The sequence below is a fragment of the Medicago sativa genome, chromosome 5 (assembly GCF_051527215.1).
Source record: "Medicago sativa cultivar Bolivia chromosome 5, Bolivia_mono, whole genome shotgun sequence".
Classification (NCBI taxonomy): Eukaryota; Viridiplantae; Streptophyta; class Magnoliopsida; order Fabales; family Fabaceae; genus Medicago; species Medicago sativa.
The window spans coordinates 1,817,766-1,889,854 of NC_140753.1; the positions used below are offsets into that span (position 1 = coordinate 1,817,766).

General features: G+C 32.2%; 6 protein-coding genes and 1 long non-coding RNA gene across 8 annotated transcripts; 3 read left to right on the forward strand and 4 right to left on the reverse strand.

Moving 5' to 3' along the window:
• Positions 1-2,212: 2,212 nt before the first annotated feature.
• Positions 2,213-15,378, reverse strand: SPP (Insulinase (Peptidase family M16) family protein). The gene is made up of 25 exons (XM_085712276.1): positions 15,081-15,378; positions 14,700-14,934; positions 13,610-13,845; positions 12,778-12,976; positions 11,998-12,042; positions 11,676-11,783; positions 11,386-11,574; positions 11,003-11,299; positions 10,098-10,199; positions 9,245-9,379; positions 8,658-8,882; positions 7,889-8,092; positions 7,403-7,573; positions 6,863-7,012; positions 5,921-6,058; positions 5,567-5,794; positions 5,339-5,491; positions 4,744-4,870; positions 4,521-4,638; positions 4,146-4,266; positions 3,983-4,063; positions 3,536-3,637; positions 3,213-3,363; positions 2,827-2,966; positions 2,213-2,607 (listed from the first exon to the last, which is right to left on the reverse strand). Exons 1-24 carry the CDS (start codon positions 15,251-15,253, stop codon positions 2,875-2,877), a joined length of 3,780 nt encoding a protein of 1,259 aa, XP_085568402.1. The 5' UTR covers positions 15,254-15,378; the 3' UTR covers positions 2,213-2,607; positions 2,827-2,874.
• A 2,487-nt stretch (positions 15,379-17,865) lies between these two features.
• Positions 17,866-21,369, reverse strand: LOC146919012 (Acyl-CoA N-acyltransferases (NAT) superfamily protein). Of its 2 annotated transcripts, XM_085712279.1 has the most exons (6): positions 21,288-21,369; positions 20,705-20,940; positions 20,476-20,620; positions 19,067-19,166; positions 18,757-18,985; positions 17,866-18,292 (listed from the first exon to the last, which is right to left on the reverse strand). In XM_085712279.1, exons 2-6 carry the CDS (start codon positions 20,809-20,811, stop codon positions 18,100-18,102), a joined length of 774 nt encoding a protein of 257 aa, XP_085568405.1. In that variant the 5' UTR covers positions 20,812-20,940; positions 21,288-21,369; the 3' UTR covers positions 17,866-18,099. The 2 variants fall into 2 exon arrangements, with proteins under 2 accessions (XP_085568405.1, XP_085568404.1); XM_085712278.1 differs by having other exon boundaries at positions 18,757-19,166.
• A 3,798-nt stretch (positions 21,370-25,167) lies between these two features.
• On the reverse strand, positions 25,168-26,121 carry LOC146919013 (uncharacterized). The gene has a single exon (XM_085710583.1). It carries the CDS (start codon positions 26,119-26,121, stop codon positions 25,168-25,170), a length of 954 nt encoding a protein of 317 aa, XP_085566709.1.
• A 10,626-nt stretch (positions 26,122-36,747) lies between these two features.
• Positions 36,748-37,736, forward strand: LOC146919014 (uncharacterized). Its single transcript, XR_015010653.1, has 3 exons — positions 36,748-36,932; positions 37,015-37,064; positions 37,286-37,736. It is a non-coding gene; the product is annotated as an uncharacterized LOC146919014 (long non-coding RNA).
• Positions 37,737-50,684: 12,948 nt separating this feature from the next.
• On the forward strand, positions 50,685-52,725 carry LOC146919015 (cytochrome P450 76T24-like). The gene is made up of 2 exons (XM_085712280.1): positions 50,685-51,630; positions 51,900-52,725. The coding sequence occupies exons 1-2, from the start codon at positions 50,743-50,745 to the stop codon at positions 52,512-52,514; spliced, it is 1,503 nt and encodes a 500-aa protein (XP_085568406.1). The 5' UTR covers positions 50,685-50,742; the 3' UTR covers positions 52,515-52,725.
• A 4,792-nt stretch (positions 52,726-57,517) lies between these two features.
• Positions 57,518-59,787, forward strand: LOC146919016 (geraniol 8-hydroxylase-like). Its single transcript, XM_085712281.1, has 2 exons — positions 57,518-58,503; positions 58,931-59,787. The coding sequence occupies exons 1-2, from the start codon at positions 57,577-57,579 to the stop codon at positions 59,543-59,545; spliced, it is 1,542 nt and encodes a 513-aa protein (XP_085568407.1). The 5' UTR covers positions 57,518-57,576; the 3' UTR covers positions 59,546-59,787.
• Positions 59,788-63,190: 3,403 nt separating this feature from the next.
• On the reverse strand, positions 63,191-66,713 carry LOC146919017 (TOM1-like protein 1). Its single transcript, XM_085712282.1, has 3 exons — positions 66,121-66,713; positions 65,057-65,308; positions 63,191-63,839 (listed from the first exon to the last, which is right to left on the reverse strand). The coding sequence occupies exons 1-3, from the start codon at positions 66,637-66,639 to the stop codon at positions 63,411-63,413; spliced, it is 1,200 nt and encodes a 399-aa protein (XP_085568408.1). The 5' UTR covers positions 66,640-66,713; the 3' UTR covers positions 63,191-63,410.
• Between the last annotated feature and the right edge of the window lie 5,376 nt (positions 66,714-72,089).

Genomic DNA, 72,089 nt, shown 5'->3' on the forward strand with positions numbered 1-72,089 from the left:
AGACCTTATGGTTGCAAGGGTTTTCTACCAACATTACCTCATTATCCATATTTACAAGCCACTTTGTTTCCATTATTTTTCATATTCAACTCATTTTCATGGACTAGTGAGTGATACCTTTTTCGTCTAACAATTTCGTGTAAATGGAATATATGCCAGCAAGGATAACGGGTTCAACCTTGTTGCTTATTGAACTATATTTCTTCTTTGAATAGATTTTTAATAAGCAAAAAGATTTCTTTGAATAGTTAAATAGATCGAAAAGTATATAGTTCATGATTTTAAATTACAGTTGCAGTCGCGCATGATTACACCAACAATTTTTATGGTTCGCAACATGTGGCCGATGTAGTCCAAACTGTGGTTCCAAATTGTAATCCCGTTCTAGAGAACACCGATTTAAAACCATGATATAATTTGTTTTTACTTGCAAACTTTGTACATATTAAATTTGCCACAAATAGGGTAATTTCGTTAAAATAAAAACACTAATGTTAATTGGATATATAAGTAAAAGGATTTGGTTTGTTCTCAAACTAAAAGTTGTTCAACCTATTACTCCAAGAATATCTGGTTTAGAAACTCGAATCAATCCAAACATTTACTATAATCAAAAGAGTTGGTAAAAGGAAAGATTTACGTAATTAGAAGATTTACCAAAGGTTCTAAGGTTAGTTGGGAAGACGATACAAGATGACTTTGGGTAGTGTTTTATGTGTCACGTTGATACATTAAAAAACATTCAAATATCGTCTTACCCTTAAGAGAAATATTACCTTAGTTATACGACTAATATCCTCTCTTTTGACTTAAGAGAATTACCATCTTGTAGAAATAAAAATGTAACAGGGCTGAAAAGCAGACGTCACAATATAAATGATTTCTTTCTTTGATCAATTGTTTAGACATTCTTTTAACGAACATGGCATAGTTCGTAATCGTTGGTGATCTTAGGTTTCTACCTTTACCTAAGTGAGCTTAGTCATTAACACAAGTTATTTAGACCTTGTGAAATATCAAAGCACTAATTTATTATAAAATATTATTTCATAGAGTAAAATGGTAGTTAAATATTACGACAATATGAGTGTGTTTGATTTGTAGAATTGCAAGTACGAGACAAAACAGTATATGATACAAAACTACACTAAAAAGATATATAGATAATACTTTTTAACGGACAAGTATTTTTATTTTGTCGAGTCCTTCGCTATCTATTATATTCATCATTTTTCAAATCAAAATATAGAAAAAAAAAAAAAAAAAGTTGTGAAGTCCAATCCCATGTTTTGTAGAAAATCAAGCACAATCTATATCATATGCTACTCTAAAATTGTGGTCACCAAGTAGACTCAAAAAACAATATTGTGATTTCTCTAAAATGTCGGTGTAAAATCATTTTGAAAAATGATATTTGTATAACTATTTTGTAATAACATTTTTAGAACATCTCACTCTCATTGTAGTTTTTTTTGCTTTCGTACTGGTTTTCGACCCACCAATGGTGGACGACTAATCCGGCTCATGCATAGAGGTATGCGCACTGGCCAAGCGTTGTTCCCTCTGGGAATCAAACTCGGTATTCCCCGGGTACGTTCTTGGAAGGAATTCCTTGCCACTAGAGCCCAAACAACTTGGTTCACTCTCATTGTAGTTTTATTCTCTCCCCCTCTCCCTTTATCTCTATTATACAAATTAAATTTAATAATAATAATTTATATTCTTTTTTATTTAAGTACGTAAACTAACTTAGTTAGAAGCCTGCCAGTATTTTTAGTTAAGGTGATGACGCTTTGGACAAAGGAATGTATGTATTTTCTTAGAAGCCTGACATAATGCAACCCACTAAAATACGTATTGTACACACAATGCTTATTACGTTGACAATGTCTTGGCGCATTTTTTCCGATTAGTTAGTCGAAAATTGGAAAAATTGACATCAACCACTCGTTGTATGGAGCATACCAATTCGGAAAGCATGCCAGAAGAGGTCGTAACATTATCACATTAAACAAGCAATACTCATCATCACCACTCAAACACACCTTTAATCCGTATTAAATGTCACCAAGTAAAAACATGTACGGCAAGTAAAAATATGATTGCTAAATTATCATCTTGTTAGCTTTCATTTTGGGAAAAATAAAAATAAAATGGTTATAGAATTTCCCCATTTAGATGGTGACAGACAGTGATGTGTAGAAAAGACTAATTTTACAAACAAGGAAACAATGATATACAATTTAAGTTGGGCTAATTACCAACGCAAAGAGACATGATCAGAGTTTTCCTCCAAAAACAATATGGCCAACATTAAAAAATGGCACCTATACATCTACACCTGTAGCGTATTCTATATTTTCTTTAATCTAATTCTATAAAAGTATAAGCAGCCATAATAATTTACTAGCAGTTCAACTAAACATAAAAGGATGATTAAGGAAGTCAATTAATCACAAGCCAAGAACCACTTCTTAGGTTGATGGAACAGCTTGGATGTTAACTTGTTTGAATGTTTTAAATCAATCCAGTAGTCTCTTGTAATACATATGTTACCAATTCTTTGAACCACAACCTGTAATTAAACTTCCAGACATGGCTCCGCTCCTGTAGAGATGCACAAAAAATTTATTTAACAATGAATAGAAGTCATTTTGTGAAAAATAGTATGTGGTGAAAGAAGGGAAAATACAGAACTAATAGCAATACATTGTTCCAACCCAAAGTTGACAAAAAGAAACGAACTATCAGAAACTAAAAAACAGATTACATGGATAATATCTTCAGAAGTCTACAACTGAATAAATATAGAGATAATATACTAACCTCCCCAGGTGTTAAAGCAAACTAGACCAACACTGTCATCCAAAAAAATTAGGTAGTCGGCCGTGTCATTGTAGATAAACCTCTTCCCATAGGAAGAACACCTGGATAACCCTCACCTGCTTCTTCCTCTTCTATAGGAACTGCATAATAAGCACAAAAGATTGTAAAATTACTCAACTGACCACAACACCACCATTTTTTGTACTAGTCCTAAAGAGACAACTTTTTTCTTCCAATTTGATCTGCTAGAGCTATGCATAGACAATGTCTTAAAACTTATACACCAAAATTTCATAAAAAATGTCGAGTTCCATAGTTGTGACACATGGACCTATGAAATTAACGAAGCAAAATCCAAAATTAACCATTTAGAGAATACACTGCACCTGCTATATTTTGTGCAGTCTGAGCACCAGCAACCCCAATGCATGAATATAGAGAATCCTCATCCACTTTCAACTGTTCATATGCAAGGTATGTATCCTCAACAGTAGCAGCTTCATACAGAGAAGTTAGGTCCTTGATACATGATATGTCCTGGATTTCACAGTCAACATCATAACAATGCAGTAATTTAGAAACATGTGAGTAAAAACATGACAGGGATTTTGAGACTTTGGCAGGACTCATAATTTTAAACCGAGTTTAGATGGCAATAGAAATGTGAATATACTGATTGCATGTCAAGATTCAGATATTTCTATCTCACCTTCCTTGGAACAGAAGATGCTTGTAAGTGAGCTAGCAATCCCAACCAGTATGCATTTGACTTAATTTCAGCTTCATGTCTCATAAGAAGGGTTCGTTTAGCCTACATTAGAGAAAACAACCAAAGAAATTCTCAAAATTTTGAAGTCATAAAAGAACATGTTACAGTAACAGGAAGAAAATTCAAGTCATATTTAGAAGTAGAATGCGGGCGCCAACACCAAGTGCATGTTTTTTTAGCCAGAAAGGTCATTATTCTCTTTTAAGATTTAATCAGAGAAATGAAACACAACGCAATGCAGAAGGGTCAAGTTTATGTGAAAAGAAACAAGTAAATGAAATTTGAATACTGATAATGCATGTTTAGCAGATTTTTTTTTTCTTTCTAAACAATGTTGTAACTAAATATTGTAATGTAAAAACAACCATAAAATATTCAGTCACTAACCCTGTCCAATTCCCGGTCCGTAATTCTGTTGCTATGCAGACCTCTAAGAACATTCTTGCATGCATCAACAGCTTTGTGCACCTGCAAATCAATTAGATTTGAAACTTGCAAACAGAAGAAAATCAACAGCAAAAACGAAGTAAATGATATAAGAGGTCCACACCTTGCTTGGAGTTGATGTTACGGAGATCACATACCACCCTAGTTTAAGCCTATCAAACAAGTTTAATTCAAATGACACATCGTATGTCAACCCTAGTGAATCTCTGACTGTTGTGAAGAGCCTGTGCAGAAAACATGTAACAAAGATTTTAAGCCTAGTTGGAGATTTCTCTCATTCAAATATTTTGTAAAAATAACATCCTTATATTCAAGATACTAAGAGAGCATAGATATTTTTAAGATTTCAGCTCCAAAGTAGGGCGTTGACCCATTTATAACATCAAGACAGGCTGGCCTGCTTTTTTTCAGCCTGAAGTCGAGCACGGTGTCTAAGATTTCCAAACTAAGCTAAATACCAGGTTATAGAAATACATACCTAGAATTTATAATTTCAGAAAGCAGTCCCATTGTTATACCAAAGAAAAGAGGATGATTACGGAGGCTTTTTTGTAGGCCACCTTCTGTTGGTACAGCATCAGATTTTGTCCCATTATCTGCGGAAATCATTCCTAGCACTTAACAACTAATAGCAATTCTCAAAAAAATAATTTCAAATACAATAAAAGATAAGATGACCACAAAATACAATCAAAGCTCACCATTGACTGATGATGCATTATCAATAGTCTCTAACAGGTCTTTTCCATCAGCAGTAAAACCCCAACGGTTTGGTGCAGGCCCAGCAATATAAGCACACGCCCTCTCATCAGTATCATTTAAGAAAACCTGCACATAAGGTAAAATCAGATAAACACATGTCACAAGCCTTGTGTCTTATTGAAGTCCATCAAATAATAGTGATCAGAAATGCATCAGTTTCAAGAGCCACTAATTCTTAAAAGAGTTTTGTTATTTGAACATCTATTTATATGACAACTTTTGAGACAACCAAAATTATACAAAGAAAATGAGGTATTGGCACAAAAACCAAAGCAATAGAGAGAGAGAGAGAGAGAGAGAGAGAGAGAGAGAGAGAGAGAGAGAGAGAGAGAGAGAGAGAGAGAAATAAAATAAAAACATAATGTAAGTATGAGAGTTAAAGTTGTCACAAAAGTTGTCAAAAAATGGTTGTTCATATATCATTTCTCTTCTTAAAATCCATATAAAATCAATCCGACAAAATAATTAAGTATTGCGCAGCAAATTTACTCAAAAACAAACATGAAAAATGGTATTTTATGCTTAGTTTCTCACTTCTTGAAACTGCAAACCGGATGAAGATGATCGAAATGAAGGTGGGATAAATTCTTGCTCGCTTTTAAAGTTTCTTGTGGCCTGGGCTGTGCCAAGGTAGTCTAGAATACATGATTCAATGTCCTCCTCAGTGAAGTCACCTACAATGGATACCTGAAGAACATAAAACAAATTTTAGTTTTTGAATGTAATGGAAGAACTATGGATCCAATATTAATAACTGCAGACCTCCATGTTATCTCCAACAAACTGACTCATTACAGCATCCTTAACAGATTGCAGAGTTAAATTCTCTAGTGAACTCGGTGTAGGCTCAGTAAATCGCTCATCTCCATCCAACATTGCTACCATAAGTTTGTGAGCAGTCGAGCGTTCCAAGCTCTTGGGGATGGATCGGTAATATGACAGATACAGTTGCCTTGCTCGATCAAAAGCATCATCTAACCAGACACTATGCTGCACATCATAAACAAGATAAAGAATTTAACATAGCAGATGTTGTAAAACAAGACAACATGGAATTTATAGGAAACAACATACGACTATAAAAGAGTTAACAGTAACAACTGACAAGATGAATACCTCAAGCACCATGTGAAGCAATTGAAAGGCTGCACGCATCCCGTTATCCCGTAGAGTAAAACGGAACTCCATAGATATGAACTCCTCCGTAGATTCTAAGGAGCAATTGATCAGGTGATTAACACAGAAAAGTTCAACCTGGTATTTATATAAGAAATACAAGACAATCAGTAAATGGAGGTGTAGATTAGTTGTTAGATACTGAAATTATCCTCACTGAGCAGATGTCACTATTGCATTCACAATATATTCAAATAATTTAATCTATGTCATCAAAAATAAAATTGCCCAGGTTCTCCCGACATGAAGTTCATTTGCCATCAATGTTTCACGGTATATAAGAATTATCCAGTCTATGCATCCAATAACAGATATGAGCACATACACGAGCACGCTTCGCATTGATGAAGATCATTTGACCCATTAGACTGGGATAATAAGGGTCCTTTCAACATCTATCATAAACTACCAATCTGAGTATAATGCCAACATTAAAAAAACCAATCATTTTATGCACATTAGGGCTTAAATTTTGGTGTGTTTGAATGAAAAGTTTCTGTCTTGCATCTTAGTTTTGTATTTCAGTTTGAATGAACTGAAAAGAGGTATTATAAAAGCATGCTCTCATAGTCAGTCCGATGCACGTGCAACACATGAAAACATGACAAGATCTTAAATATGCTATCCAAGGTTTCTCTTGCTCGACCAATATTTTAACTGTACATGTATTTCGGAGGGGGAAAAAAATCAAAATATATATTTAATTAATCAATAAACAGAAGCAAATAAACCATAAGCTTCAAAATGCAAAGAATAACAATAAACAACTAAAGAGACGAGGATGCCATTTATACAAATGCGTGTAACTCTACTATGAGAGGATGGAAAATAACCATAAGCCAACTATTAACATTTGGAACATCAGTTGGTAAGAAAAGTTACCTGCTCCCTTGAGAAGTTGCCAACACGACCTCCCTCACTAAGTGTCCTAACACCCACAATCACAGATCCTTTTGAATCAGAACTCTCAGCTGCTCGTCCACCACCAACAATCAACCGCATCACGCCACTTTGAGTTTCACTTTTAGATATCTGTTGACAATAAAAGGCATTAATAAGTACAGAAAAACAAAAAACAAATCCTCCTTAACCAGTTTAAGTTCCGAGTTCTTCACGCGAATCTCAAAACACAGGTCATATTATTGCTTTTATGAAATCAGATTACAAAGTGATTGGAAGTACAAATATAATAGAAATTAATTTTATGAAAAGTTCCATCTACATACAGTCCATAAATGTAGAAAAGAACAAAATTAAGAAGCAGCAGCATAGTACTAGAATTAGGAAACCTTGAAGACTGAGCCACAATTTCTAAAATGTGAGATCGAGAACAAAAGACACCTTGGAGCATCGAATGCAGTACACAGAGTAAGGAAAATAAGGTACACCAATCATGAAAACCGTAATATAAACACAACAAACCTTATAGTTGACAGGAATTCCATTTGCAAGGCGGCGCCGGGTGATTCCAGTTTCCTCATCATGTAGCTTTGTAGCATCTGTTTCAGGACTTACTGGAATGAAGGTTGGCTTGCGCTGCTCTTTTAACTCTTGTAGGTTTGATGATGGTACAAGTTCTTTTGGAACCTCAAGCTGCATATGCATATAAGCAATTAGCTGAGCAGCAATCAAGATGCAACCAACTCATGAATGAAGTTGGCTCTCACAAATAGAATTGCAGCATTCATATATAATAAACCAAATTTAATCATTGTAGCAGATTGACTTCATAGCACATGAAAAATATATTCACCACTCATTGTGGCTATAACTCATGAAACGACATAACTTTTAAATGCAATTAACACACAATACCAATAGACAAGCCATCAGCCATTGGGTAACTCAATATTTCTAATGTCAAATAAGGATCACCCTAACAAGAACTTAAGTTAGAGAAAAAGGTACCTCAGGTTCTGGTTCTATAGGATCATCCAACCCAGCTTTGATAGCATCTGTAATTTCAGTTGATGATATCTTAAACTCTGTTTCACCAACTCCTTCGATATGAACTTTTTTGGGAACACAAGCAACAATTGCAGCAGGAAGGGGTGCGATAGGCTTCCCAAAATCAGCTATAAATTCTAACACCTCAGCACCAACAGAATTAACCTGCACCACAAGATATTTAAAATAGATAAATAAAAGTTCCCGGTTATATTTTTATAAACTGCACCAAAATTGAATATGAAGTTTGTGAAATAACTCTTGAATATACTGATTAAATTAAATGAAAATTAAAATATAATACATTTAATACACTTTGACTAATTTTACAATAAAAAATAGAACAATGACGCCCAAAAAACATAAATTTACAAAGGAACAATTACAACGAATTGAAAATTTCTTTACAGTACAGTCAATAAATTGAAAGTGACCTAATAAGTATTCTAAATATTTTCCCTTTTTAACTAGGTCATTAGTTTATGTGAAATAGAGTCTTATTTTAGAAAAGGAATCAATTAGTAATTGTTTAGTCCAATCAAAACATTCTACTGATGCACAGCTTCATATCAATTAATTTTCTCAGAAATTCGTTCAAGTCATTCCTCCAACAGAGACTTACATCCATAAGTTGGTTTAATAAAATACGAGTCGAGAACAGCTAAAAGGCAGGGGGGTTTAATTAAGTATAAAGAAATGCACAATGTCCAATGACCATTAATTAAAATACCTCGTCAAGGGTAACTGTCCCAGCAACAGCAAGTAAACTTTCATGCCCTTGTCTCTGGTCCATAACTTTATGGCTCAGAGCATCACTTTCCATGATAAAATCCAAGTTATCAACAGAAGATACATTATCAATCATGGCTGCTAAGTGTTCGCTATCTTTCAGAAGGGCATCTAGATAGCGAGTTAATTCACCCTGAGTAACACCAAATTCTTTAAGTCTGCGAACCTACAACATACAAATTTTCATTAGATTATGATGATAGTTTAAATGCTGTAAATGTAGGCCATCATTCAAGCAATTCTAAACCCAAAACAATTTAGTTTTCTCTATGCCTTTGCCACCAAATGAATTCAGGGGACAATTGTAAGAGTAAAAATTAGTTATAATGACCATTGAACATCTTCAAATCATTCTCTTAAATTCAAGTAATTTTATATCTTAATTTCAAGATTAAACTAAGGAGTAAAACCAGCAATTGAGGTATTAACAAAGCGGAGCATAAAATAACTAACTGAAACAAGCAATGAAAAGAAAATAAAAAATTGCACCATTACGAAGACAGGTGAAGCACAGCAGAGGAAACAAACCTCATGAACAGCAACTCTAATAGCATTTTGCCAATTCTTTGGTTCTGCAGTTATGGTAAGCGTGGTCACAGTACATCCTTCTCTTCCAGAATCACTATGATCCAATTCAACTGAAGTGAAAGGTGGATTCGAACTCTGTAAATTTCATGCAACGGTAACATATTTAGATGCTAAGGGATAGACTATCCAGTAAATTACGAAAAACCAAATATTAATTTTTTTGGAGTGACTTAAAGATTGAACCATGATCAAAGTTAGTGGTCACGTTACATCCTTCCCTTCCAGAATCACTATGATCCAATTCAACTGAAGTGAATGGTGGATTTGAACTCTAAATTTCATGCATCGATAACATATGTAGATGCTAAGGGACAGAGTATCCAGTAGATTACAAACTACTAACACTTAAAAGTTTTTTTAGAGTGACTTTGAGATTGAAATATGATCTAAGCTTTGACTGTCAGCAACAGGTAACCTTTGTTATGCATAGTTGAGTATAGAAAAACATGACCAAACCACCTAATTGACATATCCAATATTCACATAAGAGTTTCATTTTCTCTCTCTTAATTTTCTTTCTTCTAATTATTATTCTTTAGAAGTATTGACAAAAGCTAATAATTTTTACAGCAGCATTGGGTAGGGGTGGGGGGGATATTTATAAACAATAAAGGTGCATAACAGAAGCCGTGCCCGAGAAATTAAACCTTCTTTTCCTAATGCTGAAAAACATGCATCAAGTATTCAGGTGTGAGATATTGCATAAAGGAAACCAAATGAGTTCTTACAGTTGACGTATAGAAAGACATGATCAAGTATAGCACTGTAGCAGATAACAAGGACTTCAACTCACCTTATATCTTGTATTAATACGAAAATGAAGAGCTGACAAAAATATTCTTTTCATCAAGACAATACGCAAATCTCTGTATGTTTGGACCTTATTGACTGGAATCTGCATACGATTTCAATAAGATAATTAAAAGAGAGCACAATGGGACACGAATGCTATCATATCTAGAAGTACTAACTAACGGAATAGATGGTACATGTTAAAAATAAGTATGATAGGAAACAATGTGAAGATATCTCTTGCTAATCCCAGACAACATCATGGTAACCAAAATTACAGACACGCTCATTATTAAAAATCACAAGCTTGGTCCGACACAGAATCACCATCTATCTAAAAAATAATTATTCAGTTAATATTAGAATAAAAAAATTTCAAGGACTGCAAGGGCAAAGGCAGTGCGCATTATCACTTAATGAAACAATGCAGAGCTATGTGAAAGAGATAGAACTTTAATGGATTACGGAATTCTAATCCTATTTTTTTTCTTCTGATGCAGAGAAAGACCAAGTGAAGTCATTAAATGGCCTTTATATATGTGCCAGAAGGTTTTTTGTTTCAGTATGACAAGGACAATTTGCATATGAACTGGTTCAGTTTTTTACCTTACCGACTGAGCTTGTTGCTTAACACTATATAAGTTCTATTTATCATAAGTAAATCAAGAAAAACATCAATTAGACAGCTTAAAAGCATAAAGGAATTGTTCATTAGACCGGTAGATCTAAATGAACCAGTAAACCATAGATTTCCTTTTCTGATGTTATGCCCAGCATCCTCATTGACCATTTTTTTTACAAAAAAGGTCTAGAAAATCATCCTTGCAACAAAGATATCAGCTCCAAAGTTAAATTCACAAAAAAGATAAAGGAAATAAGATAAAAAATAAATAAACCTCTTCATACCTTGCAGAACATATTAATTGAAAAGTTTTGAAGCAACTCGTGTTGAAATATTTGTGGTGGATTCAAATTTGCACTGCTTCCAGGAAGTGACCAATTATGTGTCACAGGAGGACGAACAGCTTGTCTTTCCTTATTAAATACTTTTGATTGATCCATTGTATTTGTTGATCTTTCAATAGAATTTCCACCTAGACCAACAGACAGCTTAGGAACTAGAAAACTAGCCATTGCACCAAATGCACTTGGAGTGGCTACAGAACCTTTCTCATTGTCTACACCAGTTTGTCCAAAAACAGCCTGCATAACCATAGTTATTATTGTATAAGACTCATATGAACTTAACAATGATCAACTAATGCTTTGCAAATTTATATTTGACATACTTCAATCTGGTTAACAGTCTTTGGGATGTTATCAATATCCCCCACAATGTACAAAGTAGCATTTGCAGGGAAATACCAACGCTCGTGAAATTTTCTTATTTTTTCTGCATCCCACTTTTTTATCTGTTCTTCTAATCCAATTGGAAACCTTTTGCTCAGCTTGTTTTCAGAATGTAAATGTTGTAACAACTGCAATCACAAAAACTAAAAGCAAATTAAATAGGGGAAAAGAGACTTTCAATATTCTGCATAAGTGTCAACTTGATTCCAGAAGATATCCTTTACAGCACCTGGCAATCAACTCGATACTCTATAGTGTTCATCATTTGAAGCTCTGAGAGTATAGCACGCCTTTCTTTTTCAATCCTAGATGAAAGGAACTTTGGATGGAAGGCTATCTGCATGCATCAATAACCACAAGGGTGAGACAATGGCAGTCTAGAAGTACCATAGCCATCTTTACCACATTTTCCCCTTAAATGCCTCTACAGATGGCTCAAGTAGGGTCAAATAAAAAGTATAATGCCTAAATCAGATGAAACACCTTGTCAAATCTAATATATCCATTTCTACAAATTAGAAGTAGCTTATATGATAAAAAATAAATAGTACCTCGTTCAGGGCATCCAGAACAGATGGAAGGAGATCATCAGAATCCTGACATTAAAGATTCACCAATAAGCAACCACATCAATAAACAGATATGCCTAATCACACCACACACGTATATACAAAAAAAAAAATGCAGGATACACATTGGGAAATAGTATGCAATTTAAACATGTTCATGAAGAAGTTTTTAACACAAAATAAGTGTAGTAAACAAGAACACTAGATTTCGACTTTTAAAGCATTGCCTCTTCAATTTCATCTTCTTTCTCAGGAGAAGTGTCAATTTCTTACAAATTGAGGCTAATTTTGTCCCTAATATCTTATCACTCTGAAGATCATGTTAAATCTCTTTAAAAGAATGATATTCAGATTTTATAGTAATGATAACTACAATTTTTCCTTTCATGGCATTGACATGGATTTACCTTCTAATGTCACAAAATTTCAAGGGCTGCACATTCAGAGTACCAATTGAGCATTGGGAGTATTCATGCAATTTGTTCTTACAACTTCAGTTAAAAAAACTAGAGCTAGTAACTGTGCTGCTCAAAATGTAAACTAATCATGTTCATTAAAACATCAATAACTTTGATATACTGCATGGTCAAAGATACATGATAAACTTCACTTTTCCCTGTTTGCATCTGCTAGGTTTGGATTAGTATTTCATAAGTTGTAACAAAACAATGCTTCATAGACATCCAAAATTCCAAATGCAAAACTACCAATGACCTAATATTTGAACGCAAGACAAAGAATCGCACACCAAATGGTCCAAACCTTGGTAGTGGTAGGAGCATGGATGTGAAACACTGTATGGTGGAAATCTGTATAAGCATTTGAGCGGGCTCCTGTTCCCAAAAGCTTCTCACGTTTTTTACTTCCTAAAAAAGCAACGTGTTCAATCATATGTGCAATTCCTTGCTCATCATCCTCTTCATCTATCGATCCAGCATGAACTTCCATGTGTGCTTCAAACCTAAAATAGCAACAAGTGGATACTAAGAGGTTAGCCACAAGTGGATTTTAGAGAAACTGCATATATATGTACATCATTTTATTTTGTAATATAATGAGTTTGTCAATTTATTAATAAATCTTCTTCAAGTCACATGATCGATTGTGTAATTGTTCATTTTAAAAAGGTTAATGCTACATATATATTTCAAATAAGAACAAAGAACACGTTAAAAAATCACATTTGTTTTAAATTACATGCATTTCACTATTTAAAGCTATCAGTCGCAGCTTCACAATCTTGCAGAAACAACAACCACTGAAAAACATGAGGGCATAACACTGAGGTGTGCCTCTGGAAAGTGAATTGAATGATGCAAACAATTTGCCTCCAAAGCAAGCAAATGCCCTGTGTTTGCACAATGGTATCAAAATATCTTTTATGAATTTGATCATTAAAAGGGCATAATAAAAAAAACTCGAGTGATAAATCAGTGAAATCCACAATTCCACCTTAAAACACCCTAGTTTTGGTTTCTATTCCAAAAAATGATTGAAATATCATGCATTTCATATCACATCAGAAAGCATTATATGTCTTTGTACTGTATGTATTATTATTAATTGTCAATCTATCATCATTTATTGAGCTCACCTAGTTGGTGGAACTTTATTTGGCAGAATCAAATAACGCAACCCATTCTTTAGTTGACCTCTATGCAACTTGGGGTGAGATGGAAGCTCAGAACCCAAAAACCCCTCTAGCCTTTCCAGTTCAGAATCAAACAAACTTAAGTCCTGTTTTTCAGCAACGCCATCGGGCCAAGCTGTGCTTGCGGCGTGTGGCTCATCTGGACCAACAGTTGCATGTGGAACTTGAACCCTCTTAACCTGAGAAAATACATTCACACAACGACATATTAAAAAATGGACATTGATTATGCCTAAATGCAATCAAAATAAAAAAATTGAAAACTTAAACACAGGAAATTGGAATATTTAACAATGATGACAATCTCTTCAAAAACTTATTGGATAACCTGGCCATTTCGCTCCCTGAACGTGTGAGGTACTGTCGTTATAGTCCCTTAATGTGTCGAAATTGCAAATACATCCCAAAGCATCACTTTGTTTGTAATTTTATGGACTAAACTCACCAACGAAAAACATATTTGAAGACCAAAATGACTAACTTATGAGACATTGGAGATAGTTTTTGCAAATTCGATACATTCAGGGACTATAATGACAACGTCGCGTCCCACACATTCAATGACCAAAATGACTGTTTACGCAAAACGTATACACTACAAGTCTGGAACCAAACGTGAAAACTGAGATGAAAAAAAAAATCAAAAAATATGTTAAAAATTCTCTGCCAGTCTACCCAAGTTTGCCAACTAAAATCTGAGTTAGTCAACTCGAAATTAATACCTAGACTCGCGGAATTGATTCCACAAGTTAATTCACGACTTCAACAACCTTGATTGAAATGTTAGACAATGTCGATAATACCTTCAAAAACATATCAACATGTACCAAAAGCTTCAACATAAATAAACATGAACTGAATTCAAGCAACGAATTACTCTAAATATTGATCATATCAAAATTCTTCGAATAAGTGACAAATGAGAAAAATTCAAAAGACAAGTTAGTTAGTTAGTTAATTACAACAAACTAAAATTAACTAATCACCTTAAAAAATAGCTATTATCATGCAAAATTGAATACAAAAATCTTACATAACCATGACGAAGCTTATCCTTAGATAATCCAAAAGAAGAGTTATCAAAAAAAGCTCCAGGAACAAATCTGGCAAGACTCGAACGACGTTTCTTTGTGGAAGCAAGACAGCAAGAGGCACAACTTTGCTGGAACGGTGCCGCCGCCGGTGGAGAAAGCAGCGAAGAATAGTGTTTCCAAACATCTGGTTTATTCCGTCGTAAACCTAATCCGCCATGAATAACTCTTCTTTCACTGAAAAAAGCGCGTTACATAATAATTAAGTTGTTAAGTCGAAATGAATTAGAATCGATTATTGAAATCAATTGTAACGAAGTGAAATTAGTAGAGTTCATTTTCATTGGAAATAATAATCAACAGAGAGAGAGAGTAATAAGTACCGTTGAGGAGAAGAGAAAGAGAGAGAAGAAGAAGATAAGAAGAAACGGTTGGAACGGAATCGAGTGGAGATTGAAGAGGGAGAGTGGCGGTGATGACGATGATGATGATATGGAAGAGATAGATTAGTGAGAGAAGAGGTTGTTGAAGTTGAAGCAGCCATAGGCATATGCATAACGATGATGATGATGATGATATGCGTACAAGCTTCTTCACCTTCGCACTCAACCTCTTGATTTTTCTGATGATTTTTTTTTTTTTCTACTTCTCAGGAATGTATGTATGAGAAGCTCTCAATGTACCTACAACTCTGTGGGGAGTGTTTATATACAGAAAATCACAAAATTAATTAAATGCACCTTTTTAATCTAATAAAAAAAATTATTTTGTACATTTTTTTTTTAAATTGACAGTAAAAATTGACAGTAAAAAATAATGAGAGTGATATTTTTACATTAATTTGAATTTAATTTGTATACACATTCACTATTATAAGTTAGTTTTTAAATTATCTCAAAAAATATTTACATTGCATATATGAAAAAAAAAATATTATCCATGCATATAAATTAATCTATTTCAATTTTATATTAAAAATAATTTAAATATCTTATTATACAAAACATGGGAGAAATATTTGTTGTAGAATATATTGCACACAAAATAGTTTATAAGCTTGAATCATGGGTAATCGTCTGACGTTGACAGAAAAATCAGCAGCATCTCCAGAGTATTTAGGTTGGGATTTTCCTCAACTTCAAATAACATGGACAAGGTAGATAATTGTGACACCGATATCAACGCTGGACATGTTCGTTTATATCAAAATTACGTTTTTACCTCTTCTAAATTAGAAATCCTTAAATATACCCTTAAATTGTATTCTTATGTTTCTTTTTTATTTTTTTATTTTTAAGAGGGGTCCTAAAACAAATCATTTTTTTTTTGTTTAAAAAAAACATATATTTTTTTTTTTATAAAAAATATTAAAATGCAGTCCACTTCTAGTCCGGTTCTAATTTAGAACCTCAGTCGAGGATCAAAGAGACAGATACATGGATACTCAAACTCCATCAAAGACAAGGTTGTCATGCCTTATAGTTTCTCTTCATCCATCTAGGTTTGTTCACTATGCAAAAAATTCTAGTAACACTCTGACACTAATTATTCCGAAAATACCTCTTGTCTCATACTTTTTTTCACACTTCGTGTTTTATTTTTGCCAAAAAAGGTTTAAGGTTACACAAGATCTTCCATTAGTTATTCGGAAGATTATTTTGTGTGTTTTCGTTTGTTTCTTGTTTGAAAACTATACATGAATCCACTTCAAGTACATTCACACTTACACAAATTCAGTACGTTTACTTAAATTCAGTTTAAGTATGTTTACATATACTTAGTTTATGTACCATTGTACATTAGATTTTACTCAAACTCGGTTCAAGTACGTTTACGTAAACTCAATTCAAATATGTTTATATAAACTCAGTTTAAGTGTGTTTACATAAATATAGTTCAAGTACGTTTGCACAAACTCAATCCTAATATGTTTAAGGTACGTTTGATGGTAAAAGGTAAGTACATGACAAAACTACACACATAGGAGAGAACACTACATGACAAACTTCTATGACATTAGACAACTTTTTTGTTATATATGATATTTGGTAGACAAAAAACTATTTTGGTATTTTAGACAACTTGTAGTTTATACAAAAAGTTGTCTTGTGATTTAGTTAAAGACAAAAAATTTCAGTTTTTTGTCATGTCTCTAGAACCGTGTTACTCATGTCCGGTCTCTAGAACCGTGTTACTCGTGTCCAGGCTCGTATTGTCGTGTTTTTTAGCATTTTAAACACACAGTAAATGTTGAGTCTGAGTGTTGTAACAAAAAGACATGGGTATTATTGTTAAATGTGAGCGCGCATCCGTTGTAAGCTGTAACCTTTGTAGAAAAAACGTTTTGCTATAGCAAAAGAATCTCTCTTTCTTCTTTCACTTTTTATTTATATTTATTTTCTTTCTGAAACGAAATTAGTGTGGAGACCCATTATGAAAACAGAAAAGTGCTTGGGGTTTAATTTCGCAAAAGTTTTACATATATTATTGCCAAATCATTTAATGAAGTTAGACAAATTTTGTGTTTTTAACTCATTAAACAATGTAGCAACACACAATTCGATGCATGTGTAAAACTCTTTTACACCAACTCTGTATTAATTAAACTTGTTTAGAGTTTAACTTCGATATTTTTTATAAAATAATTACATTCACAAGCAATCATAACCAATTGCATATGTAACTTACAAGATAATTGTTATCAAAGTCAAATAATTTTAATGGTTTAATAATTGTAATTGATTTCTATTAAAAAAAAGCTTTACACCAATGGTGCATACCAATTAAACCCGAAAAAATATTGTTTAATATGATACAATTTATTTTTAAGTATGTTTAATATGATACAATGTCTATATGTAAAACTTTTTACACTTTCAATCAATGAGAGCCAATCACATATGTGACCAACATAGTAATCAAATATTCCTCATGATAGTGCAAAGAAATTTGTTGGAGGGAAGGTCATCATAATTTGAAAGATGAAATAGTGTTATCTTCCCTGTTCCACCGAGTAATATTATTGTCGATGGATACACACCCATGATCGTGGCCTTGAGAGCCAATTCCAACAAAACATCGTATGAAAGCTGAATGTCCTACTCTTACTACTTCTGCCAATTACGACAATAATCAACAGAATCACAAATTCTTACTGCACACTCTTGATTATCAGTATTATCTTCTATAAGAATGGGAGCCAACCCATGGTCAAATAATTTGTTAAAATACTTGTTTTACATTGTATATGTGTGTGGCCTACAGTTTTGGTGTCATCTCTGGATTGCCAAGTTTATTCTGACAGAATAGTTACATACAGTAAGTATAATTTTGGCACCTTTCTAGTGAGAATTATAAGTGTGATTGAATAGTACAGGAAAAGGAAAACTAACAGGAAAAAAATTACACAAACTCACAACCAGTAGACTCGACTGCCATGTTTCTTTTGTTGGGTATTGTTGAGAGTGAGACAAGAGAATGGCTTTCTCTACACTTTTCCCACCTTGAGATCTTCCTAACTTCGTTCTTGCACAGCTTGGCAGCCACTGCCTTAAAGCCACTCTTCACGTAGCTTACAAATGCAGAGAGAAGCTGTCTGAAATATGAAATGGAAAATAAAATTCTCTAAGGAATTTCCGTTTTTTATAGATAAAAGGAACCACAAAAAGGCTATGCGTATACCACAAGTATACATCAATATTGAAGTCTAATAAATTCGGAAACTGAAACCTAGTTAGACGGCGTCATTAGTGTATCCAATGTCAAATAATCGTTTTGACAATTGCATTAATATTGCATCATTGAAACAATATTTTTCACACATTAAGTCAAATATGCATATATCAAATAAAGAATACAAAACCTTTTTGGTTCAACTTCATTACTTTGGTAAAAAAGAAGTTTGCAAAACCTATATCCCAGTTAAGGAGTAATACTACAATAACTTCTACACTATCTATCACTGTCACAGATTCACAGTACATTCATTTATAACACAAACATGTAAGATCAGTCAGAATATAACAGCAGGGCATATAAGTTGAAAGATATTGCACTTACAATGGCGAGCAAGGAGACCGTCCCCCATTTACGTAGTGCACGAATAAAAATGAATCATAGTGTTGGCCATTGATAAAATAAAAGCCCTGCAGCTTTCTAACACACTTGAAAGACATTTTCTTGTATAAATTGATTGCTGAGATATTGAAAGAAATCACGTGCAAGTAAACCGCTCGGCACGTTGGAATGCTTGAAGCATACTTTACGACCTCCCGTATCAAAGAAGAAGCTGGTGATGAGGAACAAATTAGATTACCAATCATATTACTGGAGGGCTTCAACAAAATTAAAATACAAAACAAACTGCTACCTATTCCAAGGCCCCTATATGCTTCCACTACTCCCAGTGTTAGAACATACACTAAAGTCTGGTCAGATTTGGCTGAGTCATATCCAAGCAAATCCACTATCTACAAGAATAATATTCAATCAACAATAAACAATTATCAGCAAAAGGTTAAACTAAGAATTACAGAGGGCCTACTCTATCGGATGAGATAGTTTAATCGGATATATAGCAAATAATTTGAGTAAGTCATTACCTAATGGTCAGCGCTTGGCACCAAAAGACTAGGATATAACACCAATTGATAAATTGGTGAATAATGTTATGGAATTGCACAATGCACAAGCAATACAACTAAGAAAAGGTTTCCGAAATTCGTATTACTCCTACGTATTCTCTGTCTACTTATTCAAAGAAAAAAAAAAAGAGTATTGTCTGGCCAAACTTACAATTCACACAAACTGGTAAATTGTTCACCAATGCAATTGAATCACACAATTCAAACCCAATACAACTTGTTATGAAAAACCAGGAGTTATATGACTCCTACCAGAGAGTATTCTGATATTCTGTCCAAACTTACAACATAAACACAGCCAGTTTTTTACACAGCACTACCTTTTTTTTCTTCCCGGTTTCACACAAAAGTGGGCACCACTCCCAGCCAGAATTTGAACCTTGGTTCGCTATGTTGTGGGAGATTAACCCGTTCCGCTAGACCCAACCTTGGTTGGTTCTACAGCATATATTTTTAATAGGCTAATATGTAACTGCCCATAATTGTCACCATAGAAGTTATAATCAAAATGTACCACTACTTTCAGACACCACTACAATATATATTCCTAATGGATAACTACTCATAAATATGTCTTAAGACAATTTATAAATACATAACCACGCATAAGTGAATCATAAGTCATTTTCTATCCATATGCTTTCTCCTCCAAGAATATTAAAATAAATACTCCAAATGGGAGGTTTAGTTGGGTTTTAAGCTAATGGAACATTATCAGGTCCATTTAGTTCTTGGTTCCCATCAGACTAATAAAAGGATCAAGCCATTTAAGCAGACAGTGTAAACTAGGATTGAAATATTACATCAAACATGGCAATCTTAAGTCAAAAAGATTGATAGACTCAAATTTTGGTATCAAGGAATACATACTTCTCCATCAAGTTTCTCTTGCCTTGAACATAGACATAACACATACTTTGTTTGGGTTAAGAAGATTGATTTAACACATTTTCAACAAGAATCAGCTAAATAACAAACCCCTTTATAGAAAACAAGTAAATCATGACAGCATCAAATAGCCATACTTTCCACAGAGTAGTAAGAACAGAACACGTTCTGTTTTCAGGCAAGTTTTTCATACAACACTTCAAGTGATAAGACAAAATGCATACAGTTATATATAAAGGGGATCAACCTCACTTTCTTTTGCAAGAACAATCCGCGCTGTTACAAATCCAATAAGTTCATCACTTTGGCCATTCGGTCGACTAAGATCAACTGCTCCCCACGATACAATATCCCGTCTGTTCACCACATCTTCGAAAAAAGCAGATTCATACCTGAGATTCATAAACATCTTAAACCAAACACAAATCAAAATACTCAAACTTGAAGCCAGTGGAACAACAACACGATGATCTCACCTGATGGGAAATAATCTACCATGAATACGCTCTAAAACGTCAAAATCAGACGGTCGTATAGGCCGATAGCATATTTTTGATTGACTAGACCCTTTCGGGTTTACCATTGATCGTTATTTCCACTTAATTCACAGAAAATATCTGATATACTTGTAAAATCCAAGCATCAACAACCACTTCCATTCACAGAGTAGTGACAATGAAAAAGGCCATTTAACACTTGATAATTGCAATAACTGCCAAATAAACAAAATTTTCAGAATTTCAAGTGTCAATAAATAGAATAAACACAGAATGAATAAGAAAACAAATAAGTATATACAACAATTGACTCAAATCTTGGATAAAAATTACATTTTTCTGCAAAAAAAATAAAAGATTTAATTCTTTGAAAAACAAGTATAAAGAGCTATAAACCTAGAAATGAATGATAGTTGATAAAGAAGTAACTATAGAAAATTGATTTGATTTGAATTGATTAGAAACACGCGAGAATTGAATTTGATGGTGCAGATTGTGATTGTGATTGTGTAATTGAGTAATTTTAACAAACACGTGATGGTGTAAAAGATAGATATCATACCAAGAAGATTATGATGATTGTTTCGTTCGGATCACAGCAAGTAGCGAAATGGAAGGAATGAATCTATGTATGAACTCAACTTAACTAACCCCTTCTCTATTTCTTTCATTTCATACATTATTTTTTATTTCCTTTTCATTTTTTATTTATTTTTAAGCCTACCTTTTTTTTTTTTTTGAGGGAACCTTTGATTAATTTATTAATTATCCCATTCTTTGTAACCAAAAAAATAATTATCCCATTCTTTCCTCTCAAAATAATTTGTCCCATTCTTTCTTTCCTTAAAAAAATTATCCCATTCCTTCTTTCCAAGTATTCGTCTGCGACTTTAAACTAAAAAAACAAGCTAAGGCAAATAGTTTTTTTTTTTAAAATTAATTTAGAGGTTAGAAATTCTCAATTAAGTCTTTCAAAAAAAAAATTCACAATTAAAATAATGTAATGCTTCTATTGAAATTCAATATTAAGATAAATACGTAAGTCATTCGAAGTTTGAACTCGGCTCTTATATATATATATATATATATATATATATATATATATATATATATATATATATATATATATATATATAATATAATGTCTTTACCTCTTTTTCTTATAATTTAATATTATTATTTAAAAACTTTATGTAATAAAATATGATTTTACCATAGGGTAAAATTGTAAATAGTTAATTCTTCACTGTAGTCATATTCCATTATTTTAAGAGGTTAAACATTATGTGGTTGACTCTTCTTCTATTGATTGAAATAGTAGGACAAACCATTAGCTTTATATTTAATCCAATACCAAATCAAAAGCTACACCAAATCAACAAAAAGACATTTAAAAATGTCTTGATTAAAAAAACAATTTGATTAAGATGCTTTCAAATAATTCACAAATAAACCATCCATATTGAATAAAGACACATCTTTACTTCCGTAGCACCATAATGGATATTTCAAATCAAAAAAGACACATCTTTACTTTTTTCCGATGAGTATAATTAAACTTTAAACCATCCATATTAAATAAAGACACTTCTTTATTTTTTTTCTATGGGTATAATTAAACTTGTAAATTGAGTAACATTACTAGAGGTGCTGTAGTCTGTAGCCATACTCTAATTTTATCATTTTCTTAGCAAATTAAGCTTAGAATACTTTATGTCAAGTTCCGCGGGTGAAATATTATAATATTATATTATTTATAAATATTGGAGGATGTCTAACATGTAATCAGTTCAACGGTGGATCTTTATATTTTTAGTAAAATTTAAGAAAATATAATTTTTATTCATAAATTTTTATTATTGTAAAATTCATTTTTTTACTAAGATTAGTCAAGATTCACATGTGGACCATTTTAGAGATTTTGATATTAGACCCACCCTAATTTTTATTTTGAAGGGAGACCCACCCTAAATATTGATGGGTGGTTAATATAACTCATTCGTGTGCTTTGTACGAACATTGTTGTCGTACATTTAAGCATTTTTATTTTGATATATATATTTTTTGACTGAAAAAGTATTAATACATTAAATATAGTAAATAGTGTAAAATCAATTAATTAAACTTAAGTGGTTAATGGATTTTACCAAATAACAAATCATTCAAGATAATCCGAGTTTAATTTTTAATGGAATAATTATTGATTTGACTTTAATTGTGTTTCGTTCAAAAAAATATACTTATTCAAAAAAATAATGAAATATACTAATTAAAAATATATATATCATGCAACATTTGTTGTTATATCTCTTCAATAACTTTAACTATAGTGTTCGTGTGAATAATTTAATTTAACTTTTTATGAATTAGATATGGTCTTAACACAACTGCAATGACTAATCATTCGAGTTGAGTAAGATTGTAATAGGTGACAAAACACTCCCTCAAAAGATTTAACATGGTTGCATTTTCAAAGTTGAATTCGAACTCAGTCCTTTGATTAAGTTAAAAGAGATCCATTATCATATAATTCAAGTGTTCTTAGGTGAATAATTTAATGGCTTTAACTAGCCCATCATTGCATGGTTGACATATAAAATGGAAAACGAAAAAAGATTTGTGATAAGTTTTTGTTTAAATAAAATAAATGAAATTGACTAAACAATCCTTTATTTAAAATTGACGCGAAAGAGTGTAATTGGTTTTTTGTCCAAATATAAAAGTGTCAGTTGTTATCTTACACCTTCATAAAAAGTATAATAACTTCAACTAGTTGATCAAAAAGCTCAATTATCAAATCAGCCTCAAATTAATTTGTAGTAAGTTCGATTTATCGCCAACCCTAAGTAACAACAATATATTAATTTTGTTACTAAAAAAATGTATTAATTTTGTTGTAAGAAATATAATGTTATATTAACTTGAGTTTTACAATTACAAAGAGTGACGTTATTTCAATTACTACTGGAAATTGGTGGTAATTAAATTACATGTAGATGGATTCTCATGGATTTGCCTTGTGAGACAGGTTATGTGCCTGAATTTGGTACCACTTCTTTCTACGTTGCGCAAGAAAAGACGCATAGATTTTTTTTTTTAAACAGCAAATATTATTAGGCAGAGCTAGCGTAAGGAGCACTATGCCCGCAAAGGAGGAAAAAGAGTACAAACGAGAGCCATTTATAACGGGCAGCTTGAACACACCAAACTCAATAAAAAAAACCCTAAAAAAGCATCTAAACATGATGCTATAAACTGAAAACAGCAAGACAGGCGCAAACAAAACAAATTGTGCGCCTCCAAAACACCTAAAACTGCTGAACCGCTAAACCAGAAAAAACACACCACCAGACCGGCACAAAAACCAGCCCGCTGAGCAGGGACGGATCCAGACTTTAGGAGCATGTGGAGCTAAAATTTCAAATAAATAATACTCCCTCCGTCCCATAATAACTGAACCATTTGCAAAAAAAAAAAAGTCCCAAAATAACTGAGCCATTTCATTTTTCAATACAATATTGATTTCTTTTTTCCCTTTATAACTCTAATTAATACTACTTTCATCATTCTAATTCAATACTCCCTCCGTCCTAAATTATAAGCAAAAAAAACTCATTTTTTTGTCCCAAATTATAAGAAAAAAGATCAACTTTTATCATATTTAATTATGTTTTTTCAAAACATTATCTTTTCCAAGGAAAAATTAAATGCAAAGTGCATTCAATTTGCTCTCTTTTTCGTTTTCTCTATAATCAACTACCAATGAAAATTGTTTTTACACCTTCCTATAAAACTTATTTCAAAGATAACACAAAAAAACTATGTTACAAACTACTATGTTTTAGTTTTCTTAATAAGTGTGATTTTTTTGTTGCTTATAATATGGGACCGAGGGAGTATATTCCACTTTACATTTATGATAGTGGAAAATACACCAATACTTAACAAGTGCACTTAAAACTATTTTTCTCTCTCCTTCATTTATACATTTTTCTTAATACATGTGAAATGAGCTTTTGGCTCAGTTAATACGGGACGGATGGAGTAATACAAACTATTTTTTTTAATCCACAAATATTATTACTTATTGTTTGATACAATACATTACAATGAAAATCATCACCTATCCATTTGTTGAAAATGAGATAAAATGACATCATTGCTAATTGTTAATAGAACACCTCTTAGCCACTGATTACCCATTTTATTACATAGGTTACTCTTCCCAACTTTCATAGCTAAAAAAACATGTTCAACAGTCAACACTTGCAGTTGCTACCGTGCGTGTGTGCTATATGTGTTTTATCTATTAAAAATAAAAAAAAAAAAATAGGGAAAAGCATGTGGAGCTATAGTCCCATATAGCTCCAACATGCATCCGTCCCTGCCGCAGAGACAGAACAGCAGCAAAAAACGCTGCAGACCTCCCTTGATGCAGAAATTCAGCTGCGCAAATGGCCCATGCACCACCTAGGATCCCATCTCCATTCGTAATACAAGCAAGGATGGATCCTCAACCTAGCCAAACACCACTTCCAAGACAACATCTTTATTTCGTCAACCACGTCTTCGACCTCAATACCACCATTGTTGAAGATGATATTATTCCTATAATTCCAAATCACCCACAGCGCCGTGTGCCATATAATACGCATCCCTCTTTTTGATTCCTTCCTATTAGACATCAAACCATCCCAACATCTCCAATGTGAAAAAAGGTTAGCCGGTATAATGAGATTAACCTCAAGCCATTGGTGTAAAGCCAACCAAATCTTCCAAGTCACATTACAATGCAAAAAAAGGTGATTTGTGGACTCCTCCCTCTCATTGCAAAACACACAATTTGAATTGACATTTACCGGCAAGACATTTCTCCAAGCCAAATTCACTCTAGTTGGAATACGATTTAACAAACCCTTCGAACAAAAAGCCACCACTCTAGAAGGAGCACCACTCTTCCATATTTGGCTAAACACTTTGTTCTCCTCCTCGCCCCACCCTTCTTCTCCCATCGCTGCCCTCTCCAACTTCTTATATATGGACCGAACCGTAAAGCCTCCACCATCCTCCAATCTCCACCTCCACTCATCCTCCCCTTGAGACAACTCAAAACCTTGAAGATCAATCAACAACCTATTTAAGAGCTCTTCCTCCCAAACAAACAACCTCCTCCTCCAAATAAAATTCCACCCGGATTCGTTACCTCTATCCCTCCCCATCTCCGCAACTTTTGCCTCCTTTTGATTTGAAATTGTGAAAAGTCTCAGATATTTAGCACTTAATGTTGTTCCTCCCCTCCACCTAGTATTCCAAAAAGAAGTAGTAAGCCCACTTTTCAGCCTCCTACACACTTCCGTATTAAACCAACTACCTCCTCCTCCTTTATCTAACGTCATTATATCTTTCCACCACTTTGAAACATAACGGGGCCAAGTAGCGACCTCGGCAATCGTTCTTTTCATATGCTTAATAGTATGTAATTTCCTTTCCTTTCCTTTAGGGTTGATTAAGAAAAAACCCATGTAATTTCTTTTCATGAAGAAGTAGTTGTTCCAAATGCCTTGACTTAAGCAACATATAACCATATATGTTGATATATAGCATCCCCAAATGGACATGAAGATGAGCTTACATAAGTTTCCACCCAAAAAATTGTTCCTCAAGTCATCAGAAACATTTTTTATATCATCAGTAAAAAGATAAACTTATATTTTGAGAGCACACGTTGTAGTGATAGGAATTGCATATGATGGAGACCATCTTGAAATATCAAAAGCAAAAAACCAATTGCAAAGCACTACAAAAAAACAATAGCACCTTAAAGAGATATATGCAATCCGTTTTGCTTTGTATTTCAATTTTAGATTTTAGATGCTATCATGAAAAGAATGATAATTTTTTTGGATATAAGTCTACATCGTAAGAAATGTATTTTCTCTTTCAATGAAAAGAAGAATGGTTATTCAGCTATATAACATCAACACTTCACATTAACATTGTGTTTGGTGTCGGACACCAACACATGAAATGGTATTCAATTATTTCATTTTCTTAAATTATGACTGGTGTGGATGTGTCGTGTTTGGATCTGTGTCAATGTTTCATAGTTATTGAATTATCTTTTCCAAACACTTCCAACAAAACCTATTTAAACTATGGCAACGTTTAATCATTAAGGAAATGGACAGCTCTTGCTGAAGAGTCTAGAGTAAATTTTTTGAACGAATAGAGGTTGATTTGAAGATTACCTTACCAGAATTGAAAAGGTCAAATCTATTGATAACTCTAAATCAAGCACTAGATTTACAAGAATTAGAGCAAGAAAATATATAAAGAATCTGCAACTGAAAACACATTGCAGAAAAATCCCCACAGATAAACATGAAAAAGCTAACAAATAGACCAAATTATCAAAAATGAACTCAATTTTATTGCCTTTAATCAAATGAACTGCCTTAACCTCTTTTCCCTTTAATTAACTCAATTCTATTGACCTCTGTCTGGGGATAAAACTGATTGCATCAAACTCACAAATCCAAATCAAAATCAACAACACAGAATATATAGAACAAAAGCTAATTGCAAGTTTAAAGCTTCCAAACACAAATCCTCAGTCAGACACGACATCAAACAGCCCTCGACAGAAGATGAAATTGATAGCAGACAAACAAACAAACAAACAAGTTGATGTATTAGCAGAGCAATACACCACAACCCAAACAAAGATTCTGTTAATCCACTCCCAAACTAAAAAGCTTTGTTTTTAATAAGTCAATATGAAGAGCTACTAGATTTTGAAAAAAGTTTCCATGCTATAACAGCAAAGCAAGTTTGGGAAATATGCTCAAAACATATGAAGCAGATCCAATTTAACAAAAAATGTTGCAAGGCTTAAAACAACAATTTGAGCTGATTGAATTTTGCAAAGATGAAGTATTCATGATTTTTTACGAATGGATACGTTGGTCAATGGAGCGAAGAATAACAATGATAACATAACAGAATAACAAGTCATGACGAAAATTCTGCATATACTAACAAGATGATTTAATTACGCCATAGAGGCAATTCAAGAGTCAGAAGATCTTAACTCAACTACCTTGAATGATTTGCAAGCATCCTTGGAGTCACATGAAATGCGAACGAAAGAAAGGTCAAGTGACAGAATCAATCAAGCACTTGCTCCAACAAAACTGACAAATTAGGGATTTGTGCAAAGGAAGGTAGACCGCATAACTAAAGAAGGCAAAAGTTCAGAGGTAGAACTAACTCAAGCAATGGAACTAGAGGTAATGGCTCTTTGCAAAATAAAGCAGTGTCATGAATGCAAGAAATATGGACATAATATACATCAGCCACAAATTGTTCTATTCAAGCAACGTGGTTACGAAAAATGCTAAGCAAAGCATATATCGCGTAGTTGTTAAGTGCACCCTAGAATTGTTGGACCATTGATTTGTATAAGGAGACAAAACCTATACTTTTCAAACCATCAAATCCAATAGTAGCAGGTATAGAAACTTAAAAAAAAAAAAAAAAAACACCAAGTATACATCTAGGAAATATTCATATCACTGACAACTTACAAACACGAGAGATCCTAGGACAGGAAGATAAATCTTCTAAAAATTGGGAGCTCTCCGTTGAAGCTGAGTAACTAGTATGGGAAATATTCATAACCTGTAATAGTTTTGCATTCTTCAATATATACGTTGCAAATCGGAAATCAGCTTCCACAGCTTGATAGTGTATAATATTACATGTTGTAAGATGAGAGGAAACGCATTGAGGAACATGATATGGGTATATCCAATCCGCTTTGGTTTTTGCAAACTTCGTCCACTATTAATCAAAGATAAATAAAATTCGTTAAAATAGTTGAAGAAAAGACCAAACAAACACCAAAAAACTATACTTGGACATGACAAACAAACCTTTGAAATGGAGAGAGATTGAAGTTTAGGACAATTCTGGAGCATTTTCACTATCTCACCCCAATCATAAATGGCATCATAAAACCAAACTAGCTGAAGTTGAATTAAGTTTTCAAACACAGGAAAGCCTTTGTAATATGAATTGAGTACATCAAAAGAAATAAATTTTCCCATCTGCACAGCACAAAATACATATAAAAAATAGAAATTCAAACATCAAATATAATATAATTTTGATTATAAAATGCATCATATCATATATGATACCTCTAATACTGTTAGAAACTCGATGTTATAAACTGCTCTGAACGGAATATCGAATAAATGGATTTTGGCCTTGATCAACTTGGATAAGGGTTTAAAATTTATAGGTTTGGCCTCGATCAACATGGAGTTTGTCGATGCTTTAGTATATCTAGTTTTCAAATTCTCCAATTGAGGACACCCAGAAAGAAGTTTCATGAGATCCTTCGTATCTTCAAACCGAACAGAACACATGCAAAGGATTTTGAGCATAGGAAGATGAATCGAACGACGAAACATGGTGTTTACAAGTAAATTCTTTAATTTTAGAACGACAAGTGTTTTAAAACGGAAAATGGTTGGGCCAAAGGGACGTGTAACAAGTTTAGATAGAGATCCTCAACACCACGATGTTTTGCTGCTTTTATCCAGTCGTTAAAACCAAAACAATAAGTCCCCCAGAGTTTCGAACTACATGTTAGATGAAAAGATTTGAGGGTTTGTAGTTGCGCGGGTGAGGAGAGCATTACAACGTCCAACATTTGACGAAAGTGAATCCAATCCTTTTCGTTTTTCACATCTTCGTCGTCGAGGTGGGGAATGGAAAGTGAGTGGAATAATGGGAACCACCTCTTAGAAAGAACGGTAGTTCTGAAAGCGTCTTTGAATGGGAGAAAAGAGATAATGTGAGTTAGTATCTCGTCTGGTAAGTCATTGACCGTCGACAATTGTAACAGCGCCGCTACTTTCCTCTTAGTGGCAGGAAGCGGTTGGTGAAGAAGATTAGGTAACTTTTCCATCGAGAACAAGCTATCTATTGAAGGTTGAGTTTGATGCTGCGAAGAAGGGTTTTGAAGAAGAGAAATTCTTAGTTTTGAAGGGAGATATAAAAACCCTTATTCTGTTTCTGTTGTTATATAGGAAAGGGTTTTGTTGGGTGGGTCCAATCAATTAGCCTTTTTTTGTTTAGGGAAATCAATTAGCCTTGTAAAATTGGAAAATCATATAGCTTCGCCCTATAATTACAAAGTACACCCCTAATCACTCAAATTGCTCAAATTATCCATATTTTAAAGAACAGGATGGGGCGTAACTAATAGTTTGAATTTCATATTTCAAAGTACATCCCTAAATCTGGTTTGGTTTGGTTAAAGAACTTGCACACCCCTAACTATGTGAATGCTCCACACAATTTCTCTCCTATTCATTTTATTCTCTCGCTATGTTTATAGGAAAAAGATAGGTAGACACCTTTTTTATGTACCTCTCATGTACACCCCCATGTGGTAGGGGTATTTTAGTAATTTGATATCATATCATCATCTCCTCTCATCTCTTCTTTCAATGTTTTTGTCACACGTCACAATTGTACGTGGGTGTGAAAGTGTGTATGTCACCTAAGATGGTCCATGTATAAGGGCTCATGTTTATATCCATAATTCTAGAGAAGGTATTTAAGACCAAGTGCACTGGTGTGTTGAATGTCATTTTCAACACTTAAAAAACATGCAATGATGTGTTGAAAGTTGAGGAAAAATGAGGTGGAAGAGAGAGAGAGATGTTGAAAGAACTCAACATGTTGAAATCTGCAATGTGGGCCAAGGAGCAGGCCACGTGGCGCCAAACTAGTGGCTGCCAGCGCGAGTGCAGCCCACTCGCGCGCGAATGGGTGTTACCCAGATGCGGAGAGAGAAGGTGGGGTGGATAAGAATTGCCACGTGGTGCTTGCTGGTTGGATGGTTGGTTTTATCCCATCTTAATTATTTGAACTCGATTATTTCATTGCAAATGAATTTTTTTTTTACCAAAATTCATGATTTTTTTTTGTCTATAAATAGAATCTTGTTTCATTTGATTTGGACACAGAACAAAAAAAACGAAGCTTTTCACTATCTTAATATTATTATCTTTTTATTAGCTTTTCTTTTGAAGTTTTAAAAAAATCTAAAAGATAAATTGTTAAATGTTTATTATTTTAATTTAATTATAATCGATAATTATAAAATTAAATAAGAATATGAAATAAAAAGTGGTGGGATAGAGTGTTGAATGTTTAAAAAAAACCATTGGAGAGTGTAAAAGTTGAATGAGTGTTGAATTATTAGGTGGAATGGAGAGAAAATGATGTGGAGTGTTGGGAAAAGAAAAAGGGTGCGTTGAAAGTTGAAACCATTGTAAATGGTCTAAGAACATTTGAATTTGAATGAGATAATAAGAGATTTTTTCCCGTTTAACTAACAGTTTCGAGTTTGAATCCAAACATGAAAAAACAATTGTATTAAATTTATTAATTTAATTTTTTCGGTCAAAAAAAAAATTATTGAGGGAGAAATTTGTCATCCGTTATGGTCTTAACTCACTCGAGATATTAATGTTTGCAGTTGGGCACATAGATCCTTGGTTCACAAAAAATACTGAAGAGAAGTTCTTGTATGTTCACAAAGTTTGTACACAACATTTAGAAACAAACATATAAATAAAAGTGAAAAAGTACAAAAAGGAAAAAAAATCAAATAATATATATTTTTGAAATAATTAAATGATGAATTTTTTAGGTCAAGTAGTCTAGTGCTAGAAATTCACCTCTGAAAGGTAAATAAATGGAGTATCGGGATCCGAACTTCGGTCTCTTATATATTATGTAATGTCCCTATCAACTGACTTATGCCCACAGGGACAAATGGTGAATACTTTTTATGTGTATGTCAAAATAATTTTTTCTTAGAGTTCTGACCAACCAAGTACTTCTCATAACTCCATATCTCTTAGACAAGTTTGAATTTCACATTCATTCTTTATTTTTTTTGTCAAGTAGTTTAGTATCTAAAATTTCATCCTTAAGTTGAATAACTGAAAAATCCAAGGTTAGAACCTCGACCCTTGCATATATAATGCAATGTCACTATCAGCTAAGCTATGTTCGCAGAGACAAATTTCACATTTATTTTAACTATGTGTTTTTTATTTTATGTTTTGTATGAAGTTATTTATTTATTCTACATGTTTCGTTCATGTTGATTTACTATAATGTCAATTTTGGCTTTGATATTTATTAGACCGAATTAGTGTCCTTTATCTTATTCATCGTAATAAGTTCATTCATTATCTTCTTTTTTTCTCACACGGATCCTTTATCTTTAGAAACACAAGTTAATTTTATTTTATTTTTGCATTTTTAATTTTAAAACCGATGAGGTGGAAAACCACATAAGATAATGTTAATTTTTTTATATTGAAAATTAGAAAACTCAACAATGATACTAACATTCATTTTCTTCATCGTCTTCATAATATTATCTCAATGAATAATATAAACGACTCTTGGGTCACAAAGAATCACAATTTAATTGAAAATTATATTGAATCTATTTGTTTTTAGAGTATATTTAATCTATTTATAATCAAGTCTATTGATTTTCTACAATTTCATAGTTTGTGATCTTTCATAGATGATTAAATGGTAGTTGTATGAGTATCTTTGAGAAGGAGACCAAGTGAGAGAGTACCCTTGAGTTAATGAAGAAAACATACCTAAAAAAAAAAAACAAGCGTAAAGGCGTGTAATAAATAGGAGTGCATCAACCACGGACCTATACATGGTAGGATCATCAAAGTAATAAAATTGTGGAAGAAAATTGTGTCTATTTCACATAGCAGAATATGCAATATATACACCGTACAACTTTTGTTTAATATCATACATAATCTTTAAACAACTGTCTATTTTATGTCCTTAAACTATGCCTATAATAACTTAATGCTAAAGAAAATCACCTACTTAATATATAATATGACAATTGTCAATACACTTAATAAAACATATTTTTTCTACCCCTCCATCAAAATTGGTGCATGAGGACTCTAAATGCCCAAATTGCCAAGCAAGGAATGAAACTGAGCGCGTCCCAAAGCTTTTGTAAATGTATCTACAGTTCGTGTGTGAGGGGGAACATAGAATGGTTGCAGGTTGTGACGAACAATCTCATCGTGGATTAAGTGACAATCCATGTCAATATGCTTAGTACACTTATGAAAGACGAGATTCATTGCAATGTACAACGCAACTTGACTGTCGCAATAGAGTTGTGTGAGCATGGAATGACTTATCCCAAGGTTGGAAAGAACTCCTTTGATTCACTTCAGTTCACATGTGGTACTAGCCATTGAAACATGCTAATGTATGCTGTTTTTTGGTTTTCCAAGAGACGAGGGAGTTACCTAAGAAAACAATCCATCCGGTAAGAGGCCTACGAGTAAGAGGACAAGTGGCTAGATAGAGTCACATCATCAATACAGTTGCAGATCACAACTATTTTCCAAGAGAACTCCTTGTTCAGGATTTCCTTTGAGGGATCTAACTACACGCAAAACAACATCCCAATGCTTAGTTTGTGGTTGCTGAAACAACTGTGAGAACACAGACACAATATGACAATTCAGGTTGTGTAAAGCAAAGGTAAACGAGACGACCCACCGATCTGCGATAGTGATCGGGATTAGCAAGAAGTTGCCTTTGGCAAGGCTAAGATGATGGTTTTGTTCAGGTGGATTACTCATAAATTTTGCACCAAGTAAACCAACTTCACTAATGATATCCAAACCTATTTTCTCTGGCAGAGAGAGACACCTGCTGGGGATCTGGAGATTTTCACTCCTGAGAAATATTTCAATTTTCCCAAGTCTTTCATATATGGAAGCATTTGCTTAAGTAGTGTTTGAAACATCGCATGTAGTCATGGTCATTTCCACATATAGTCAAATCATGAACATAAACTAGTACTACTAGATGTATGCCTTTATCTTGTAATGTAAACAAGGAGTAATATGAGTAGGACCGCATGAAGCCATAATCTTTAATTTGACACCTAAAGATAACTTTGCAAACCAACTATGTGGAGCTTGCTTCAACCCATATTATTTTTTTTCGAAAACCACCAATAATGAGTTCAGACTATATAAACTTACCAACAAGTATTTTTGAAAAAATAGAACGCCTTAGAAGAACATATGGTTGAAAAAAACTACTCCCTCCATTCCTTTTTAAGTGTCGTTTTAGAATATTAACACCAAAATAGCGAAGTGTACTTTTGCACATTTTCTTCCTATTATACCTTCATTTTAATTCACCAATATATTTCTATTTTTTTGCACACATTTTTTTTTCAATAAATTTAATGTTATTTTCTCTCGTAACAAAGTTACCATCTTTTTCTCCAACCAATTCCTCTTTTATTTTTCTCTCATATCTGTTCTTTTATTTTGCACTTAAATTTTTTAACAATTACTCATCTTATTTATAAAACTTTAACTATTCATGAGACCATTATTATAGGTAACAAAATTTTGTTTAAATTTTAAGATAACAAGAAACAAACTTTGTTTAAAAAAAACAAACAAACTTTAGTTTTTCAAATATATAGCATTAATTAGTTTTATTGAAAAAGATAAGAGTAATTGACAAAGGTTATAATAGATAAATCATACCCTTAAGATACCAGAACGACAGTTAAATAGGAACGAAAAATCCGCACTAAAACGACTTTTAAAAAGAAACGGAGGGAGTAATAGTCTAAAACAAATTAGTCTGTGGGCCCAAGTCAAATGTGAGACTAAACCCATAACCCTAAAATATAAATTCCTTCGCCCCACATAAACCCTAAACCCTCTGCTTGGCAGCATTTCATAACGACCACCACTCATCACCTTCACTCCCGACCAAGCAATCATCACACCTCTGTCTCTCACGACCTTCATCCATGTCAAGCCCCCACCCTTTTGCTTTCGACAACATCTGACATCAGTTTGCGTCACTCACCCACTTTCAATCATCGCCATGTTCTCAGAACTGTCTCAAAACACTAGGCATACACCCTTTGATTTCCGCTGTATCAGAGGTTTGTCATCTAGTTGCTACCTACCCTTTTCTTTTTACTCTATTATTTGCTTTCTTTGTTGTTGTTGTATTTGTTTTCGAGGATGCAACCTTTAACTAATCGATGCATGAATCAATTGCAGGCAATGATATCTTGATGCTAAAAGTTTAAAAAGGTCTCTGAGTAACACCTTAATTAATTCATGGTAATGCACATGAAAATCTCATTTTTCCTTTGTGCCTTTCGTATTTGCTTGTAATAGTTTAATTTTCTACAAAAACGTACCGTCGTTGAACCATCCAGCATCCAAAATTAAACAAATTAGTTTGAGGCTTGAAAGATCACATTTCATCTTTTTATACAGAAATTAAAGTCAAGCAGGCAACTAGCTTCTCTGGATTGCAAAACCAATCCTCTTAAATACAAGTTCATAGACCTAGGTGACGCTACATTGTTATGCATGATCCTTTGAGGTAATGTTATTTATTGCCATTGATGTTTTAGTGTTTTTGTTTGACTATGTGATAGTGGTTGAGATTTTAATGATCATGCACATATATGATAAATGTTTTAGCTTTCCTTCCCTTTTCTTTTTTAGTAATTAAGTATTTCAATTTTTTTAATCCACTTAGATTGTTAATAAGTATTTGTTTTTTTTAATCCATTTGATTGATTTGGTGGTGTTGAATTTGGACTTTGAAGTGTGCTCCACAAGTATTTCACCTTTAGAAGAGTGTCTACAAGTCATGGTTACAAAAATACTCCATCCATTTCAAAATGAGTGTCACTTTTGCAAAAAAAAAAAAAAATTCAAATTGAATGTCATTTACACTTTTCAATATAAGATCACTTATGTTTTCCCAATTTTTCCCTCTAGTATTTTTTTTTTGACATAACAAATATATTATAATATATCTCTAAAGTAATTATTGAATACACTATTTCCGAATCATAATACTCAATTTGCATTTATGATATTAGAAATACACCAATAGTTAATAAAGTTGGTTTAGTATCTCTCAAAAAAAAATTAGTTTAGTAAAAGTGTAATGTCTTTTGACAACCTCATTGCATTTTTTAATTTCTATGTAAAAATCTTAAATGACGCTCATTTTAAAATGGAGGAAGTATCAATTAATTTTTATAAAGAGAGAGACATTCACTTGTACATGGTTCCAAAACCTCCGTTGAATATATTAACCCTTAAAAAAGATTACAATGCATTTTTTACTAAAAGAGAAAACTTTTGTTGAAGGCTTAAATCACATGACTCCATTTTGTAAGGTTGATGCATAGTGGAACAAACTCATATACTTTCTCTTCATCTTCTGCATTTTGACAATTTATATTATCCACATCACACCTTTTCTTTTTCAGGCTTGCCATGTAAGACTGATTTTCATCTTTTTCTCGTATTTCACCAATATTATTGTTAAGAAAATAGGAGTCATGAAAAAAAGTTGATATAACTTTTGGTTGAGCCGAAATACAATATCTTACTTATGTATACATATTGTGAATACCAAAATATTTAATATCAAAGTTTGCTTTACCGGTTTCCATAATAGTTGGACCTAAATATGTTTTATCCTAAAACTTTTTAGGGGAAAATCAAATGCATTCAGTTACTGGACTAGTATAGGTTCTGCATGCAAAACTTCTTTGCAAGGTTCATCATCTTTTGGTCCAATATCAATGCTTAAAATATTAAGGTTAGAGAGATTATTAAATTCAATCCTATAAAGCCAATGTTAAAAGGTTAATAAATCTTTCTATTAGGTGTTTTTCCACATTGTCCATCAATTACTTGAGGAATGAAAAGGAATGTTAAAAGGTTAATAATTTGAGGAAACAAATCAATATATACATGTGACAACCATTTTGTGAATATCAAGATTGGTGGTCAAAATGAGAAGACTAATGTGACTAGTGAAGATAATCAAGATGAGGTTGATTCCTCTAGTAATCTTTTGATGCTCACAAAAGGTTGTCACATGTAAATTTATTTGTTTCCTCAAACTGATGGCCAAAAAATAAAGACACATAATTGCTCTCATCAGTTTTCATTTCATATATGATTTTCCTCTGAAATTCTCAGATTAAATTCACAAAAATGGTTGAACTGAAGCTTATTGTGGAGGAGCTCCAGCAATAGAGGTGAGTATTTCCTTCCTTTGTATGAATAAGTTAAGAACTTAGTTGAGATTGCAGACATATTTAGCAAATGATTTTATTATAGGATGCAGAATTAAATATATTATAGGGAAATACTTACGGCCCCCTAAAGTGGTAAGATTTTATGAAAATTTGTGCATCCATTGCATTGAAAATTGTGTATATTACACTTCATTCTTAATAATCCGTTTTTACATCCTAACTCCTATTTGGGGCGGCCGAAATAGTCTGCCTATTGGCTTTTCTATTAGTGTTCCAACTACATTGAAAAGAATATTGATTAATATCTTGAATGGTCTCACAGAAGTGACTAAAAGCAAAATTTATTTATTTAGATTGTAGAATGGTAGTTGCTTGTTCAATAGACCTCAAATTTCTCAGCTAAAGACCGCTCATGGCTTCTATTTCAATAAACTTGAGTTATCTTCTCTATCTGCAACCTTCAAGCAAAATCAGTTACTTTTATCAACGAAGCATCCTCAACATCTTGTGTTGTTGCCTCATTTATCCTCTAACATATAATTCTACCAATTAGGACTAGATTAGTATATAATGTTGCCTCTGAACTTAGTTTTAAAGGTGGGAGCAGCTACTTTCCTTGCTTCAATTTCTTTTCTTAAGAATAAAGGAGTTGAATTGTGTTCCAGAGAACCGTGTTGATAGGTCATGATCGTCCATTGTTGCAAGATATTATTTTATTATTGTTATTATTAGTATTTTTATCATCGTGATCAATGAATAATTAATAAGCTACTAATATAATATTTGTGAAACAAAAACCTTATAAGCGTGATTTTAAATTGTGGTCTGCAATTATAATTGCGACAACAATAAAAATAAAAAGGTCCCGATAGAGATAATATTTGTTACCATATCGATCACATTTGTGTGCAAATTTTTAAAATATAAATTAGATCTTTGCTTGTATGCGATTTATTAATATAATGTTAAAATGAAAACTTCACCGTATCAATTATCTGCATTTGGAACAAAAGCTGCAAAATTGTAGATTCTCAATTAGAATTCTAAGAATGAATCAATCAATATATACAAAATCAAATAAAAACTACAATTTAATATCGGGACTTCTAATTTTAGTCTTTATTAAATATTTATTCTAGTATTAGTCCCTAATATATTCTCTATTTCCACAAACCGTCCTCGCCGTTAAAATTTTAGTCCCTCCCTAATAGAATAAACTCTTACTCCGCAAGAAAAATCTTTCCTTAGTTGATCAATACAAGGAACATCAATGCCCTTTCTAGTCAATTTCTTTTGACTAGAGGTCTTTTGAGTCAACTCCTTTTCACCATCAAAATTAGGAATAGAGAAAACCCAATCATAGAGTAAATAAAGGGGAAATAAAACAATGAAAAACATTATATTCGTCGTGCTAAATCTCACATATTATAGTTTGCAAAGTGACGAGTAGAACGAAGTTCTCTTCAACGACCAAACCATCATGTTTCGGAGGATGAGAATGGTTGAAGAAGCGAGAAAGGTTGTTGTTCGTAGGGTGATAAGTGATATGAGAATGGTTGAAGAAGAGAAAAAGGTTGGTGTTCGTAGGGTGAGAACTGATCAAAACATAAATCTCTCCAATGTTCACCCAAAAAGTAAAGTTCACCCAACAAAAAAAGGCATAAACTGTCAAACCATTTCTCACCCTACGAACATCAACCTTATCTTCTCCCACCATTCTCATCCTCTGAAACAAGATGGTTTGGTGGTTGAAGAGTGTTTATGTTAGTTTCACTTTTCCTGTTATTTTGCAATCTATAATAGTAAAAGAAGGGGAAATAGAACAATGGAGAGCATCATATTCGTCATATCAAATCTCACTGAGATTTGATATGACGAATATGATGCTCTCCATTGTTCTATTTCCCCTTCTTTTACTTTGTGATTGAGTTTTCCCTATCCATACTTATGATGGTGAAAATAAATTGACGAACTGACTCAAAAGAAGTTGACTAAAAAGGGCATTGATATTCCTTGTAGGGAAAAGCTCGGTTGTGCAGCAAAAGTTTTATTCTATAATAATAATCCTTTGGTTTCATTTTTTTTAGGCACTATGGTGATTTTTTGATTTCGCATATTTGTATGAAGATATGCTCTGAGTTGTACCACTCCCTGTGGTCACAAGTAAGTGTCTATGTCAAGCGTTTTGTTCTATTAGTCAACATAATTTTAACAGTGAGGACCTTTTGTGGAAATAGAGAATATAGTAGGTACTAAAACTCGATAAATTTTTTAATAGAGAATAAACTTAGAAGTCCCAATAAATATTTTACCTTAGTGTTTAATTGATTTTGATTCCTAGAATTCTTATTGAGAATCTACAATTTTCCCGTAGAAAATGTTTACCATCCACCGGATACATGTGGGGAGAAGATTGTCCCAAATGTAGCCAATTGATTGGTTAAATTTTTCATTTTAACTTTATAATAATAAAATCTAATATAAGCAAGGTTTTAAATTCTCGTTTCAGTTATGTTAAAATAATTTATATTCTAAAAATATGCACACAAGCGTGGTTGATGCATGTACAATTTTTATCTCTATTGAAACCTTTTTATTGTTGTCACAGTTATAATTGCAAGTCGCAATTTAAAATCATGCTTGTAAGGTTTTTGCTCATCAAATATTATGTTGGTAGCACATTAATTCTTTACTACTGATGATGATGATGATGATGATGATGATGATGATGATGATGATGATGATGATGATGATAATAATAATAATAATAATAATAATAATAATATGTTGCAGCAATGGACGATCTTGACCCATCAACATAGTTCTCTAGATCACAATTCAAGTCTTTTTTCCTCAAGAAATTGAAGCGAGGAAAGCAGCTACTACTACCTTAAAAAACTAAGTTAAGAGGCAACAATATATACTAACCTAGTCCTAATTAGTATAATTATATGTTTGAGGAGAAATGAGGAAAAGACACAAAATGATAAGATGCTTCACTGATAAGAGCGAGGGCAAGACGAGGAGATCGAGAAGAAGAACCAACTAATTTTTCTCGAAGATTGCAGATGGACGAGATAATGCATTCTTTTAGAAGTAGAAGTCAGGAGCAGTCTTTAACTGAGAAAATTTGAGGACGATTGAACAAGCAGCTACCATTTTGCATTCCATATAGATGTTGCTTTGAGTTACTACAGTGAGATCATTTATGGTATTGATCAATATTCTTTTCAATATATTATGACAATTAATCTTTCTGTCTCATAATTTCATGTTCATAATGCTTTGGTTTTCCGATGCAAATTGAATTTAGCAAAGTCAATTAATATTCTAGTCTTGTGTACTCCTTGTTACTACTTGGTGAAATTCAAATGTGCTTGTGTACTATGAAATGAGGAGTTTTATGATTTCTTTTCTCATAATGAGTACATTGTTACCTGACATTTTGCATGATCATGTGTTTAAGAGTAATGATTTCTTCACTGATTTTGGTTACAAAATTTGGAATTAAACTCATATTTACAAAGTCAAACACTATAATTAATAATATGACAATAATTTTTTATTAAAACAATTTTCTATATTTCTTAATTAAAAAAATGAGACACAAGGTTTTTAAAACTTTTGAAATATATTCAAAATTTATAACAAGTGTAATTATAAAACCACACTAATTAAGTTTACAAAAATTGTGTAAAAAATATCTCTTGTGATTTGTTGTGCAGAGAATAATACTCCTATCTAGGTATGATTGCTACATTTGCAAAATAATGCAAAGAGAATAATAATTGTGACGTGACGTTTTTTGATTGCAACTATAGTAAATAGGAGTTGTATTGGTCTTTCTAGTTTATTTGCAGCACCGGTATTTGACTTCTTTTGATTAGTAGTGGCTAGTATGTTCATGTAATTAATGCATCTATTTTCATTTGCGGTGTGCATCGGCATTCATCATCAGTGTACGAGATATGGACTTCTTACTGTAAATATACAACACAGTTAAACATTGTAGTGGATCTCAGCCATACATTTGAAATCATACGCTTCAGATCCTCCGTGTTTAAAATCTGAACCGTATGATCTCAAATGTATGACTGAGATCCATTATAACGTGTAACTGTGTTGTATCTTTACAGTAAGAAGTCCAAGTCTCCTACATTGATGTTGAATACCGATGCACACCACAAAAAACTATGTTTAAAATCTGAAACCGTATGTTTTGCATCAACATCAGTGTTGAACCCTCAGTTAATGAATTAGGAGTGTGTTTTTGTAATTCATCGACGTTTATCTTTCTTTTAGGTGTTGTATTAGTATAAAGGTTATGCTAACAAGTGTCGTAGGATACTTGTTAATGAAAATAAAAATAGTAGGTCGGCTTTGAACTCAAAATTGTATATTATTTATATAATTAACTTATATTTACCCGAATTAAAGTATGTAAGATCAATTTTAATTCTTGAGAAAAACTAATATCATTCGTACAGTTTTCGGATAAAAACTAATATATTTATTTAATAAAATCGTACGAAAGTTGTATAAAAGTATCTTGCTCTCAAAACATTCAGACAATTTTTATTTGAGGTGAAAGTTATGTGTTAAATATCGTCCGAAATTTGTCAAAATGGTTGAAACTCGTTTGAACAAAAAATTATTTGTGAGTAGTAATGTTAATTATTATTATTATTATTATTATTATTATTATTATTATTATTATTATTATTATTATTATTATTATTATTATTATACATAGGAATAGAAAGTTAAATTATCATAATCATAATATTTAGTTGCTACCAAAATTATATTTAACCTTCAATGAAATAAAAATATCATTCAACTACAACTAAATTGTGTGATAAAACAAAAATTCTGAACAAATCTCAACAAATAGTTTATAGGACTATCACTATTTACATAACACAAAAAACATATAACATACATTGAGCTCCAATCAAGACGAGAAACTTCCGACCCCGAAGCATGATATCCAGCAGCGGTAGAACTGAAAAAAAAAACAAATTTCAACAAATAGTGAATTGGACTATCACCATTTACATAACACAAAAAACATAAAACATACATTGAGCACCAATCAAGACGAGGAACTTTCGACCCCGAAGCATGATATCCAGCAGCATAACTGAAAAAAAAAATTCAAAAAATTTCAACAAGCAGTGAATTGGACTATCACCGTTTAACATAACACAAACCATAAAGCATGCATTGAGCTTCAATCAATATGAGGAAGTTCCGACCCTTAAACATGATATCCAGCAGCAGTAGAACAAGAAAAAAAATTAAAACAAATTTCAACAAATTGTGTATTGGACTATCACCATTTACATAACACAAAAATTTAAGAAACCGGTTCATAACATACCTATGGTGCAGAGGAGCAGAAAAGTTAGATGTGCAATTACCAGAGGCATGCGTTGATAGTCCAGTTCTACCAGAAGCATATGTTAATTGTTGACAGACAATTGATGGTGTACAAAAATAACAAAAAAAAATCAACAAAAAAACACATTAAACTATATTCACAAAAACTCATTAACAATATCCAGCAGCAGTAGAACGGGAAAAAAAATTAAAATTTTTTTCAACAAACAGTGAATTGGACTATCACCATTTACATAACACAAAAAACATAAAGCATGCATTGACCTCCAATCAATATGAGAAACCGACCCTGAAGCATGATATCCAGCAGCAGTAGAACTGGAAAAAAATTAAAACAAATCTCAACAAATCGTGTATTGGACTATATCACCATTTACATAACACAAAAATTTGAGAAAGCAGAAAAGTTAGATGTGGAACTACCAGAGGCATGCATTGATAGTCCAGTTCTATCAGAAGCATACGTTAATGGTTGACAGACAATTGATGGTCTACAAAAATAACATAAAAAAATAACAAAAAAACACATTAAACTATATCTACAAAAACTCATTAACAAAAATGTGGGAAACCAGTTCCTAACATACCTATAAAAACGGTGGTGCAAAGGAGCAGAACAAACCAGTGATGAACTAAAGAAATAACAAACAAAAAAACACGTATGAAAACAAACAACAAAAACTCAATAAATACAACAAAAAAAGTTCAAAAACAAACAAATCTCAGATAATAAAAACTTCCCAATGTGGGAAACCGGTTCCTAACATGCCTATAAAAACGGTGGTGCAAAGGAGAAGAACGAACCAGTGATGAACTAAAGAAATAACAAACAAAACACATGTATAAAAACATATTAAAACAACAAAAACTCAATAAATACAACAAAAAAAGTTCAAAAACAAACAAATCTCAGATAATAAAAACTAAACGCATATGTTGCAGTACCAATATCTTGGTTCGCAAGGAAGAAACCAATGGCAGCTATCTCATCTTGTGAAGCCGAATACATTGCAGCATCATTGAGTTCTTGTCAAGTTGTTTGGTTGATGAATTTAGTAGAAGAAGTTAGTCATAAGAAATGTGACATTGATGTTGATAACATGTATGCAAATGCAATCAATCTAGTCAAGAATCCAATTGCACATGGGAGGGGCATTCACATTGAGACCAAATGGGAATTGAATCATTAGAAAACATGAATTAAGCTGGTGTGTTGGAATTAGTATGTGTACGATCATCAATTATGCAAAAATGTTGAAAATAAAGTTTGTTGAGAGTTAGCTAAAATTAAGATGAGTTTTATTATTTTTATTTTTTTGAAGAAGTCAAACTAGTCCCCTGAAATTGACATCGATGATAATCGAATATGAGACTTTGATATGGGACCAAATCCAAGTTTGTGATCAGGCCTAAATCCAAGTTTGAGATCAGTGAAACCCTAATTTCGGCCTCCCTCTCTCCAACTCGTTTTCTTATTCGTTTCTGCGATTTCTTCATCTTAATCCTCATCGTTATCTCTCTATTTGTTCTTCTTTTCAACGGTTTGTTTCCTATTCGTTTTCTTATTATAGTATGATTCGTAATCTGAATTTTCTTGGCTTTTCAAATCTTTTCTTCAGCAATCACAATGAAGTACGTTGATCCTGTTCTTCTGATTTGTTATGCTATCAAACGTTGTCCTGCAAAAATAATGGGTCTAGACGTAGGCACTGTAAGGATCGGCGTTGCCTTTTACGACTTAGGGTTGAAAGTTCAACCGGCTAATTATAGGCTTCTGAGAATGGATCAGGATCAAAATGGTGATCTGATCGATTCTCCTACCTATCTGGCATTACAACTTTGCCATATGGTACCTGATTCATTTCATTTTTATTTTTGTTGTGATCTAAACGATTTTAATTTTACATGACAACAATTTTATTGTGTGTAGATATTGAAAGAAAATGTTAGCTCCATTGTATTTGGTATGCCTGGTGGTTTCCCAGCAAAGAATGTATGGTTATTTAATAACCTTTTTTAACTTATGTGACTTATACTCACTCTTATATGACTTATACTCACTCCACTTATATGACTTTAGAACACTGCGAGGATGATTCTTAGAACTGTAAAAGCACTTTCCAAACCAAGGGCCCTACGAAATATGTTATATACTTTTCGCAATGAAGATTTTTCCACTCAGTGGGCAAAGAAACAGTTAGAGACTGAAAGTGAAGAAATGAAGAACCGTGAGGGGCGGTAGACATGCTTTCGGCTAAGTTCATCTTGCAGGTAAGTGGGTTGTTGTATTTTTGCTGCCTTTCTATTCTTTAATTGTCCGGCTATAAATTCTGCAAGAATATTAGGGTCGCTATAAGCATTTGGAAGTTGCTCAATCATTTGATAACCAGAGTTATTCTTTCCTACTATCAAAATAATTGGGTTTTTATTTGCACTGTGATATTTCCGACACCTTTAGCTTCCTTCCATCGTCGTCTTTGTAAAAAAAAATACTGCTACCAAAAAATACTGCTACATAGTTCTTACATATTATAAGTTTCCTAATAAATTCATATAGATAAATATGTCTTTCGTTGTTTCGTGATATATACATGAAAAATACTACTTTATTAACAAATTCACCTTGAAACTCGATACCTCCCTCATCTGGTGTTGTGCTCACATGTGTTGTCGTCATCGGTGTTGTTGTCGCAAATGTTGTCATGGCAGGTGGTGTGGATGTCGCAAGTGTTGTACCTCCCATGCCTCCACTTCTCCTCCTGACAATATTTTCCACTCCAGAACCAACATTTGTACAATAGACCCATAATTGTAGCAATTATTCCACTTCCTACAACAACATTCAGGTTAATGAAGAGTTTGATTTATGGAAATGTAGGATCTTGAGATGACGAGAAATTGAAGGGGCAACCGGAGGAGGTGGAGAAAACTCCAGCAACGGTGAATCAATTCAGTTGACATCTGAAGATGGCAGTGGTGTAAAGCCATCGGCAATCGTAACCAGAAGCAACAAAATGCCAAGTTTGATAGAGTTATTTTGAGTTTTGGGTTTGTGAATGAATGAGAGAGATTGAAAGTTAGAGAGATAGAGAGAGAGAGGAAATGAGAGGATCGCAGTTTGACTTGAAAGAGAGAGAGAAGAGTTTGAGAAAGGAAATTATATAGTTTTTAAAAAGACGTGTTGTATTAGTACACTAACCCTCGTACGATGGATGAGTTTTTTTTTTTTTTGGGTTACAGGTCGATGAGTTTATAAGGTAAGGTGGTAAATAATAACAAAGAAAACACATTTTAGATATTGAATTCAAATATATTAATTTCAATTAAAATTGAAGTTTGTTTTTATAAAACATGTTTTCGAACAACTTATAGCTTTAAGATGATTTTTAAACTTAAAAATATACTATATTTATCAAACAACTGATACAATTTTATTTTTAAAATATATATTACCAAACAACTTATAGCTTTAATGAACAATATTATCACTAGTCCCGTAAAAAGACCTTAACATGAGTCAAAATAAAGTGATTCATAATGAACAACACTTTGTATTCCCTAAAAAAAACACTAATTTTTTATGGTGTAATTCTTAAGTAGGGACCTGGTCAACAAATCATGAGTGTGTCTTTTGTATCAGGATAAGTGTAGAAACCTCGGTTAATGATCAGGAGTGTGTTTTTGCAATTCATCGACTTTCATCTTTACTTTAGGTGTTGTATTAGTATAAGAGTTATGCTAACAAGTACCCTAGGGCACATGTTAAGAAAACGAAAAATAGTAGGTTGGCATTTAAATCAAATACTAATATTAAGTTGTATATTATTTGTATAGCTAATATTTACCATAATTAAACTATGTAAGATCAATTTCATAATAATAATAATAATTATTATTATTATCATTATTATTATTATTATAAAATTACACATGAATGTTTCGTTGCTATCAAAATTATATTCAACCACTACTAAATTGTGCGATTACAACGAACATTACATTGCTACTTAGTTCTTACATATTATCTTTTTACAAATAAAATACAAACAAATAAATATGTCTTTTGTTGTTTTGTGATATATGCATGAAAAATGCATAGAAGTTAACAAAACTAATGCGGTCACACTTGTTGTCGTCGCCGGTATTATTGTTGCAGATGTTGTTGTCGCAAGTGTTGTCGTCGTCACCACTATTGTCGTCGCCGCATGTGTTGTACCTCCTGCCTCTACTTATCCTCCCGACGCTTTTTTCCGCTTCACCCACCAACATTTGTACAATGGATCCGTAATTGTAGCAATTATTCCATTTCTTACAGTTACATAGTTCATGTTGCAAGTTCAATTTCAATTTCAGCTTTTAAGTATATTAACAAGGCCACGCACTAACAAAGTTTATTACAGCGAAATAATATATACTCTTACAATGTGACAAATCAAAGTGTTATTTCTAGCTGACAAAATGTTCATGTTTAATTAGTGTCAGACACACATCATATAGAATTACTTTCGATTCAGGAAATATATGGATTTTTCTTCTTCTTAATTTTATCTTATTTTCTCTAAACATACTTAAAAGACCTCTATTTAAATTTCGCTTTAGGTCTAAACATACATTGGGTCGGCCCTGTTCTTGACACTAAGAAATACTCAAATCATGTGTGACACTATAATTATGATATACTTATCTCTTAAATCAAGAGATATTGATATACCTTTACTGTCTTTAACTTTTGGTGTCTTTGTTCATTTCTTTCTTAACTAATCTTTCCCTCATCCAAATACTTTATTTTAATCACTCGTTAATCACTCTCTCTTCTAAGCTTCACTAAAAGCACCAATGATAATAAGAATCAATGAAATCCATATTAGAGATATTTTACACGTTGTCTCATCTAAGAGAACAATTTTTTTTTGGTCAAGTAGCCTAGTGGCTAGAGAAATTCACCTTAAAGATGAATAAGTAAGGTGTCCGGAGTTAGAACCTCCGGCCCCTGCACATATTATACATTATCCCTTACCAAATGAGCTAAGCTCATGAGGACAAGAGAACATTTCTACTAGTAAAAAAAAGTAAGAAGATTTATGGGCTAAAAAAATATACAAATCTTTGAAAACAATTAAAGATTCTAATTTAGAAAATATTTCAAATAAACAAATTAAATATGAATTATAAAGTCAATCTGATCTATTATTCAAATTTTAATATAGCTAGAATTGATTCAGACCGTAAACTACGCTCACAATAATTGTAGTAAAATCATAAGAAAACTACAAACGTCAATTTTTGCCTAAGAAAAAGTTTTATTTGTTATAATAAATTATATAGACATAATTATTATAGTTGAAATATAGACATAATTATTATAGTTGAAATATCTATCCAAATTGTCAACTTACAATAGTAAGTGATAATTACCTATTACCTAGGTAAATGCCAAATTAGAATAGTGAAACAAATAATTTCACACATGTAATAGTGGTAAATTTAGTAGTATAAATACCACACTTTGGTCCATGTAAAAATACACCATTTTTGAGAAATCAAAATATATCATCATACTTCTTTCTCTCTTAATTTACTTAGATTATACAGTAGTAACTTATATCATCTTATTAGTTCACTAATATCATATTTTAAGTATTTAAATATCTAAATCTTTAACATTATTTTTATTATCATCTGTAATATATAACACACAGATGACTTGTTCACATAGTACTACTTTTCTATATGTATCGAATTACGATAGTATGATTTTGACATTAGAGGAGGACCTTACCCATTGGAATCAATACATTCAAGGTTTTGTTGAACCACATAAGCTTTCATTTTGGACTTTGAAAAATGCAACCCTATACGTAATCATAAGTGAATAAATAAGTTTAGGCTGCTCGTATTCAAAGTGAATGACGAAACATATTAATGGAATCCTCTCTCTTTTTTTGACCAAAGTATAAATGCAATCCTATTTATACATATCCTTAAGAGTTAAGACTCGTTCCTGTGATCCTGTCTCAAAATGTACTTATGTCGCTTTAGCACATTACATGCAGCTTAAATATGTTTACCAAAAATACAATAAAATATGTATCGTAAGTAATTTGGTAGGGAAAAAGAAACAAAGACTTAATTATAAAATTATGTTTGAAGAGAAATAAAAATAATTAGATAAAGAGACGACTTCTTACCTCAAAAAAAAAAATTACTTCATCCACTCTATATTTGTGTATTTATCATTATCATAAATATAAAGCAGAATACATTTATTTTAGAGTGATTTATCTAGTAATCCCTTCGTCCAAAAATATACGTTATTCTAGCAAAATATGTTTGTTCTAAATTCATTTTACAATTTCAATAAGTCATTAATGCCAACTTTTCCTATTATTCACTTAGCTATTTTATTATTTTCTATTCTTTTAATTTAGGTTTTTCATATCATTAGTGAATGATATTTTTGTAAAATAACTCATAATTTCTCTTCTTCTTTTTTTATAAAATGTTGACTATATTTCTTAATTTATTTAAAATTGCTAAACCAATGTATAATTGCCAAAGTGACCTATGTGGCTCAAGTTTTGATCCTCTATTTAAGATTTTTCTTTATCTTTCTTATGCAATCTTAGAGAATCAAAAAAGTAGTAACCAAAAAAAAAGAGAATCAAAAAAGGAACTCTTGAAAAAAGTTGATATCTTTTTGGAACAGATTTAGGATGTGAAAAATCTTTGAAAGTGAAAATCATTGGCTTTTAAGAGGGTAAAATACAAAAATTTATGGGACGTTTTTGTATAACATTAAAAACTAAATTTCTTTTGAAAAAGGTTAGATCAAGTGAGACAAATTCTATCGATCGAGATCATAATTAACAAAAAAAATTAAAAATATTTAAGTAAAATCTATAAACAGAATTTTTTAACTCAACAAGTACGAAGTTTAGGGTATATTAATGTGGGCTTATGCATGCTACCTATTTCTATGTTTTTGCTCTCTATAAATATATTAAATTTTTGATTTAGTTCTTCTAAAATTTTCTTTCGACTTTAATTTAGTCTATATAAAATTTTCAATTATCATTTTTGGTCCCTATTTTTGATTCAACTCTTGTATTTTTTAATGAAATTGTACGGTTTAGAATATTATAAAAATATTTTTCAAAAAAATTAGAATTTTTTAACAAAACATGAATTAAATATGAATTTTAACCCCTAAAATATAGAAATTCATATTTAATTCATGTTTTTTTTTTAAATTTTAATTTTTTTAAGAAACTCTTATAATATTATAATTTTTCTGCAAAATTTTATTCAAAAATATGAATTCTACATATGAGTTTCCTTAAAAGGAGGGACCTAAAGTGAAAATGATTTTTTTTTGAAGGACTACAAGTTGAAGAAATTTTTTAGAGAGACTAAAAAGAAAAATTGGTATATTTATAGGGACTAAAAACATGTTTAACCCCAACCATTATTACTAACAGAAAGACGGACAATCCTTCGTATTAGAGATGATTTACATGGAAATGGAAATACAACATTGGTGCATGTTCTTAGGAAACAAAATATGTGTGCATATTTTATGGCTAAGGAATGGTCACACATGTAAATGCAAGGTGCTCTGCACATTGAAACTGCCCTCCACCTGACATGGAATCACTTGTCATGAGAGATAACCTTGAAACTTTTTTCCCTCTTTTTTTCTTTTTTTGCCTCGTTACATTGTAACACTACAAAAAAAAAAGGACAATCACATGCTTGTCTTTCTGTTTTTTGTTACGTAGATATTTGTAAACTATAAAAAATATTTTTCATATGAAAAATTAATGAAAAAAAACGCTGAAGTTTTTGTTTTACCAATTTGGCCTTGCGACTTATTCAAATTTGAAATTATGGTCAGTAAACTCTTGGTAAGTTTCACCGAAGACGCTGAGATCAGGAATTCTTCTAGGCATCTTGTTAAATAGGTTGTGTCTCTCATGATCTAAATATTTTTTTAATGTAACAGATAAAAGTGGATATCAATAAACTATACAATCATCGTTATCAAAAACTTTGCTACCTTGACTATTTAATGAATTAAAAAGTAATAAGTACATTTCCCAATGAGAAATGATATTTTGACAACCATTTTTTGACAACTTTTGGACAACTTTCTCTCTCATACTCACATGATATTGTTATCCTCTCTCTTCCTTTTTCTCTCTCCATTGTTTTTGACCAATAAGAAGTGAGAAAAACAAGGTTGTCAACAAAGTTGTCACTAAATGGATGTCAAAATATCATTACTCTTTCCCAATAGCTAGTGTTTGAATCAGATGCATTATAAATAGGACACTCTAGTGAACACAAAACATCACAACATAAGTTATAACAACCTTCTTCCATATACATCCTTTTTACTTGTTTCTAAATGGCAACAATACCATATATGGATATTCTGAATTATGGACTTATCTTCTTGTTAATATTCATTGTTACACAAGTTTTTTTCTCACTATTTACAACCAAAATGAGAAACAAAACAAACTCAAAATTTCCACCAGGACCTTTCCCTCTTCCCATAGTTGGAAACCTCTTTGTAATGAACAACAAACCACATAAATCATTAGCCAAACTTGCCAAAATTTATGGTCCAATATTAAGTTTAAAGCTAGGTCAAGTAACAACCATAGTTATCTCTTCGCCCGACTTGGCCAAAGAGTTACTCCAAACACATGATTCTTTACTTTCAGACCGAACTGTACCACATGCTTTAACCGCTTTCAACCACGACCAATTTGGCGTGGGATTCCTTGCTCTTTCGCCTCTTTGGCGAGAGATGCGAAGGGTATGCAAAAATCAACTATTCTCTAATAAGAGTCTTGATGCAAGCCAACATCTTAGGCGTAGGAAGATAGATGAACTCATCAATTATGTTTCTCAATGCAGCCTAAAGGGTGAAGCAATAGATATGGGAAAAGTAGCTTTTGAGACTTCAATTAATTTGTTGTCTAATACTGTTTTCTCTGTAGATTTTGCTAATAACAAGGGTTTGGTTATGGATATGTCGGAGACGGTTGGATCTCCAAACATGGCTGATTTTTTTCCATTGTTAAGGTTGATTGATCCACAAGGCATCAAAAGGACCTATGTGTTTTATATACGAAAGTTGTTCAGTATCTTCGACAACATAATCGATCAAAAGTTGAAGTTGCGAGAAGGGGATGGTTTTGTCACCAACAACGATATGTTAGACTCGTTGCTCGCTGAAGAAAACAAAAAGGAGTTGGACAGAGAAAAAATTCTACATTTACTACATGTATTTTCTAATCTCTTACTATTTACAACCATGATGTTTGATCTTTCTTTGTTTAGTCCACTTTATCCGCATCTCCCTTGATGGACTTGGATCCTCTCCGGTCCTTAATTCTCTCAGGCTAGTCCGTTGGATTAATCTAACTGCACCTGCATACGCTTATCATATATCATACTTCAAATTTTAAAAATGTTTTAATAAACTATACCATGAATCCTTTTCTAGATTTTATTCACTGTAAAACTTGCAATCTAATGGTTCGTTTATAACAGGACCTACTTGTTGGGGGAACTGATACAACTACATATACATTAGAATGGGCAATGGCTGAACTACTTCACAATCCAAATGTAATGTCAAAGGTTAAAAAAGAACTTGAAGAATCCATTGGAATAGGAAATCCAATCGAGGAATCAGACGTTACTAGACTCCCTTACTTGCAAGCAATAATAAAGGAAACCTTACGCTTGCATCCGATAGCTCCACTTTTGCTCCCTCGAAAAGCAAAAGCAGATGTCGAACTCAATGGCTACCTCATTCCAAAAGGTGCGCAAATCTTTGTTAATGTGTGGGCTATTGGTAGAGACCCTAAAGTATGGGACAATCCAAATTTATTTTCGCCAGAGAGGTTTTTAGGAACAAAGCTTGATATCAAGGGACAAAATTTTCAGCTCACGCCGTTTGGCAGTGGAAGGCGAATTTGTCCCGGCTTGCCTTTGGCTATGAGGATGTTGCACATGATGTTGGGATCATTGCTAAATTCTTTTGATTGGAAACTAGAAAATGATATGAAACCTGAAGAAATAGACATGGAAGATGCAATACAAGGACTTGCCTTGAGAAAATGCGAGTCCTTGAGAGTCATTCCAACCAAAATCAGTAATTGAATGCCAGACATATCAACTTCTAATTCTCTTACATATATTTCAATAAATGGCCTATCATGGAAATTAGTGTGAGTATACATAGACACGATCAATAACAATAAAAACTAGAATGTCTTGCATTTTATTTTAAGCAAAATTATGTAACATGTAGATCAAATTAAAAGGATATTGAAAAAAATATGCAAATAATGAAGATGTGTTTTAGAATAAATCATATATGCATCGTAAATAAATTTGTGATTCCTCAATAGAGGAATAAATTTATATAAAGAAAGTGTATATATACTAATAACATCCTAGAGTTGACCAAATATTAGGGTATGCACCATGTCAAACTCTGTCAAAAATGGCAAACAAATGTGACATTTATCAAAGTGAAATTCAGTGGTCAAGATTTGAGAAAGGAAACATGTAACTAAAGTGTGCTAAGGAAGAAAAGTTACTACAAAAGGGATCTAAGGTAATTATAAAATTGAGCAATCGTTCTCCAAAGTTTTATTTGGCTTTTCATTGGCGTGATTTAAATTAGTAATTTTAAAAAAAAAAAAATATAACTAAAGTGAAATTGGCTTCACCAAGTGTGTCACCGAACAATGAGTGTATGTAACAAAAGAGGGTAACTATTCTATGTCTCTATGTGGGTGATTTGCATATCACAGATAACAATGAGAAATGTGACATTGATGATTGATAACATGTATGCAAATGCAATCAATCTAGCCAAGAATCCAATTGCTCATGGGAGGGGGCATGCACGATTTCACTGCTTTAGAGAGTAAGCAGAGAAAACTTGAAGTTGGTACCTCAGAGGTGAAGAACAAGTTGCTGACATGATAATAAAAGCCAGTTGAAGTGCTAAAGAAGTTAAGAGACCAAATGGGAATTGAATCATTAGAAAACATGAATTAAGGTGGTGTGTTGGAGTTAGTATGTGTATAATTCATGCAACATTTAAAAGTGTTTTTTTTCTAGAGTTTGTTGAGAGTTAGCTAAAATCAAAAGTGTTTTTTTTTCTTTTTTTAAGAAGTCAACTTAGTCCACTGAAACTCACACCGGGATGAATCGAACCTGAAGTTGTGAAAGGAACACACTCTAAGGTCCTAAGCCAACCCAAGTGGGTTGAAATCACCTAAAAGAGTTAATTAATTAATCACCAAATAATTTTCACTTAAGATGTAATGTGTGAAAGTGTATGTGTAGTAGTACATATGCGTGATTAGCAATAACAATACAATTCATCCATTTGAAAATCATCTTTCAAGAACTCTTTCTCTCTTTTCTTCTCCTTCAAGTAACGTGTATGGACAAAAGTGAATTTGTTCCAACAAAATACTCATCCGTAACACTTATTATTATTATTATTATTAGAAATCTCAGTTTTTATATATTTGTTCCAATTTGTTTTTAAAATAAAAATAAAAATTAATGAATGAGAAATCATTATTAGTAACGGTCAGTTTTTATATATTTGTTCCAATTTGTTTTTAAAATAAAAATAAAAATTGATGAATGAGAAATCATTATTAGTAACGGTGATTCTAAAAAGTCAAACTCTTCCCAACACATCATGGACCAGATCTTCCTTCCAATTACCTTCAACAAACAAATCAGCCATTTAATTTTATATATCAAAGATTAATTACATATGAATATAATGCAAACGGACAATAAACTACGTCAAACCTTTTTAGATGGTAAAATCAATCCTCGGAAACTAACTACTTTTCCTATTCAATTGAGTAGTTGAATTAGAGAATTGATGATTGAATCACAATCTTTGTCAAGCTTACGAGAGAGTTAGATGGTCGTATCTTAGAGTTCTTAAGCATAAAATGGAATTTGACGAGAATTGGATGTCTTCGATCCGGAAAAAAAAATGTAATTATCTTTTTTTTTTTTACAAAAAAGGGGCAAAGTCTAAGAAAAAAAAGCTAAGCAATTAATCAAACATTTCGAGGCATAAAAGCGTCAGAAATATCATAAAAATTGAGACGTTGAAGCTCTCTAGGAGGAGTCTCAATCATATGTAAATCAAAGAAATTCAAAGATAGACTAAAGTTAACTAGCCAATTTGCTGATATGTTTCCTTCACGCCATGTATGGTTGATCTGAACATGTCAACTCATGTTTTTTTAGATCACGAATACGCCGAATCAAGGTAAGAACATTTCATTGATGTTAAAATGTAATTATCTTGTAATCTCTTAGAAAAATAAACCGAAATAATTCAGTCTATAGTTGAACATTGTCACATCTCCAATTCACTTTAAAGTGTTGCGAGTTAAATTATTCCAATTCCTTTTAGGAAAAAAATTTGTTATAACTTTGCTCAAAGACTATAAATTGAGTTCCCCATTTTTTTCTCACGAGACAATGGGTCTTCACACTTTTTTATAATGAAGAACGTGTTATTTTTATAAGGTTTATGTTAACTTGTGCCCTTAGGGGCACAAGTTAAGGAATTCAAAAATAGAAATATTCCTTCAAATTTTGTGCATTTTATTTATTATAAATTTAAAAGTTAAATTGAATGCACACATTTCAACAAAAAGTTACTATGTTGGGCTCCTTATCTTATGCCTTAAGGGCATAAGTTAACATTTCCCTTTTTATAAATAATTTTTTTACATTCTTTTTTGAGGGAATAATTTTTTTACATATAATCCACCAAATGTAGAAATTTGAACGTTAAGCAGATGTTAATGGAAAGTTTAACCGTATGTGTCAACTGCAAATTGATCGATGGATGCACATGTCAATATCATATTCATTTTTTTAATGAACTTATTACAATATTTAGAAGAAAAATAGTCACAAATATTTTAAATAATACGACATTGACAAATCAGTATTTTCTTGAATATCACAACTAATGCAACACGTTGCACGCATTATCACTGCATATTTTTGTGGTTGTGTATGAAACTTTGAAATTTGAATATCCACTAGTTAAGAAAGTCGCACCCATGCTAGTATCTGACTACTGATGAAACTTATATAATATTATATATCTGTGTATGTTCAAAGTTCTGCATGTATTCGATTATGATGATTATGATTTGTTATCAAAGGAAGACCTTACGAGCTCGAAATAATGCATTTCGAGGTTTTATTTCAATATTTTTTGAGCCATGTAAAACATCCATTTTGGACTTTGAATGATTGCAATCTTATACTCATTCAAAATTGAACGACGGTACATATAATTCCTATAGGTACGTATAAGAAAATATATTGACTTTGGGCAATCCTATCTAGAGACTATTACATGTTTTAATAGTCTGTAAAAGTTTGCATCGTTAACCTTTTAAACAACTTATGTTAAAAAAAAAAATGTGTCCATTATTTACACTATGTATGTTTAGCTCATCCTACGTGTACATCCATCAAACTCAATGATTGGTCTATATGAAGAATATGTGTTGAGTCCTTAATTTGTTGCCAAAATTTTAAAGGATTTATGTGTCTTGATGAATGTAGCTAACTAGAGTTTCATGACATGTTGATCAGTCATAGAACTTCATGTTTGTAGACGTAAAATAGGGTAAACACACCACCATTCTTGTCGTGTAGCATAAATAACAAAAATCTAAAGTTTTTTTTTGTTGTAAAGAATGAGTTTTATAGGTTGACGGTGTAAATGTGTATGGACAAAAAGAACTAATAGTTTGTTAAAAAAAACTAAAAGCGCGTTGCTATAAATATTTTTTTTTTTTTTACCGTTAAAGACAATTTCATTAATGAAAGTCTAGCAATAAATCAAATGCCGAGACTGCAGAAATACAAGGCGGAGTTTCTTCAATCCATATGCAATCTAATACAAGGCGGAGTTTCTTCAATCCATATGCAATCTATATTCTCAAGAGCATATTTTGCTAAATAATGAGCACATTGGTTGGCTTCACGCCTAACATGCTATAAATATCTAACTTAAACAAACGTATGATATATTTGATGACACTCTAGTATTGGTATTTTTATTTAAAAAGACTAGGGTTAAATATGTTTTTGGTCCCTATAAAATTGAGACTTTCAAAGTTTAGTCCTTACTTAATTTTAATAGTGCTTTAAGTCCTTATAAAAAAAAATTGCACTTAGTATTAGTCCCTACTAAATCTAAATTTGTTTAATTATACTTAAACTTTTAAGATTTTGAACAATTTTTTGTAAAAGTGTGTTAAGAACATTACTAAAAGTTCATCTGTAAAAAATTATCTCAAAATTTTATTTCTACGTTCAGATTTTTGTTGATTTTATCTTGAACTTTTGTCTTTTACAAATATTCATATTTAATTCATTTCATGTTAAAAAAATCTAAATTTTAGTAAACGAGCCTTTTGTAATGTTCTAAACTTGTGTCAAAAAAATCGTTCAAAAATTTAAGAGTTTAAGGATAATTAGAGAAACTTTGTTTCAGTAGGGACTAAAACTACATGTAAAGTATTTTTGTAGGAACTAAAAAAACTATTAAAATTAAGTAAGGATTAAATTTAGAAGTTTCAAATTTTATAAGAACCAAAAATACTATATTGAAATTTGAACCGCACATTCGATCTTGACCCTATCAATATCGTGATTGCGTGAATGTGTTAAACTTCCTATATCAGGCAATCATGTTTCCTATTATTCATAGTTTTTTTTTTGGTTACATCATATTATTCATAGTTGTTGCAAGTTAAATTTTTGTTTTCAAACGAAGAAAACAATTTTAAAAACTGTGGTTTTCATCACAATTTTTGCGGCAAGTTCATTCAGTAAATTTTATTTGCCAATTTATGTATGATGATAGCAAAATTTTACATAACCTTCCTCGCAACTTTTTTTTACCTAAATGTACATGCTTCTCATGATCTACGTTGTTTTTATAAAAAAACTGGATCATAACATTGAATTATTCAATGATCATTAACAAATACACGTGACTATTATTTTAATGAATTAAAAAAATTACTAATGTTTGACTCAGATGCACTATAAATAGGACACTCTAGTGAACCCAAAGCATCACAACAGAAGCTAATAACAACTTTCTTCCATATATATCATTTTTACTTATTTCAAAATGGCAACAATACCATATATGGATATTCTGAGTTATATACTTATGTTCTTGTTAATTTTCATTGTTACACAAGTTTTTTACTCACTATTTGCAACCAAAATGAGAAACAAAACAAACTCAAAACTTCTACCAGGACCTTTCCCTCTTCCCATAGTTGGAAACCTCTTTGTAATGAACAATAAGCCACATAAATCATTAGCCAAACTTGCCAAAATTTATGGTCCAATATTAAGTTTAAAACTAGGCCAAGTAACAACCATTGTTGTCTCTTCGGCCGACATGGCCAAAGAGATACTCCAAACTCATGATTCCTTACTCTCAGACCGGACCGTACCTCATGCTTTAACGGCTTTCAACCACGACCAGTTTGGGGTTGGATTCCTCCCTCTTTCGCCTCTTTGGCGAGAGATGAGAAAAGTATGCAAAAATCAACTTTTCTCCAACAAGAGTCTTGATGCAAACCAATGTATTAGGCGTAAAAAGATAGATGAACTCATCAGCTATGTTTCTCAAAGGAGCCTTAAGGGTGAAGCAATAGATATGGGAAAAGTAGCTTTTAGGACTTCAATTAATTTGTTGTCAAATACTATTTTTTCTGTAGACTTTGCTAATAACTCTGCAGGTACTAATGAAAATAAAGAGAATAAGGATTTGGTTATGAATATGGCAGAGACGGTTGGAAAGCCAAACATGGCTGATTTTTTCCCATTATTGAGGTTGATTGATCCACAAGGCATCAAAAAGACCTATATGTTTTATATTGGAAAGTTGTTCAATGTCTTCGACAACATAATCGACCAAAGGTTGAAGTTGCGAGAAGGAGATGGTTTTGTCACCAACAACGACATGCTAGACTCCTTGCTCGACATTCCAGAAGAAAACGGAAAGGAGTTGTTGGATAGAGAAAAAATTGAACATTTATTACATGTATTTTCTAATCCCCTTACTACTATTACACTCATATTGTTTGATATCTCTTTCTCTTGTCCACTTTATCTACGTCTCTCTGTGGACTTGGATTCTTTCCGCTCCCTTCATTCTCTAAGGCTAATCCGTCGGATTAATCTAACTACAGAGAGTGTTGATATCTCTGCTACTAGATTAATCAGACAGATGAGTTTTTATTGAAGAAACAGGAGGGACAAATAAACATTCTAAATATCTGTGTGTGCGCACTTGTGCGCATCGATTGATATCTTATGTCATGCTTCAATTTTTAATAATGTTTTAATAAAGTTATATGATGTAGAATCAATTATTTTTTGAACTATATGAACTTTTGTACATTTTATTTATTTATAAAAAATTTCAATCTAATAGATTATATAACTATTGTTACCATTGTTTATAACAGGATCTACTTGTTGGAGGAACTGATACAACTACATATACATTAGAATGGGCAATGGCTGAACTACTTCAAAATCCAAATGTAATGTCAAAGGCCAAAAAGGAACTTGAAGAAATCATTGGAATAGGAAATCCAATTGAGGAATCTGATATTACTAGACTCCCTTACTTGCAAGCAATAATAAAGGAAACCTTACGCTTACACCCGATAGCTCCACTTTTGCTCCCCAGAAAAGCAAAAACTGATGTAGAACTCAATGGCTACACCATTCCGAAAGATGCACAAATCTTCGTTAATGTGTGGGATATTGGTAGAGACCCGGAAGTATGGGATAATCCATATTTATTTTCACCAGAGAGGTTTTTGGGAACAAAGCTCGATATCAAGGGCCAAAATTTTCAGCTCACACCGTTTGGCAGTGGAAGGCGAATTTGTCCCGGCTTGCCATTGGCTATGAGGATGTTGCACATGATGTTGGGATCATTGCTAAATTCTTTTGATTGGAAACTAGAAAATGATATGAAACCTGAAGAAATAGACATGGAAGATGCAATACAAGGACTTGCCTTGAGAAAATGTGAACCCTTGAGAGTTGTTCCAACCAAAATCAGTAATTAAATTACATATCAACTTGTAATTCTTTTACAAATGGCCTGTATAAGGAAATTAAACATAGTAGTGTGAGTAAACATACATGATGAATAGATATAAGAGTATTACTTTTCCCACCCTATGGCTTTCCTCGCGCGCCCTATTTTTTTTTCCAATTTTACCCCTAGTCCGGATTTCGTAGTCCGGAATGTATTGTTAGTAATTTTCAGATGTCTCGTGATTATAAAATCCGGATATGTATTTTAGCAGAACTTTTGCAATTTTAAGCTCTACAATTTGTAAAATAAAATGCGAATAAAATAAAAAACATAAATAAAAAGACACAAACATAAAAACAACTCATTTTATTAATATATGAACAATACATTACAATAATTTTCAAGCTTTTTAAGCTTATTACATAACATCCTAAATCTATTTCTAATCTCCTAAGAGCCTAATTCTAATCTCCTAAGAGCCTAACCACTGCTATGTGATAGGACATAGCAGTAGCTTGGCTATTGGAGGAAAACCGGAGGAGGGGGGAAGAGGAGGGCGGGAAGAAGAAACCAATGCCCCTGAGGGAGGTAGGGGGTGCTCAGACTTACGCCCCGACAGGCAAAGCTAATAACCACACTGACCCACATGACCCTCAGATGAACCGCCCTTCGTTGCAGCGCGGTTCCATCCTCATTGACCGTTCATACAAACACTGAAAGTTTTCAACGAGGCCCTTATCTATGAAAGGCCAACGATGGAAAACCATGGTTGTAGAAGGAAGAAGAGGAGGAGAGGGATGGTGTGAGAAATGGTGGGGTTTGGAAGGGTATTTATAGGGAGGGGTGGGTGAAAAATGGTTGGGAAACCATTAATGCAGTCAAAAAACGTGGTAAAACACGTTTTTTTGACTTGACCACCGACAAATGCGTGTGGTGCAGACCACCGGCCATGGCACTGAGGCGTTCCGGAATATACAATCCGGAATGCACCTTTGAATTCCGGAATATATTTTCCGGATTAGTGCGATTATGGTGCTCATATGGTGAACGAGGGGAACGTTTGCACTTCTTTGTAGGGCTAAGGACATTCCGGAATGTATAATCCGGAATGCTTCAGCATTGGCTTCTTTTGAAAAATTGCTTGGCTTCTTTTGAAAGAGTGCCATCAATTAGTGGTTGGACGGTTACAACTACTAACACGTTTTCATTGATTGTATTAATGACCTAGGACTTGTTTAAGGCTATAAATAGGCTTCCATCTTCAACAAATACATTCATTCTTCACTTCACCTCTTTCCTTCCATTTTCTTCAAATTTTTTAAGTATTGTAGGAGTGTCGGTGGTGTCATGGTCATTGTTGACCGTTCCTATGAACCCTGCAATAGCATTTCAGCTTGTGTGGGGTTCATATAACGGTCAACAGAGACCCTTGACATCAAAGAAAGACACAAAATATTCATTTCGTCTTTGTTCGGATTATAATTTCCGGAACTCTCTTCACCTCTTTTCTGCCATTCTCTTCAAATTTTTTAAGTTTTGTAGGAGTGTTTGTGGTGTCATGGTCATTGTTGACCGTTCCTATGAACCCTGCAATAGCATTTCAGCTTGTGTGGGGTTCATATAACGGTCAACAGAGACCCTTGACATCAAAGAAAGACACAAAATATTCATATCGTCTTTGTTCGGATTTTATAATCCGGAAACACTAACAATATGGTCCGGAAAACATAATCCGAACCAGGAGTATTTTTGGAATTTTTGCAGGGCGCGCGAGAAGGTCATAGGGTGGGAAAAGTAACACTCTAAATATAATGGCTTGACCAAGCCCACTTAGATGTTTTATACATAAAGAACCCTGAATAGTAGAAGCATATATAACCAAAAGAAAATTGTGATCCACTTCATGAGTACTAATATGAGTTGTCTATCAGTACTTTTTGTAGTTTTATCAATCTTTTAATATAAAACAGTGCACTAATCTTGTAATCATGTTATAATTTATAGGTCTATTTGAATGAGTATATGCTTTATCCTGTAACATCAAAGTAGCTACAGGTAATGTAAAAAATTTCTGGTCCCCTCACACCAGCCTATATAACCAACTAAGCATGCAAACTAAAAAGGGTTGTATCAGGTTTGAGTAACTAATGACACACTATGAGATGAGAGACATTATTATAGTCACCCTTTGCTCCTAACAAGTAACAACATCCTAATCTACTCTGAAAAGTAAACTATTCCAATCAGCAGATCTCTGAACAATCCTACTAGGAACCTGGTCACTGTCTTCCCCGCGGTAGGCCTTATACCCATCACTAGTTAACCTTAGACGGTGGAATTTCCTTGGGAGCTAATGTAGCATCAACAATTTACCATATTTTTGGTATGACGCTGGATATGTTAGAATCAAAGCGATCCACTGTGATTTTTCAAAAGCTATACTATGTAGTCTTTGCAACCTTATTTTTACATACACGCCAAACCATACAATTATATTCAAAAAAGAAACGAGGTAAAAAAATTGTGACTGAAATCAAATGGCAAAATGAGTAAAATTGGAATTTTTATGGTTTGTAGGTATGAAGATATAAATGTAGTGGTAAAAGGTAAATTTTTTAGTGATTTAATAGGGAGGCTGCCACATATTTTGAAAGTTTTAAATTTTTTAAATTAATTTTTATTTTATTTTTTGGTAGAAAAAAATAGTTTTTTTTCAGTTAATTTAAAAAAAAAATTAATTTAATTGGATATAATAAAAGATAGAATGAAAGTGTTTGATTTGAAGAGAAGTGGTAAAAAATAATACTTAAATTTATAATTATATAATTAGGAGTAATAATAAATTTTTGAACAAGGGGAGTAATAATAAATTTTGTGAACAAGAGGAGTAATAATAAATTGATCTACAATGTTGCCACAGACCCATTTTTGTTGGTATTCTGGATTTCAATTTTAATTTTTTTTCTAACAGGTATACATTTATTTATGAACAAAATATGTGGGATTCAATCGAATCTAAATTAGTCTCAACTTCCTCTGTTTTTATAAGATCTATATACTCATAAGCGTGAGATTTTAGAATCAATATCAATTTGTAAATTTTGGAATAACCATGCACTTATTCATGATCCAGATATCTGCCACTGAATCTAAATTACGGAATAAATAAAGGGGATGCAAAGGGAGGTCTCAATACAGGCTTGCAAACAGGAAAATTATGGATTTGGTCTTTTCTGTGGCAAAGGTCAACCTATTCATGCAGCAACCAAGAGTAATAAGCCCGTGATAAATGGTAGGCTACAAAAGACAGCACCCAAGAGGCCACTACCATCAACCATGAGTCTACGACAAATAGAAGAGGAGTGACAGTTCTACTGGTGGTGGGGAGGTTGGTGGCAGGGGATTTGAAGTCAACTCTAAAATATAGAAGAGGGTTGTAAAAGAATAAGAGTAGCTTACTAAAAAATAGAAGTCAATTATACTCGAATCCGCAGCCAACCGGTTAACTGAGTCGAGTCAAAATAGCCCATAGTGACATTTTTTTTTTTTAGCAGCCTAACTCATTGCGTTTGGCCAGAGGCTACAATTTAGAAGCCTAGATAAATAAGGGAGAGAAAAGGTAGGGGGAGTCATAGTAGTCAGTAGTCACTAAAGTAACAGATAATAAAGAATATGAATGAAACCCATTGTTTCTTCAGATATCTCATCACCTATACCTTGTCAAGAACTTATATACCATATTTCAAACATAAATTGCAGAAAAATGCAATAATTAATAATAACAATCATGGAACCAGCAATCTGAAATCATGAAGAAAATTCACAATCAACAACTACGTATGAAAGTAATAGTACGTTAAAGATAGTCCAAGGTCGATTATTAGTAGTGCAGCTTAGAAGGAGATGAGATCATCTTTAGAAGATTGTTTTTTTGTGTCATGTCCTCCATCTGATGCGCCCCCAACTTTACTCCCAAAAATCATTTCATCAAGATCATCCATCATGTCATCATTGTTCCCTCCCTGGACACCAGGTCTTGATCCAGCTGGCTTTCTAATCAAGGAGTCCTCTTTAGCATCATCAAGATGACGAGGTGACTCATCTGGCTCGACAGCAACAGGTATCATAGCTGGTTCAGGTTGAAGTGGAGCAACTGGAGGTGGTTTCAACTCCTCATACTTGGTAAGAACCTTTAGAATTTCATCATTAACATTCAGGGCCTCAAAAAGAATTGCTTCATTATCCCCAGCAGTTTCAACAATACGCTGGACAGTAATTTGAGAGCGACGACACTGCTGTACAAGTGTGGCGGTCAAATCATCCTGTAGATGGAAATAAAGATCACATTTAGGTAACTCACAGATGCCTGGTACAATATGCTCATTCCCTAACATGGAACATTGACTGGCCAAGATTTATGTATTCCTCATTTGGGAAGCTTACAAGGAAATAGAGTAATAAGTACGAAACAATTTTCCATTTTGGAAGGGTGGAGATGAATGTACAGAAATCATACAAGGCCGTGATCAAGTTACTATCTTAGCGTTCAGAAATCACACACCGATTTGAAATTGACTGGTAATAACTCTTTTCACAACTAAACATAGTAGGATAAGTTCTTCTGTGGGTGTTGTCCAATTAAGTATAAATAGCACATTTCAGTATTTCACTTCAATACCCATTATTATATCCCATATAATCAACCCATATAAACAATACCCAACCATGTCTTATTGTGGTCAAGGGGAAAAACTCACTGCCAGAATCTAAAGAAAGTGAATTGTTCCAAAAAAAAATCTACATTAGCTATAGCAAACATCAGATGTATGTAGACACACCCATAGAAAATATCAATTTCACTCTCTCAACTATCTCAAAAGAGGACCAATTTTCAAAACTATATTTTATTTCACAACATTGTACATTCGCATATTTAAATATTCCAATAACCCTGTAAATAGTCCAATAACCCAAACATTAGAATATGTATAACATCGCAAAACTAACATCATTTATATACTTTATAACCTCTGCCAAGTGCATATACCAAAGGCTATGTCGGGCGAAGGGGGTTGCGAGAGGCATATAGTTATGGCTAGACTTTCCCTTTGCTCGAGAGATTTATATAGTGGGGAGTAGTGTTTGGGAAATTTTTAGAAACTACTCAAAACCCTGTTTTACTTGTTTTATGGAATTCCCTAAAATCAGAGGGGTTTTGACTTGCAAACAAGGTAGTCTATTCTCCCTTCCTCTTTTTCCCTTCCCCTTTTTCCCTTCCCTTCCTCTAAAGTTATATACCCTTCCATTCTATTTCCCTCCCATATCCCAACTCCTAAACAATCCCTAAAAACAAAGACAAAAACCACAGGCCAAAACAGTTGTCGCGGTCAATGCAACACACATGCTACACCTACCATGATCTATCCGCAACACAACATTCTACTTCAAAACATGCCAAATAAAAAGAGTGCATCAAACACGGCACATTGAAAGAAAAAAAAAATGCAACTAAAAAAACAAAACAATACAAAAAAGAAACCTGCAAAACATCCTGTTGCGGTGAAGATGATAACACGGTAGAAAGAAGCTCAATACTATTTCTCGCAACATCAAAGGCTTCCTTTGTCTGTTCTTCTGTATAACCCTGCACAGGAACATCCTGCTGAAATTGACGCGGAATATCATCCACATGAGGTGGCTCTGGCACAGTAGCTGATCGAGGAGGAGTGAAAATTGGAGCCAAGCTTTCATTATCACGACCAGGAAACCTAATACCCCTTGATCTCAAACTCTGCAAACAAAAAAAATCATCCTCATAAACAACTGCTAACAAGAATAGAAATTCAATTACACATAACACTATTAGCATCTATTAGATTTGTTTCAAAAACATCATCATCATCAATCATCATAATTATTATCATCAAATCATGCTCATTAACAATCTATGTAGCATCAACACTTCAAATCGAAGTTGTGTCCAGTGTCCGACACGACACTAACACATGTTTTTATATTCAACTATGCTATATTTTCAAATTATTACCGGTGTAGACGTGTCAGTGTCATGTCTGGTGCCTGGTGCCTGTGTCAGTGCTTCATAGTTAAGATTGCTAGCAACGATAGAAATTCAATTGCAGATAACATTATTAGCATCTACCAAAATTGTTTCAAAATCATCATCATAATCATTATCATAAATCATGCTCAATAACAATCGTTAACAACCTCCATAGCACCGACACTTCTAATAGAAGGACACATATGATCACATTCAATTACACGATTTTTTCAATCTATTACTTGTGTGAACTCATCATCATAATCATTATCATCATATAATGCTCTAACAACCTCTATACACTTCTGGTCGAAGGCTTGTCCGATGTCCAACATGTGTCAGTGTCCAACACCGACACATGTGATTACATTCAATTAATTATTTTTTTCAAATTATTACTAGTCTACGTGTCAGTGTCTGTGCTTCATAGCTAACAACAATAGAAATTCAATAACACTTATATCAACAACATCATCATCATCATCATCATAAAAATCAATAATCATAAAATTAAAATGCAAAAAAAAAAAAAAAGGAACCACCTTATAGGTTTCTTCAAAAACAGGAAGATATCTAAGTTCACCAGTAGACTCTCCCCAAGCTTCAATCATAACCAAAGCTTTATTCCTATTATTAACAACAGTTTGAGGATCATCAATAACCCTAACCATCTCATCAAGAACTCTTTCAGCGGCAACTTCAGAAAAAGCTTTTTCACAATTCTTAACAACAGTTTCAAGCAAAACCAAAGCCAAATACTGAACCCTAGGAGTTTTAATCATGATCCGTTTCTTAATAGCACGGATCAATTCAACACTGTTAACTTTCTCAGTATTGATTAAATCACATAGATCGAGATTCATAGCCCAATCAGGTTCTTCATGTGCTTCGGAAGTAGCATCTTCGACGAGCTTATCGACTTGATTTGGACCGTTGAAGAATTCTTTAACCTTGAAACTCATTGAACTCATTCCTTCTGTTACTTTTCTACCTACTTCTACACCCCCGATTTTTAGCTTTTCACCGAATGCGTTCACTTTTTCCATCAAATTATCGCTCATTTTTTCACTCTCTGAGAATCAATTTTGAAGAAACGAAAATGGTTAGAAGAATAAGGTTGAAGAAAGGGTTTGGTGGAAAAGTAGAGAAAACGCGTAACAAGTGAGTTAAAGTCTTGAAGAATAGTTTTTTTTTTTTTTTTATTTCTTTTTTTAAAATAAACACATGTAAGTAGTACTTTTTCTTAAGTTAGTTGAATTGAATATTTAAATAACTTTTTTGTTTTTTTAAGGAATGAATATTTAAATAATTTGTTTTTTTTTTAAGAAGTATAGTGATTATAAATTCATCTCTTAAAAGATGAATAAGTGGGAAATAGCGTATTTAAAAGGAACTTGTACCCTTGTGTGATTAATAATTTTCTCTGGTGGTACTTATGAAAAAATACATGTTGGGAGAAATTAATTCTCCTATAAGAATTAGTCTTCACACCTCCACGTAGAGCTACTTTGATTTAAGAAAAATCTTACTATTACTAGTTGAAAAAGATGAACATCATCGGCTGCGTCTAAGCAAAAGTGAGAAAAAAATGTTGAATATTTATAGATAAATATATTTATATTTAATTTTAATTATGTGCGAATTTGATCATATCCAAATGAAAGAATTTATGTATGGAAAAAAAATGAAAGGTAACAAGTGAAGTGACACCAAATAACATAATTATTTTTCGTAAAATAAATTATATTTGAGTTTATATTTTTTTAAGGGATATATTTGAGTTTATATGAAATGCTGTAATTTAAAATTAAAATTTCTAAAATTTAAAGATGAATGCTTTCTTATTATTAACTTTTTTTTAGGGATTTCTTATTAACTTATTTAAGAGGTTCTTATATTTGTCCTATTATAGTTGATTGAATCTTTTTGTGTGCCGTGTAACTAAAGTAAGGATGTCAGGCCAGTTTATGAATTTTCCTCGGAACTTCAAACTTCGTTTTCATCTGTTAAAAGGTCGTCTAAATTCTTTTTTTAAGAAGCAATTCATTGCATTTTATTAGTTAAAATGTATCAAATATATGACGGCACATCAATTTAAATATGAGAGTAAGTATTATATGAGACTATCTGTGTCAACTAATGAATGATCTTATTAGTTTGCCTCATATTAAATTCGATGTGAGAGTTCTAAAAACTATTATGAAACAATTGTCTTCAGACATATATAGTACAACCAAATTCACTATTATCTTCTAAAAAGATCTCTGATTAGTTTATGACATCAAAATTTCTTCTATATTAAATTCGATGTGAGAGTTCTAAAAACTATTATGAAACAATTGTCTTCAAACATATATAGTACAACCAAATTCACTATTATCTTCTAAAAAGATCTCTGATTAGTTTATGACATCAAAATTTCTTTATTTTGCAAGATTATTTTTGTATGGAATTTTTGTTTTAAATACATTCATTTGTAAATAGACAAAAACTTACCCATATAAATGAAAAGAGTCAATATTCAAACTTTAATTACAATTTTTAATATAATAATTTTAACATTTTTATTGGTTGAATTAAGATTTGTGAACAAATAAATATATTGTTTGTATTACTAAAAAAATGATGTTGGGGCTATATTGTGTTGGATTTGGTAAACAAAGGCGTGTGCAGGCCAGGTCTAAAGATAAGGTGGAAAATCAACACCTGTTCCATTTTCATTTTTTGTCTAGAGTTTTAGTTTATTAAAAGAAAAATGATATTTGTATAATTATTTTGTTATAATTTTTTGTTTTATATTTACATTGTGTTTTTACTATTTCTTTTCGTCTTTCTATTGTTTATATTTTAAAAAAAGGAAGAAAATGTTGTTCCAACAATGGTTGTGCAATCGATCAATTATGTTGTGCAATCGATCAATTATCTTATTAAAATTACTCATAACGCGTTTGTCTTTTATAACCTACTTTACTTGTGAATGTTAGAAGGCGCCACTATAATAAACGAATGACTAATATTTTATAGGAGGATGTGTTTAACTTATGTCATTAGGGCAAGGACCACGTTGTTCGATAATATGTAAATAATTTTGTTGGTGCTCTTTGAGCTTTGAGACATTTCCCAACTCAGATGAACATTTGGACTCAACTCATTCAAACTTTTTTTTTGTTGCTAATCATTCAAACTTTCTCATTTATATGATAAAAGTCACATTATGTCATATCTCTACCAACGTCATAATATTATACTAAATCGAACTGACTACATGAATCAAACTATGTCATAATGTTCAATTAAAAAGTATATTTCTATGTTAAATTGGTGTTAAAATTATTTTGAGAGTGTTTTCACATCTATGTAATCTTATCTAACTCGAGAACCATCATACTCGTTTATATATATGCACACAAACTAAGACACTTTCGCAACTCATAGATACATTCATGTGATGACACTGTCCATATACCAGTTTTACAAGGAAAACATGGTTTTGTTTTACATCTAAAAAGATGTCTGGTACTAGAGTCCAAGATAAATTTTCAAAAAAAATATGAACTTCGGTAAAACTTGAATACTTTAGAAAATTTAAATACATCAATTGAGTTAAACATAATCAAATAATATAATGTAGAACAATTCTCCAGTCTACGACTTTGATTGTAATTCAGTAACGAAGAACTCTATATCGAACAGTTGACGAGTAGTCCGAACATACTTTTCAATTTTCCGATGTAAAGTTAAACTTGAGAACATTAAATTATATTTTATATTCTATGTTACTGAGAATGAGGCCTTTTAACTCTTTTGATATTTTTTAAATGACTAATATTAATATTGTTAGTAATTGTTAGCATTATTTCTCAGCAAAACTATCAAACATACTTTACATCATCTTTTGACTTTGGAAATTTAGCGTAATAGTTTATTTCATCTGTACCAAATTATAGGTCGTTTTGGAAATTTCACACAAATTAAAAATTGCAATTAATTTTATATGAGAAAGATAAATTGCGAGTTCTTTTATAAAAGTATCTTTCATTAATGGTTTGAGAAAGATGAATTAAATAATTGAAAAAAGATAAAGTAGTAATAAATAATTAAGAGTATAATAGAAAAAATAACATTAAATATTTGGAAAAGAGGAAGTTTGTATTTTATTTCTTTTTCTATTTAGAATTTTAACTTATACAAGAACTCTAATTAATCCAAAAACTATTTAATTGATGAAAATATTAATATTTAGGATACTAATAATTAATCAAATAATTACTAAATAATAATTAATTAAATAAAGAATCAAGTACAATCTGTTTGAAATAAATAGTTTATAATATTCATAAATTTATAGATTTAATTCATATACACTATCAATATATTTTGGGCAAAAGATCAATTAAATGTAATAGCTGGCTTATTAAAAATGTTTGTGACTTTAATTATAATTACTTTTAAGATACGTTTGATGGATAAAATAAGAGACATGATATGATAATTGTAACCATTTTTAGACCCGACCTGCACACAACTAAATTACTATTTCAGTAACAAAATAATTGTATGGGCTCTAAGAGTAACCTTTCAAAAAATATATATTTTTAGTGGCGAGAGAAAATATGCGTCAAAAGATTGAACTAATTTTATAACAAAAAAATCTCTTATATACAGTTGTATCCAAACAAACTAAATTATTATTATTTTTAAAAAAGTGACTTTTATAATCGTAAACAAACGCAAAATAGATTTTGTTTTTTCATAAAAATATCTAAAAAATAATCTCTAAATTATTTTATGTCAAAATCATTTTATTTTAATCCGTAACAATCGGACCTTGATTTTTTCTAGTTCATGAGTTACCTCCTTATTTTATAAAAAGTAGATTTTGGAAAAGAAAATCTTAATAGTTTTTCATTTTAGAGTCAAAAAGATTTTTTTGATCAAATGTTTTTTCTAAAATTCCTAACCAAACACTTAAAAATGACAATTTTTTTTTTTTATAAAAAATAGATTTTTTTTAAAAAAATCTAAAAACAAATGCAGTCTGATTTTTAGCAGCGAGAAAATTATGAATAGGGGTGGGTTTGTTTTCACTTAAAAAAATATTTTTTATTAGAAAAATCTAGAGATTTTTTTTAGAGATTTTATAAAAAAAAATATGAACCTATTTGTGTTTGCTTACTAACCAAACAATCATTTTTTTTTCACTACAAAAAAAAAACAATCATTTTTTTAACTAGTTAGTTCATGTGTTACCTCATTGTTATTGAAAAAATTTAAAGCTAATCTCGGTAGCTTTTCATTTTAGAGTTAAAATAATTCTTTTTATTATAAAATGATTTTTTAAAAAATCCTAAACAAACACTTAAAAATGCAAAAAGTGATTTTTTTATATAAAAAAACTAGCAAAAAGACGGACACTCACATGCTTATCTTTCTGCTCTTTTTATTACACTAACGTTTGAGAATTATGAACGTTGTTTTTTTTAATGAAATTTTGATTTTGATTAAAAGTAAAAACATAAATGCTTGTTGCTTTCATATTATAACAAACTAAACTAACCATGTTTATCTATTTCAATAACATCAACAATATAACAAAAATATATATAATCTAAATTCTTACATTTATAATGATACAAACAACAATCATTATTATAGAAAAAGTTGTTCAATGGTATAATTTGGATAATGAAAAAGCCAGCCCAGAATCTCATATTTTCTTTATATAAAGTAAGTATAAATATATTCATCTAATTTGTTACAATTTTTAAAGGACAATGGAAAAAAAAAAACTGAACATATAATTATATCTTGTTTGTTACACTTTTATTTTAATATTTGAATTTTCTTTTTATCTATTTGTTACATGTGTTATAACAAACTCAAAAGAATCAAAAATATTTTTTTTTAAAATGTTACCCTAATGAGTGATTTCTCTTTAATTAAAAAACTTTTTTTTTGTGGTGGCCGGGATTCGAACCCCGGACCTTGCATATATTATGCATTGTTCATACCAACTGTGCTAAGCTCACGAGGACCTTTAATTAAAAAACTAACAAAAAAACAAACTAACCAAGATCCTCTAAAAAATAAAAAACAACCAAGATGTATTATAAACAAAAAAAATAGCTTAATCTTTTGCGTCACAGTTACCTATATATACAATCTCATTGGACAAGGTTACCACTTCTTGCTTCTGTGTAAAGGATTGAGAGAACGAAATTTTGTGCCATTCACAATTTCGCATTTATTTTCAATTCTTAGAGTTAGGGTTTGTTGTTGGTGGTGTGGGAAACCAAGCAAGATGGATTCAGGTAAAAACAATTCTTCTAATCCTATTAACATGGTGAAAGAGGATGTTTTTGGTGCTACAACTACCATTGATGGGGTTGGTTCTTCTGATGCTATGAACATGGTGAAAGCTTCTTTATTTCACGAGAATGGTGAAAGTGACATGAAGGAAATCACAGTAAAAGAATTTGTTGGCGGTACCAATCATGTGAGAAAACCCTAT

Excerpts from the sequence above, each read along its gene's own strand:
- LOC146919015 (XM_085712280.1), top strand. The coding sequence starts at position 50,743 with ATGGCAACAATACCATATATGGATATTCTGAATTATGGACTTATCTTC. Across the intron at positions 51,631-51,899 it reads AAATTCTACATTTACTACAT|GACCTACTTGTTGGGGGAAC; the intron begins GTATTTTCTAAT and ends CGTTTATAACAG.
- LOC146919012 (XM_085712278.1), bottom strand. The coding sequence starts at position 20,811 with ATGGTAAACCCGAAAGGGTCTAGTCAATCAAAAATATGCTATCGGCCT. Across the intron at positions 19,167-20,475 it reads TTCTTGCAAAAGAAAGTGAG|ATAGTGGATTTGCTTGGATA; the intron begins GTTGATCCCCTT and ends TTATTCTTGTAG. Across the intron at positions 18,293-18,756 it reads CGGTCTCCTTGCTCGCCATT|ACAGCTTCTCTCTGCATTTG; the intron begins GTAAGTGCAATA and ends TTCATATTTCAG.
- LOC146919013 (XM_085710583.1), bottom strand. The coding sequence starts at position 26,121 with ATGACGTTAGATAAAGGAGGAGGAGGTAGTTGGTTTAATACGGAAGTG.
- LOC146919017 (XM_085712282.1), bottom strand. The coding sequence starts at position 66,639 with ATGAGCGATAATTTGATGGAAAAAGTGAACGCATTCGGTGAAAAGCTA. Across the intron at positions 65,309-66,120 it reads TTTTTGAAGAAACCTATAAG|AGTTTGAGATCAAGGGGTAT; the intron begins GTGGTTCCTTTT and ends TTTTGTTTGCAG. Across the intron at positions 63,840-65,056 it reads CGCAACAGGATGTTTTGCAG|GATGATTTGACCGCCACACT; the intron begins GTTTCTTTTTTG and ends TTCCATCTACAG.
- SPP (XM_085712276.1), bottom strand. The coding sequence starts at position 15,253 with ATGCATATGCCTATGGCTGCTTCAACTTCAACAACCTCTTCTCTCACT. Across the intron at positions 12,977-13,609 it reads AATAAAGTTCCACCAACTAG|GTTTGAAGCACACATGGAAG; the intron begins GTGAGCTCAATA and ends TTGCTATTTTAG. Across the intron at positions 4,064-4,145 it reads TAACATCAACTCCAAGCAAG|GTGCACAAAGCTGTTGATGC; the intron begins GTGTGGACCTCT and ends ATTGATTTGCAG.
- LOC146919016 (XM_085712281.1), top strand. The coding sequence starts at position 57,577 with ATGGCAACAATACCATATATGGATATTCTGAGTTATATACTTATGTTC. Across the intron at positions 58,504-58,930 it reads AAATTGAACATTTATTACAT|GATCTACTTGTTGGAGGAAC; the intron begins GTATTTTCTAAT and ends TGTTTATAACAG.